The 72,089-nt window shown below is 32.9% G+C and overlaps 4 protein-coding genes and 1 long non-coding RNA gene across 6 annotated transcripts; all 5 read right to left on the bottom strand.

Annotated features, from left to right (window-relative positions):
• Positions 1–5,997: 5,997 nt before the first annotated feature.
• On the bottom strand, positions 5,998–8,623 carry LOC126732600 (dehydration-responsive element-binding protein 1B-like). The gene has a single exon (XM_050435545.1). It carries the CDS (start codon positions 7,103–7,105, stop codon positions 6,383–6,385), a length of 723 nt encoding a protein of 240 aa, XP_050291502.1. The 5' UTR covers positions 7,106–8,623; the 3' UTR covers positions 5,998–6,382.
• An 854-nt stretch (positions 8,624–9,477) lies between these two features.
• Positions 9,478–9,846, bottom strand: LOC126689821 (dehydration-responsive element-binding protein 1A-like). The gene has a single exon (XM_050384998.1). The coding sequence runs from the start codon at positions 9,844–9,846 to the stop codon at positions 9,478–9,480; it is 369 nt and encodes a 122-aa protein (XP_050240955.1).
• Positions 9,847–25,982: 16,136 nt separating this feature from the next.
• Positions 25,983–33,140, bottom strand: LOC126732602 (uncharacterized). 2 transcript variants are annotated; one of them, XR_007659511.1, is made up of 4 exons: positions 32,782–33,140; positions 30,243–31,654; positions 26,997–27,107; positions 25,983–26,191 (listed from the first exon to the last, which is right to left on the bottom strand). It is a non-coding gene; the product is annotated as an uncharacterized LOC126732602 (long non-coding RNA). The 2 variants fall into 2 exon arrangements; XR_007659510.1 differs by lacking the exon at positions 25,983–26,191 and having other exon boundaries at positions 26,739–27,107.
• Positions 33,141–33,978: 838 nt separating this feature from the next.
• LOC126732601 (dehydration-responsive element-binding protein 1A-like) lies at positions 33,979–62,405 on the bottom strand. Its single transcript, XM_050435546.1, has 2 exons — positions 62,158–62,405; positions 33,979–34,460 (listed from the first exon to the last, which is right to left on the bottom strand). The coding sequence occupies exons 1-2, from the start codon at positions 62,227–62,229 to the stop codon at positions 34,113–34,115; spliced, it is 420 nt and encodes a 139-aa protein (XP_050291503.1). The 5' UTR covers positions 62,230–62,405; the 3' UTR covers positions 33,979–34,112.
• Positions 58,633–61,021, bottom strand: LOC126732598 (dehydration-responsive element-binding protein 1B-like). The gene has a single exon (XM_050435544.1). The coding sequence runs from the start codon at positions 59,599–59,601 to the stop codon at positions 58,879–58,881; it is 723 nt and encodes a 240-aa protein (XP_050291501.1). The 5' UTR covers positions 59,602–61,021; the 3' UTR covers positions 58,633–58,878.
• Positions 62,406–72,089: the final 9,684 nt, after the last annotated feature.

The raw sequence follows: 72,089 nt of genomic DNA, 5'->3' as shown, positions 1-72,089 counted from the left end.
TCCCTCACAAAAAATAAAAAATAAAAAATAAAAAATAAAAAACTTCCATCATAAAATAACCAAAGTTTAAAATTGAAAAACAAAATTTAATACATAGTATACTGCAATTGGTTAAGCATAAAGTGAGGGGAAAAAAAAAGTGAGACAAAATTTTTTTTTTCCCATGACACACCACTTTTTCACCCCTTTTTCTATGTGTAATTAAAAAAGTTAAAACCTAGATACAAACCCCACAAAGGATTTTTTGGAATAAGAAAAAAAACACACACAAAATGATACTTAGTGTCTATTGGGGAATAACTTATTTAGCTAAAACAGAAAACTTTTTGATAAAAGTACAGTAGATAAAGCTAAAAAATAACTGAAATAGTACAGTAGGACCCATGAATAGTACCAAAAATTGCAGTGAGACTCATAAATAGTAGAAAAAATAAGTTGAAATTACAAATAAACTGAAAATTTCAATTTGTCCCAAACGCACACTTAGCATGCAAACAGGCCAGAATGTCATTGTCTATGAGGCACCACTTCTTTGAAACAATCAAGCATAATTTTCAATAAATCTAGGATTATGGATGCTAATTATAGACTATCTGATTTAATTAATTAATTGAACAATACCAAAGTTCAATCCATATAAAATTTTATATTTTTAAATTCAGTAGTAATCCAATATGCAAAATTCGCGTTTGTTATATAATACATCCCCAATGAAGAAAACGACACGAAAAACCTACTTTATATACCCATGCGCGAGGTTGGAATGCGCATGGCAACCATTTTAGCCATTTAATAGGGCATACTATGTAATAGCCCCGTTACCAATCATCCAATTCTTCAAGTTACCACCCAATTTGTATATTTCAATATTCTCTTTCCCCATTATTCAACTAAAGCCAAATCCAAAATGTAAAGATGGATTTATATATTGGGCGGTGAGATTCATCATGTTGAATTGTTGATGTTGGACTTTTTATTATTAAAAACCATTGATTAAATTTTAATAGGATGATACCAAGCCAACAAGTCCCAACCCTGGTACAAAGTATATTTTGATGGAGCTGTATTTGCTAGTGAAAACAGTGCAGGTTTGGGCGTCGTCATATGGAACTGTGAAGGTTTGGTTATGGCACCTCTTTCTCAAATGGTGCCTTTGCCTCACACGGTCATTGAAGTGGAAACAATGGCGGCACGGAGAGCCTTGGAACTAGCAGTAGAGTTGGGATTTGATAACCTTGTTTTCGAAGGTGATTCACAGGTCCTCATCAATGTCCTTAAGAGCGGAACTTGTACTCGGCTCAATATGGACACCTGGCAAAAGACATTATTTTTCTAGGCTTGCATTTTTCAGTTTTAAAATTTTCTCATTTATGTAGGATAGGCAATAAGATTGCTCACTCTTTAACTCGTAGTAGAGTAATCACTTTCCGCCCTTGTCAATTTGGATGGAAGATGTACCTCCAGACTTATTTTCTGTATTACAGGCTGATTTGATCAACCTCCATCAATAATATGCATTGGTTTTCTTCTCAAAAAAAAAAGTCCCAACCCTGTTGCCTAACATGACCATTGAACTTGGACTTTGAAAATTTGGCACGGCAATCCTAATTCATGTAAAATTGTGGACAGAACAACACGTCACTATATTCGGTTTCAAATTCAATACCATAAAGGTCCCAGACAGACAAGGTTAAAAGACTTATATTACATTGACTGATAAAAGTGTAAGGGACTAAGAGTGTTAGACTTTGCCTCTCCAGGAATACCTTTCCTAGATCAGCACTCACCAGGAGAGACCTTTGAATACAAACACAATGCCATCAATTTCGAGACACCTCAAGAAAGTTGAGACAATGGCATCTCCAAAAACCTTCCTTGCTCAGCACTCACAGGGACCAATATCCTATTGATACCATATATAGTAACCAATTTGTATGTCACGCTGGAGCGCGGAGGATGATGAGCTGAAGGAGCTTGGTGCTTAGTGCTCACAATGACCACTGGGTGCTATAGCAAGAAATGAGTATTGTCTCTCAAGTGGATTTCTTCTGGGTCACTTTCCATTCACTGTTTTGTGTTGGCCTGACAATACAGAAGATATCTAAAGGCATTTTATCCAACTTCGGTTTTGGAAACTGGCCATGAGGTGGTGATGTACGTACCTTTTAGAAAGGTAACTTGACCTTGCCCTGTTATAATTTTCTTTGTCCTGAGTTGCATAATACACAGCCTATAACATGACATTTGACTAAAGATTCAATATAATATTATAAGACAAATATTTGTTAACTACATTCCAACCATACTCACACTAAGGGTCTGTTTGGATAGAACTTATTTTGCTGAAACTGAAATCTGAAAACTAAAAACACTGTAGCAAAATAATTTTTAAATGTGTAAATAGTGTTGTGGGACCCATTTTTAATGAAAAAGTGACTGAAAAGTGGAATTTGTGGGTATGTGAACAGTGCATCCGTGCACTGTTCACGGTTGACTTGGTCAAATAGTGCGGTTGGAACAAAATAAATAAGGTTAGAAAACGCAAACGCAGCCACTGATAATTCGAATTCAAACTCCCTCTAAGCCTCCGTTTGGGTATTGCATTTTGCGTCCACGTCTAGACGTAAAGCGCGTTTCACCTTTTTTTTTTTTTTTTTGTGCCGTGATTGTTGATTGGAAAGGTGTAAACAGTGCACACCTCAGCAACTTTTCCAGTACCTTTTAATCAACTTTTCAGTCACGGGACTCACAAACCTCACTTTTTAACAACTTTTTTTATTAAAAATGGGTCCTACGGAACTATTCACATATTTAAAAATTATTTTGCTACAGTGTTTCTTAGTTTTCAGTTTTCAGCTGTATTCAAACGAACCATAAGTGTGCGTTTGGAAAGTGCGTTTTGCGCTTCCCACGTCCATGTTTTGCGTTTTTTTTTTATATATTTTTTTAAATTTTTTAAGCCGTGATTGTTGACTTTTATCTCGTGAACAATGCACATGTGCACTGTTCACAAGACCCACAAACTTTACTTTTCAGCAACTTTTTCATTAAAAATGAGTCCCACGATACTATTCATACATTTAAAAATTATTTTGCTACAGTGTTTTCAGTTTTTAGATAAATCCAAACGGACCCTAGATATGAAAATACTTTAGTTTGTTAGAATCACATTTGTTCCCTGCTTCTTGTATGTAAGGGCAATGGTTGCTCCTAGTTTGATCTCTGTTTCTAATTCTCAAACTTATGGCTTTGATTACTTGATTGTTCATTTGAGAATTGAGTTTGAATTAGCACGATAGTTCTGATTTCCTAATTCAACTTCAATTGAATCAACCATTTGTTCATTGTATAGTCCCTTTTGAATTTTGATTGATTTCTGTTAAGATCTATCAATGTCTTTATCTACATCTTCATCTTCTTCGACCAATACTCCATTTCGAGAAGACACTTCGAGTCCTTTTCACTTGCCAAGTGGTGATAATCCAGGGCTTGTCTTGGTTGCTCAGCCTTTAACTGAAGAGAATTATAATACTTGGAGTAGATCGGTGATTGTTGCTTTGAATGCAAAGAACAAAGTAGGATTTATAGATGGATATATCACAGAGCCTAAATATCCCTCACATCCAACCTATAGTTCATGGAAGAAGTGCAATAACATGGTTCTTTCATGGCTAAAGGCAGAAATTAGAATTATGGTTCCCAAGCTAGCTGCAGCCAACAATGTTTCCACAGCTATTGAGGTACAGCATCAGCAGCTCTTGGCATTGCTGAATTCAGTGGCAGCTTTTAGAGCATTTAGTTTTTAGTTCTCAAAAGGTAGATACAATTCATGTTACACCTCATGATTGGATAATTGATAGTGGGGCAACTCATCACATGGTCTATTCAACCAAGTTCCTCACCACTATTATTTCCATTACAAATGTCACTGTGAAATTACCAAATGGGGGGAATCAGTGATGGTGACTCATATAGGCACAGTGCGGCTCTCTACTGATTTAATACTAGAAAATGTGTTATGTGTTCCTTATTTCGCATTCAACCTCATCTCCATTAGCAAATTAACCCACAAACTACATTGATGTTGCATTTTCCTTTCCACCTTTTGTTTCATATAGGAATTGCTGCAATGGAGGATGATTGGACTGGGTGAAAAACTTGGAGGACTGTAGATCTTTCAAAACTCTTCCCATATAGCTGTTCCAACGAATATTCTTAGTCTTTTGTCTAAGTTTCAATCTCAGGGTTGGATCTTGTAGATTATGCAGTGAAATCTCTCAGGTCACTTTCAAATGAAAGATAGGAAAGGTACATGGAATCAATCTTTAAAAAAAAAAAAAAATCCTCTTCATTTGTTTTTTGGATCAACTTTTGTTTGTGTATGAGTGACTCAATAATTTCAGGTATTGCTGTTGAGTAAACTTATTTATGAGCATCTACCGAACTGAATTTGTATTATCTCCGATCAGCATATGCCTATTTCAGTAGATTCTTGATTTTAAACATTTTAAATAGGTACAACTAAAACGTTAAACCTGAAAAGACAATGTACTGCTTTTCCATTGGTTCTATAGCATTAAGAGTAGTTTTTATGAGAACGATTATGCAATTATCTTCTAGAATCCTAGAATAGAAGGGCTATATCCTGAAAATGAAAAGGCTTAATGGTGACTTTGAGACCGCTTTATTGCCAGGTGATGACGATAGAAAATTGTCACCAGTGGGTCACACCGTACTCGCGATTCGAAGCGAACCTGCACGACAGAAGCAAAAAAAAGTCCTTCAGAGAGCACCGGTGTGGTGCCGGCCAAAAGCTCTCCGACGGTCAAGTTAGAATTCTTCTGTTTTACTTAGAGCGCTAGAGAGGGTCAATTAAAGCGTACCTCGATTTCTGAGGGTGGCAGGCCTTTTATAGTGACAAAGGGTTGACTTTTCTTCTTGGTTTCCAAATCTTTTCCATGTGAGACTCTAATACAAATTCCTCTGAGCGTGGTGAACAAGGATTTCCATTTTTGGATCTTAAGGTTTTTCTAGGCGATATGGACTTCTGATCATGGGCCCTTACTATGTCTGTCAGCAATGGGCCTTCAAAGCGCAGGGGATCATCTTTATACAGGCCCACCAGTTCCGATCCGTCAGGCCCATTAAGATAGGCCCATCAGGCTTTATAATTTATCATCTTCACCAGGCACAGAAAGATCATATCAGGCTTATCAGCTTCAATTGTTCCAATTCGATTCTAAAATATTTCAATACTTTTATTATTATACGCGGCATTGTATGTTGCAGCCTGTTGATGGTTAAATTTTTTTATTTTTCAGGCAACATGATAGGCTGTCCAAGGTAGTGAGTGCTTTTGGCTACCAAAAAAAAGGTTCCTGATCACATTCATCAAGAGAATCTCGCGAAGCTAGCCTCCTCATGCAGGAGATTTTGTCTCTTAAAGAAGCAAGCCAGCATATTGAAGCTCAAGCCAACAAACACGATTAACTGTATTATTTGCTGGTATTCTTGGCCTCTGCAACCTCATAGTGCATCTCTTTTTGGTCAAAATAAGGAAATTCAGTCAATTAAAAGAAGAAATTATCAGGACCAAATGACTCTAATTTTGAACATTTGATACCAGCCCTGTTGCCATATTAAATGTGTCATTATTTTTAATGTTTTTTAAAAAAAAAATATATATATTTATTAGTCAGGAAGAATGATGTTGAATGAAACAACAGAGATTACAAACTCCAGGCTTCGACTTTTTCCTTTTACTTTATCCTTTCAGGCTTTTGTTTTGACAAACTTTTGTTCTCTCTCCATTTATTACAACAATAATCTATAATTCTCTCCCTCTCTCTCAACGAATTGGGTGCTCTGTGGCCTTCTTCTGCTGATTCACTTCCTTCTTCTGCTGACAAACAACAAAAATGTTTGGATAATTTTTTTTTTTTCGTTCCTAAAAATTTGGATTAAATTTATAAAAAAAAAAAAAATGAAAATAAGACATTGAACAACTTTCTTTCATAGATTGATGTAAATGCCCCAAATGGGTAGATAGATTAAATATTGAAGTACAAACTTATTTTGCAAAAATGTCCATTATACCATACATCATGGAAAATGGATTATAATTCTTTTGTTCAATATGGCTACGCCATCTCCAACATTCCCACACATCCAACATATATAAATTAATAATGCAGCATTTTTCTGGGGCTTTTCCCACAATTTATGATTTTCCCCATAACACCGCACTTAATCAAAAACAATAAGAATGAAGAATAAAAATTATTCCCAATAAGCAACCCTTCTATATGCTAAATTAAGCTGCTTCTTTTTTATGAGAAAGTGCTGAATTAAGCTCAATACTATTAAGCTTAATTCAGTTCAATCAAATTGAGTAACTCCATAAGGACATGTCAGTATCAGTTCCCATGTCATCTCCATCATAACAATGAGGTGGAGGCAACAACATCCCCTCTGCCAAATTTGCCAACAACCCCGGCATGCCAAAAACCGCCTCCTCATCCATAAAATATACACCTTCCTCCTCCATCTCCACCACTACTTCTGTAGCAGCCACTGCTGCGGCTGCCACAACCACAGCTGCGGCCTCTGCACTTTCAAACTTCCATCTCGATTCATCCCCAAAAACTCTATCCAACTCCGCAGGCCGAAATGCCTCAGCCGCCTCCGCTGCCGCCCTCTGAATATCCTTTGCTGCCGCCGATGCTGGAACCGGAAGCCGCCACGCCGAGTCAGCAAAATTTAGACACCCGGACTTGCCACGGAGAGCGATAGCTGCCACATCATGTGCACGCGCGGCCATTTCTGCTGTGGGAAAAGTCCCAAGCCAAATCCTCGACTTCTTATTTGGCTCTCGCATTTCACAAACCCATTTCCACGGGTTCTTCCTCCTCACTCCACGATACACTGGGTGTCTTGTCTCCTTAAACTTCTTTCTCCCATCTCGTTTTTTAGGATTATGGGAAGCCAACATGACCTCCTCGTCTGACAAGTTCACAATGCGATCGCTGCCACTCTCAAACTCCCAGGAACAAATATCAGACCCCATTAGATATTGAGGATCAGAGTAATGTCTTAAAACATCCATGTATGTCTAAAACAAAGCTAAATCTCAAAAGGGACTTAATTTATAGGAGTGAAATACACTAAAAAAAACTCTTTGTTTCTCACTAAGTTGTGTTGCAGACTGCAGTAGATATAATAAGCAAAGAGTGGCGTTTGTGTTTGTTGAAGGAGTTGCTGAGAAGAGTGAGAGTTGGGACATATATATAGACGATAGGATTATACAGAGCGTTAAAGGAAGGAATCCGGAGAGTGGTGTTAAGTTGACACTGTGAAGTGGTGTTAAGTTGACACTGTGAAGTGGTGTTACCACTGTTTCGACAGTTTGAAATGAAAGATTTTTTGTGAGCAATGCTGATTGGTGACCACAAAAACTTACCCGATTTTTATCATAACTCACGGCATTGCAATATGTGAGTGGTGGGTCCATATAAGTTCACATCTCTTCAACTTACAACTCGTTCATGTCTCTCCTACTTACAACTCACCACTTACTATAGAGAATTAGAGCAAAAATTTGTATAAATTTTTGATAAAAAGTTAGTACTATAACTTTTGTTACAACTTATTCACATAACAAGTCGTGAGTAGCAAAGTAAAAATGGTTGATCCACAATTTTATCACTTATAACTTGTTACATGAACATATTATGATAAAAGTTATAATTCTGCTCAAACTTTTGGGGCCTGTCATTTTCTCAATGGGATATTTGTAGCAGGTGTGTTTTTTCCTCTTTGTCCAGTACAGGATTTTTGTGTGAAAGTAGAATGTGTGGTCTCTGATTATCAAAAAAAGAAAGAAAGAATGTGCGGTGTGTCTCTACTCTCTAATGAATATTTGTTTGTATATATGTGTACAAATTCAGCGTGATGGAAGTTTTTTCTAAATGTCGCTGCTGATGATGCATACTTAATATATTATCAATTTGGTGCAAATTATGTTTTAGTCATTAACTTGTTTGTCAAAATGACTCCTAATATTTTTTTTGAAAGGAAATGATTCCTAATATTTCAAATGTATCTATTTAATGATTTTAATCTTCAACATTTTGGCATTATGTCAAAATAATCCTTAAATTAAGTGATAAATGAAAAAAAAACAAATGGCTTGACTAACAAAGATATTAAAGTATTTAATTTTATGCCACCTAAACACCCATGTAGGCTACCACACGTGTTTAGTTTAAAAAATAAAATATTTGAAATTAGTTGGATTTTTGAGCCAAGTGGATTGACTGAAAAAAAAAAAGAGAAATATTATATCCATAACATTTATACAACACTCTATAACATTTATACAACACATTTGCTGGTAGTTTCAAATTAGAATTAGTAACAAGTTACTATATATGATTGGTTGCAAAAATTTTATAAAAATGTGGCAAACATAACACTTCTAATCAAAAAATAGTCTACTTGCCCATTTTATAAGGTCTAATTTCATATTTTTTATTATTATTATTTTTACTTGAATCAAGTTACTTTTTAAAAAATTAATGTAATAATAGTTTTCTTTTAAACTTGATTAAATGATTTCAAACAAAGACATATCTTTATCTATATATAAATTTCTTCATTTGTATTTTTATATATATTTAACTTGTTTTTAATAACAACTTATTACCATTGGAAATTGTCAATAACAATTTTATAAAAAAAATCAGTATAATAATATTTTATTTTAGCTACAAAATAAATTGCAATATTTTCAATTTTATGATCACAATTTATTCTTTTTCTTTCTCTTTTTTTCCCCTCTGTTCAAGTCTTAATTTTGCTCTCCAATAACTAATATCTCGTTAGTAAGAGAAAAAAAATGATGAAAATATTCTTGAAAAGTAGTACAATAGATTCACAAATGGCTTTTTAAACGTAAGGAAAAATGGAAAGAACAAGACGTACAATTACTGCCTTTTCCCTTTCACAATTTTTTTTACCATTTTACATTTTAACTTTTAACATATTTTACTTTTTTTTTTAATATTTATTATTTAACAGTTGAGATTGAATTATTTTTTTTTTTTCAAATTTCAATATCAACCATTAAAAGCAATTGCATACAATGCAATACCTATTGCACTTAATCTCAATCCGAACAAAACTAACATGGCTCATTGAAACAACAAACAAATGGACACACACATTTTTTAGAAAATTTCTATTAAAAAATGCTGGTATTGAAAATTTCCTATCGCGTGTTTGCTAATGGGTTGATTTGGGTTTAGGTTTGAAAAGTGGGATTTTGCCAACAACCTTGGCATGCCGAAAACCGTCTCTTCATCCATAAAAAAAACATACCTTCCTCTACCATCTCCACTAATACTGTTGTTGTTGCCACCAAAAACCTCAATCCAACTTCGCTTGCCGAAATGCCTTGGCCACCTCTGCTGCCGCCCTCTATATATCCTTCGTCGTCGTTGGAGCCAGAATCGAAAGCCGCCACACCGAGTCAACAAAATTTAGACACCCAAACTGGCCGCGAAATGCAATCATTGCCACATCATGTGCACACGCTACCATTTCTGCAGTGGGGAAAGTCCCAAGCCAACTCCTCGACTTCTTATTTGGCTCATGTATTTCACAAACCCATTTATGTGGATTATTCCTCCTCACTCCACGATACATTGGATGTATTGTCTCTTTGAACTTCTTTCTCCCATCTTGTTTCTTAGGATTCTGGGAAGCTAACATGACCTCCTCGTCTAACAAGTTCAACATACGGGCACTACCACTCTCAAACTCTGTGGAACAAATATCAAACCCCATCTACCCCATTAGATGTACCTTGGATTCGAGAAATGTCTTAAAACATCCATGTATTTCTAAAACAAAGCCAAATCTCAAAAGGGTCTTATTTTATAGTAATGGAATACACTAAAAAAAACACTATTTGTTTCTCACTTAGTTGTATTGCAGTAGATATAAGTAAGCAAAGGATGGTGTTTGTTGGAATAACTAAGAAGAGTGAGAGTTGGGACATAAATATAGACATTAGGATTTTACAAAACGTTATGGAAGGAACACGGAGTGTGATATTTGTTGACAGGACAACTTATGATAGATATTTTGTGATATTTTTTTTGGTTAATGATATTTTGTGATATTATGTTGACAGGACAACTTGGAAAGAAAGTTATTTTGTGAGCAATGTAGACCACAAAAAACTTAAAGCAATTTTGGCCATCACTCACCTGGGAAGTTATAAGTGGTGGGTTCATAGGGTTAGTTGACATGTGGTTAGTTGCTGCAATAATTTCAAAATTTGTTTAAATTTGTGTGACATACCATTTTTTTGAATGGGATATTTGTAGTATGTGAGTTTTTCCTTTTTTTTTTTTTTTTTTTAAGCCAAGTGGAGATTTTGTCCAGTTTAGGATTTTTATGTGAAAGTAATATGTGTGGTTTGTGGTGTGTCTCTACGCTCAATGAATAGGTTGTATATATGTGTCAAATTCAGCGTCAAGGAAGTCTTTTCTAAATGTTGCCTCTGGGGATGCATACTTTTTTTATTTTTTTATTTTGATAAGTGGTGATGCATACTTAAGATATTATCAACTTGGGGCCAATTATATTTTTGTTGTTTGCCTTATGTGTCAAAATGATTTTTAATGTTTCAAACGTGTCCATTTATTTAATATTATAATTTTTAATATTTTGATACTGTGTCAAAATAATTTCTACATTTTTTTCCCAAATTATATGAAAAAAATGGCGTGACTAACATAAATATTAAAATGTTTATTTTTATGCCACCTAAGCAACCATGTAGGCTATCACACGTCTCTAGTTTAAAAAATAAAATATTTGAAATTTGCTGGGTTTTTGAACCAAGTGGATTGACTAAATGAGATGAGAAATGCTATATTTATAACATTTTCACAACAAATTCTAAGTAACTGGTTGATATTGATTATTAATAGTAGGTAAAAATGTAATTTTATTAGTAGTTTCAAATTAGAACCAGTAACAAGTTTTCACATATGATTTGTTGCGAAAGAGTTATAAAAATATTGTGGACGTAGCACTTCTTTTTAAGAGATGGTCCACATGCCCATTTTATAATGTCTAATTTTATGATGTCTAATTTCATATTCTTTATTTTTTGACTTGAATCAAGTTGCTTTTTTAATATATATATATATATATATATATATATATATATATTAATGTACTAACAATTTTCTTTTAAACTTGATTAAATTATTTCAAGCAAAGACATATCTTTATCTATATATGAATTTCTTCATTTTGAATCTTATTTTTTATATAAATTTTTCACTTATCTTTTAGTAACAATTTATTACCATTAGAAATTATCAATAACAATTTTATAATATAAAAAAATCGGTGTAATAATATTTTAGTTTTAGTAACCCAAAAAAAAAAAAGCAATATCATCAAATTTATGGACACTACTTATTCCTCTTCTTTCGTTTTTTTTCCCCCTAACTATTCAGTTCAAGTCTTAATTTTGATCTCATAAGTAGGAGAAAAAAATGACAAAAATATTATTGAAAATTAGTACAACAGATTCCCAAATCGCTTTTTAAACGAAAGGAAAAATTGAACGGCTAGAATCATAACTTTTGCCATAATTTTTTTACTTCGGTGTATTGAACGATCACTTTTACTTCATTATTCACAACTTATCACGTGGGCAAGTCATGATAAAAGTTGTAGTTTTAGCATTTTTACAATGTAGACCACGAAAACTAACATAATTTTTATTATAACTCGTCACATGACAAATTGTAAGTGATGAATAAAAAGTGGTATGTCTATATGGCTCTACACTTTTACCACTCACATCTTGTCGGACAAAAATTTTGTAACTTATTATGATGCTAGCATTTTATCAATGGGATATTTGTAATAGGTGGGTCCCATTTTCCTTTTTTAGTCAAGTGGAGAATTTGTGCAGTTTAGGATTTCTGTGTGAAAGTAATATGTGTGGTGTCTGGTGTGTGTCTCTACCCTTTATGAATATCTAATTGTATACATGTGTGTGAAATTCAATGTCAAGAAAGTCTTTTGTAAATGTCGCCCACGATATATATGTGGGTGGAATTCAATGTCAAGGAAGTCTTTTGTAAGTGTCACCCGTGATGATGCATATTTGAGATATTATCAATTTGGGCCAAATTATGTTTATGATTTTCTCATTTGTCTTATACGTCAAAATGATTCATAATGTTTCGAATGTGTCAGTTTAATACTTTAATTTTCAACATTTTGATGTTGTGTCAAAATAGTCCTTACATTAAGTGATTAAAAAGGGAAAAAAAAATGGTGATGTCTTTAGTTTAAAAAATAAAATATTTGAAATTAGCTGCATTTTTTAGCCAAGTGGATTAATTGATCCAACAAGATGAGAATTGCTATGTCCACAATAATTTCCCAACAAATTCTAAGTGACTGGTCGTTATTGGTTATTAATAGTGGGTAAAAAAGTAATTTCAATAGTGGTTTCAAATTAGAACCAGTAACAAGTTACCACATATAATTTATTATAAAAGTGCAGTGGATGTAGCGGTAGCACTTCTCATAAGTAGATGGTCCACTTGCCCATTTTCTAACCTCTAATTTTATGTTGTCTAATTTCATATTATTTATTTATTGACTTGAATCAATTTACTTTTTTAAAAAAATTAATGTACTAATAGTTTTCTATTAAACTTGTTTACATTATTTCAAACAAAGACATAGCTTTATCTATATATGAATTTGTTAATTTTGAATCTTATTTTTTATATATATTTTCACTTTTTTTTTTAATAACAATTTATTACCATTAGAAATTGTCAATAACAATTTTTGTTTTAAATCTTTGTAATAATATTTTAGTCTTAGCAGCAACAAAAAAAACTGCAATATTTTCAATTTTGTGATTACAAGTTATTCCTCTCCTTTCAAAAATTTTTTTTTTTCCAAACCATTCATTTCAAGTCTTAATCTTGCTCTGAATAACTATTATCTCGTGAGTAGGAGGAAAAATGATGAAAATATTCTTGAAAAGAAGTACAATATATTTCCAAATGACTTTTTAAACATAAGGAAAAATTGAAAGAACAAGACAGGTGCAATTACCGCCTTGTTGACCACGGTGGTATATATTAAAAAATTTCTAAGATTTTTCATTAATAAATGCCTAAGGGCGCTAAGCTAAACTGTTTTCGCTGACTACCAAGTATTAAACTTTGCTCCTTCTCAAAAAAAAAGTATTAAACTTTGCTTATCTCACAATAGTTTTATTCTAAGAAAAAAAATCTCAATTTTTTTGGACTGTTCTCTGAGGGTTCCACTGAAAAATATCCATTGCAAAGGAAGTTAGATATGACTGAAGGATTTTTTTTTTTTTTTTTTTTTTTTTTTTTTTTTTTACAATAGCTAAAAAAATAAGAATAAAATGCAAAACTAACCATTTATTCAAGTAAGGCTTTTCCATCAACTTTTGTTATATTTTGTGGTTAATTTTTCAATTTTTTAAATTAAAAAAAAATCAATTAATGATTGAAAAATACTTTCCAATTTTTTTTTAAAAAAAAATTTTTAACAAAAGTTAATGGAAATATCTTAATTGAATAAATTTGAAACTTAAAAAATTGATATGAACGAAAAAAAAAGTTAGAATACTTAAATAAAATCTGAACAAACTTAGAGAATTAGTTTTGCATTTTACCCAAAAAAAAATTATATATATATATATATATATGAAAACTAAAGGAAGTTAAATAGGAAAGTGAGAGTGTCGTTTACACATCAAATTCATGAAAACCCTATATTATTTTCCTTTTAAATAATTGAAGAAAAAATATCCCTCTTGCTTTAAGTAATTTACGTATTGTTCATCTTACTTATCTAGTTTCCATCTTAAGTTGGACGAAATCTTGACTTACAGATCCTTAGCCAAGAAGAAATGATGTTTCATGGGTGCAATGAGATCAGTCGTCACTTTCACAAAAACCACCCCTCACAATCATCCACATTTATATAATTGTGAAAATACATGTAAAATTAGTTATGGTCATAAAATATCTCTTCACAAATTATATGTTAAATGTTGTGAAAAATATTTTGAAAATTGTATGTTCCTAAACCAATCATTCTCGTTCATGTTATGAAATTGTACGTTGTACATAATATTACATTTTTCTTAATTACTAAAAGATTTAAACTCATAGTAAGTTTTACAAATGAGACACTTATTAAGAACATGTTCGATTGCAATGAAGTCCATAGTTGGTTATTGGTTATTCTCCACTATGGCATGCTTTGATTGCTTTCACATTAAGAACTCACGTCCTCAAATAATACGAGAGGTCACATTCCTCATAGACCTCTCTACCAAACTCACATCCTCAAATAATACAAGAGGTTCCTTCACAAAATAATAATAATAATAATAATGATACAAGAGGTCACATTGCTCACAGACCTCTTTACCAAATTAATTAGCCTCTCAAAATTGGCCAAACAACGAGCATCTTTGACAACTACTTTTTGGCATTAAGTCTCCAACTCTTTCAAGAGGATATATAAGCTACCAAAAAAAGTCAAAGGATAAATATCCATTTTTTTATAAGGTATCAAGAACATATTCTTAAACATGAACTAATTTTCGGTTTTCATAAGCACATAGAGAACAATTGTTTTGATTATCAAAATAAATAAATAAATAAAGAACAATTGTTTTGAAACTGAGCAAATCCAACTTCATAAAACATAAAAGGGGATCGTAATTTCACTTCTTTGGAGATATTTAAATTAGCCTTAACAAATAGAAAATTTTGTAAGTATCATTATAGGCCTAAATTACTGTTAAATATATCAACATCACAAACATAATTGAATCAACAAATAAAGGGATACAATAAACATTTTTTACTCACTAAAAAAAAAAAGCTTTTGTGAATAAGATAAAATGTTGGTCCCTCTAATTATACACACATCACTATCCTTATAAAGCACACCTAGCAGCTTGACTGCCTGAGGATCAAGACTATACCCCATTTGGTAAGAATTAAGCAAATACAAACACTACCCTCGAAGACTCACTCCCCCTCATATTCACATTTACCGATCACTACTCTTCAAGAGAACATGTATTATATATCATTAAAATTCAAAATCATGAAGAATTAAAGATGGATTAATATCATTAACGTTCTCTTAGATGTATTAATTTTATTTTTGCTTGAGTTTGAGATTGAGACTTGATGATCACATCTACTCTACTCTATAATTTACTTCAAGATTTGGGGGATGTGGTTTAGGTTACAAAGGATCAAACTTTGTGTGGGATGTGAAAGAAAGCAAGAAAGCTTGGAAGGAAAAGTATGGAAAGAAAGTATAGAGAGAAAAGCTAAATAGTACTGCGTGAAAATATATTTTTGAGCTTAAAACAAAACGTAATTATAGAGCTATATAATTGAACTCGTGGGATTCAAATCCTAACAAACTTTTCTAACAAACTCTATAAATATCTTTGCTATTACAAAAAATATCTAAGAGAAAATATCCTATCTCTAACAACCGAAACTCATCATAGCATCATGTTGTGAAGCATAACAAATTGTGCTTCACTTACTACATGTTGGTGCAATGCTAGGCCCACACCATTTCACACAATTTTGTCCACAACTCACCACGTGGTGAGTTGTGAGTGGTAGATGTGTAGTGGTGGGTCCATGTGAAACCATACCTCTACTACTCACAACTCGCCATGTGGCGAGTCGTGGCCAAAATTATGTGAAATTGTGTGGTCCTAGCATTTTTCTTTTGTCATTTACCTTGTCCTTCAAAATGATGTTTCAAATGTATCTGTTTAATGATTTTAATCTTTAACATTTTGGTATTATGTCAAAATAATTCCTAAATTAATTGATAAATGAAAAAAAAAATGGCATGATTAACGGAGATATTAAAATATTTAATTTTATGCCACCTAAGCATCCATGTAAGCTACCACATGGCTTTAGTTTAAAAAATAAAATATTTGAAATTAGTTGGGTTTTTGAGCCAAGTGGATTGACTGAAAGAAATGAGAAATACTATATCCATAATATTTACACAACACTTTTACAACAAATTTTAAGTGGCTGGTTATTAATAATGGGTAAAAAAGTAATTTCACTAGTGGTTTCAAATTATAATCAGTAACAAGTTACCACATATGATTTTTGGTGAAAGTATTATAAAAATGTGGTGGACATAGCACTTCTCATCAAAAGATGGTTCACTTGCCCATTTTATAATGTCTAATTTTGATATTCTTTATTATTATTTTTTTGCTTGAATCAAGTAACTTTTTTAAAAATTAATGTAATAATAGTTTTTTTTTTCAAACTTGATTGAATTATTTCAAACAAAGACATATCTTTATCTATATATGAATTTCTTCATTTGTATTTATATATATATGAGATGAGTTCAAGTTACACATTTTTTAAACCATTGAATTTAAGTTATTAAGTAGACCCAACGGTTAAAAAGGGACTATAATTATTACAAATATTCTTATTAAAATCTAATTAATTACCCTCATTTATTACTTTCTAAACCTATTTCTAAACCCAAAAAAAAGTTTCACTTCTGACTCTCTTTCTCATTTATGTTTCTCTCTCTCTCTCTCTCTCTTTCTCCTCCACCACCTCCACAGGTTGCTGGCAAAACACAATATATGATTCTAGCCAATACAATCAAGAAATTATGAGATTTAGGAGGATGGCACTCGATAGTGATGGCTCAGATCTTGATGCGTACAGTGGATTGTACAGTGGACCATACAATTCTAGAGAAATGCCAAAGCTTAAGGATGAATATTCAAGTTTTGAATCAAAAACTCGAGCCTTTGATGCACGTAGTGGTGAGCAACGATATGGTAGCACAAGAGAAGGCAGTGCTAGCCGGTAACAAGTTACAACTAATAACAAGTTACCACATATCATTTTTGGTGAAAGTATTATAAAAATGTGGTGGACATAGTTCTCATCAAAAGATGGTCCACTTGCCCATTTTATAATGTCTAATTTTGATATTCTTTACTAATTTTTTTTGCTTGAATCAAGTTACTTTTTTAAAAATTAATGTAATAATAGTTTTTTTTTTTTTTAACTTGATTGAATTATTTCAAACAAAGACATATCTTTATCTATATATGAATTTCTTCATTTGTGTATATATATATATATATATATATGAGATGGGTTTAAGTTACACATTTTTTAAACCATTGGGTTTAAGTAGACCCAACAGTTAAAAAAAGACTATAATTATTACAAATATTCTTATTAGAATCTAATTAATTACTCTCATTTATTACTTTCTAAACCTATTTCTAAACCCAAAAAAAAGTTTCACTTCTGACTCTCTCTCATTTATGTTTCTCTCTCTCTCTCTCTCTTTCTCCTCCACCACCTCCACAGGTTGCCGGCAGAACACAATATATGATTCTGGCCAATACAATCAAGAAATTATGAGATTTAGGAGGATGGCACTCGGTAGTGATGGCTCAGATCTTGATGCGTACAGTGGACCGTACAATTCTAGAGAAATGCCAAAGCTTAAGGATGAATATTCAAGATCTGAATCAGAAACTCGAGCCTTTAATGCACGTAGTGGTGAGCAACTATATGGCAACACAAGAGAAAGCAGTGCCCGCCGGTTTTAACTACATGTGATTCCAAATGGTTTTCTACTGCATATTATTTAACCCATATATAGGGCACTAGAAAAGGCAATATCTGCAAGAGAGGCCTTTGTTTGATTTAATCTGACTTAACTAGTATGTAAAGCTTTTTTTTTTCTTCCCCACCCCCCCCCCCCCCCCCCCCCCCCGGTTTTCCTTTTCTAGTGAATCCTGGTATATCACTTAGTCCCTCAAAGTATTTGCAGAGTAGGGGAAGCTTAAACTGAGAGTAATACCCTGAAGAGTACTCACAACATTGGCCTGGAATACAAGCTCTTTCTCCAGTGACCCAGTCCAGCTCCTATCCTAGTGTTGAGGGATCATCTAGTGGATCCAATCGTTCCAGTGAATGTCCATTTGGTTATATACCTCTACATGGTTCTATGAATCAGTCAATTGGAAAATCTTTTGGCTCTAAAAAGCCTGAGTACAACGTGAGTTCATTGAAGACAAAATTGGACTTTAAATTGTGGCAATGTGGTAGAAAAAGAGAAGGAAAAAGTTATCCAGGAACCAAAAACAAAAAAAAATTCCATTCAAAAAAATCTCGCCACAGAGAGGAAAAGAAGGCACAGGATTACAGATGGGCTCTTCACTCTGTAGCCGATGGCAATGTCACCACATTCTGTGGCAAGGTCACATTCTCAAAGTTGAGGTAAGATTCAAGTAAAGAGATACCAAAATGGGTTTAGGTAATGGTATATTGCTAAAATTCCTTGGGATGTTTGGAGCTCAGTGGGAAATATAATGTTGGAACATTTTAATATTAAATAATTAAAATGAGTAAATGTTATAACATAAATGTAAAGATGTGGGAGTGAATATGGAAGATGAAGAGTTGTGGAAATATTTAATCCCACATTGAAAAGGAGAGAGACTATTTTATTCTTTTTAATTGTGGTGATTAATGGGCTAACATGAATTGTCTCAGATATTGGGCTAGATATGTGCGCAAGGGGGAGGTGAAGATGTTGTTCTAGCCATACGACACTTGTTGGGCTGTTCAAAAAGTATTATTCAGTTTCTCTTTGTGTGTTATTTCCATTATTATTGTGTTTGCACCAACAATTTTAAGGAGATTCAAACACATGGAGCCTACACAAGAGAAACCAAATGAGCCTGTTGGAGATCTCAACAAGCCCTTTCGTTTAAGGGAGCCCATTTCAAGAGGTGGAAAGGAAAGGTCCTCTTCTACTTGAGTCTTCTCAAAGTCTCCTACATCCTCACTGACAAGAATCCGTCAAAAGTTCCTACCGATGAGATGAGTGAGGAATAATATATTCTCTATCAAGAAAAAATAGATAAGTATACAAAAGATGAATATAATTGTCGCTCTTATCTATTAAATTGTCTTGCCGATCATTTCTATGATTATTATGATACAACTTACAATTCTGCTAAGAAAATTTGGAAAGCTTTACAAAGCAAGTATGATACCGAGGAGGCAGGTGCAAAGAAGTATGTTGCTAGTAGATTTTTCCGTTACCAAATGGTGGATGGAAAATCGGTGGTGGATCAAGCACAAGACTTCCAAATGATTGTGGTAGAATTGAGATCCGAAAGCATAAAGATTGGAGACAATTTGGTGGTAGCTGGCATAATTGATAAACTATCACAATCTTGGAGGGAGTTCCAAAAGACTTTGCGGCACAAACAAAAGGAGACATCCTTGGAGACTTTGATCACACGCATTCGTGTGGAGGAGGAGGCTAGAGGACAAGATGCACTCATGACACAAGAGAGCAATGGTAATTCCACCACAAAGGTAAACCTTATTTCATCCAATAATAATATGCCCAAAAATCATTTTCCTAGAAATGTTCAATTGAAGCAAAAAAAAAGAGCCTTTAAAAATAATAATAGACCTCAAGGAAGGGGAAACCCAAATAAAAATTACAATAAGAACCAAGGACCCCCTTCACAAGATCAATTTAATAGATCCTGTTTTGTCGGTGGCAAGAGTGGGCATATTGCTCGATTTTGCAAATTTCGGAAACGTGAATCTGTCCCACAGGCTAACGTAACCGAAGAGCCTTTAGTGGCTATGATTACAGACATCAATATGGTGCAATATGTTGAAGGGTGGTGGGCAGATTCCAGTGCTAATAGGCACGTCTGCTATGACAAGAATTGGTTCAAATTGTACACTCCTTTTGAAGAAGAAAAAACTGTTATGCTTGATGACTCTAGTAAAACCAAGGTTCTTGGGAGTGGTGAGGTTGAATTGAAATTCACTTCTGGATGTGTGCTAACATTGAAAGATGTACTTTACACTCCGTCCATGAGGAAGAATTTGATGTCAAGTTTTTTGCTTAACAAGGCTGGCTTCAAGCAAACTATGGAATCTGATAATTATGTAATCACAAAAAAGGGATTATTTGTGGGTAAGGGTTATGCTTGTGATGGAATGTTTAAATTGAATGTTGAGAATAATAAAGCATCTACCAGTTCAGTTTATATGCTTTCTTCTATTAATTTTTGGCATGCTCATTTGTGTCATATAAATAGTAGATATATGGGAATCATGAGTAGTTTAGGATTAATTCCAAGACTGTCAAAAGATTTTGAAAAATGTGAAACTTGTAGTCAAGCTAAGATTACAAAAAGGCCTCATAAAAATGTTGTAAGAAATACCGAATTGCTTGAGTTAATTCATTCCGATTTATGTGAATTTGAGGGAATTTTAACTCGTGGAGGAAATAGATATATTGTCACTTTTATTGATGATTTCTCAAAATATACAACTATTTATTTGTTGAAAAATAAAAGTGATGCTTTTGAAAAATTTCAAGATTTTTTAAAAGAAGTTGAAAATCAATTCGGTAGAAAAATAAAAAGAATAAGAAGTGATAGAGGCCGTGAGTATGAATCAAGTGCATTCAACTCATTTGCTCAGTCTTTGGGAATTATCCATGAAACTACTGCACCATATTCACCTGCTTCTAATGGTGTGGCTGAAAGAAAAAATAGAACTTTAATTGAGTTAACAAATGCCATGTTAATTGAATCTGGTGCACCTTTACATTTTTGGGGTGAAGCTATTTTAACTGCATGTCATGTTTTGAATAGGGTGCCACATAAAAAGTCACACACCACACCTTTTGAGATGTGGAAAGGACATAAGCCAAATTTGGGATATTTGAGAGTATGAGGTTGTCTTGCTTATGTAAGGCTTACTGACCCTAAAATGCCTAAATTAGGTATAAGAGCTACTACCTGTGCTTTTCTTGGTTATGCGATTAATAGTGCAGCCTATAGATTTTTTGATCTTGAAAACAAAATAATTTTTGAATCTGGTGATGCAATTTTTCATGAAGAAAAATTTCCTTTTAAATTGAAAAATAGTGGGGGTGAAGAAAATATTTTGTCACAACCTAGTTCTTCTACTTCACATTTACAAAATCAAGAAAATTTTGAAATGGAACCTAGAAGGAGTAAAAGAGCTAGAGTTGAAAAGGATTTTGGTCATGATTATTATGTTTTTAACATTGAGGAAAATCCCCAAAATTTAAAAGAGGCTTTAACATCACCTGATGCTATATTTTGGAAAGAGGCTGTAAATGATGAGATGGAATCTCTAATTTCTAATAGAACTTGGAAATTAGTAGATCTTCCACCGGGTTGTAAGACCATAGGTTGTAAATGGGTCCTTAGAAAAAAGTTGAAACCGGATGGGTCAATAGATAAGTTTAAAGCTAGACTTGTTGCAAAAGGCTTTAAACAAAAAGCTGATCTTGATTTCTTTGATACATTTTCTCCGGTAACAAGAATTACATCTATTAGATTGTTAATTGCCATTGCTGCAATTTTTGATTTGAAAATTCATCAAATGGATGTAAAAACTGCTTTTCTAAATGGGGACCTAGATGAAGAGATTTATATGGACCAACCCGAAGGCTTTGTAGAGCCTAGCCAAGAAAGCAAGGTATGTAAGCTAACTAAATCCCTATATGGCTTAAAACAAGCACCTAAGCAGTAGCATGAAAAGTTTGATTCCTGCATGATTGAGAATGGTTATAAATCAAATGAATGTGATAAATGTATTTATTCTAAATCATGGAATAATTTACATGTTATTATTAGCCTCTATGTGGATGATATGTTGATTTTTGGCTCAAATATGCATGTTATAAATGAAACAAAAAATATGTTTAAAAGCCATTTTGATATGAAAGATCTTGGTGAGGCTAATTTTATTTTGGGCATGAAAATTACAAAAACATGTGATGGAATATATCTTGATCAATCACATTACGTTGAGAAAATATTGAGAAAATATAATTTTCATGATCACAAAAGTGTAGCTACTCCTTTTGATTCTAGTGTTCATTTATTTCCTGTGAATAATGATGATGAGATTTTTAATCAAAAGGATTATGCTAGTATCATTGGTAGTTTGCGTTATGCTACTGATTGTACTAGACCTGACATTGCATATGCAGTAGGAGTGCTTAGCAGATTTACTAGCAAACCTAGTAAAGATCATTGGCTAGCTATTGAGCGAGTTATGAGATATTTAATTGGTACCAAAAACTATGGCTTATTTTATAAAAAATACCCTTTTGTGATTGAAACTTTTAGTGATGCCGATTGGAATACTTTGTCAGGTGATTCTCTCTCTACCACTGGTTATATTTTTACTTTAGGTAGTGGTGCTATTTGTTGGAAATCTAAAAAGCAAACGATAATTGCTAATTTAACAATGGAAGCTGAATTAATAGCATTAGCTTCAGCTAGTGAAGAGGCAAATTGGCTTAGAGATTTGTTATATGAAATTCCACTTTGGGAAAAGCCAATTCCACATATATTAATTCATTGTGATAGCACTGTCGCAATTGGTAGAGTTAAAAACCGTTACTACAACGGTAAATCCAGACCTATAAGAAGAAAGCACAGTACCGTGCAATCTTATTTGAGTAGTGGCATCATAACTGTGGATTATATTAAATCTAATAATAATCTTGCAGATCCATTTACCAAGGCCTTGGCAAAAGATAGAGTCTGGAATACATCGAGGGGGATGGGACTAAAGTCCATAGAATCATGAGCCATGTATGAGGATACCCAACCCAAGGACCAGAGATCCTGAGAATTGGGTTCAATGGGAAAAACGAATCATATGATGGTCGTAAGAAATGCACTATTTATTTTTTTTTAAATTATTTATTCTGTAAATAATTTTTTAATTGTTCATCCCTATGATGTAAGTGCATTTATCCTGTAATGTGGAGAGGTTGAGTAAAAAACTCTTAATGAAATTTGTAGCTCGTATGAGTGGGGTGTCAGAATTACAGGAGCACCCTTGACAAATTTCACCTATGTGAGTGTGGGGGTGGGGCCGCTCCCTATGAGATTTGGACTTAATCTCAAATACACTCATGAAACTGGGATCAGCACATGGCCGTAAAGTGCTAGCTATAAAAGCTCATGTCAACACCTGGGTTGTTATGTGTAAGCAGTGATGCTTAATTTCCCTAAAGTAGTCCTAGTTCAAGTCGGAGACCACTATGACTCTGGAGTTGAGATCGCTGTTTTACTAAGTGAAGGTTCAATGCAGAGCACACCTTCATGATGCATAGTGACCTATCTTTGCCTGGTAATCTCTCCTTAACTAAAATTTAATATTAAAATGAGTGGGGGATTGTTGGAACATTTTAATATTAAATAATTAAAATGAGTAAATGTTATAACATAAATGTAAAGATGTAGGAGTGAATATGGAAGATGAAGAGTTATGAAAATGTTTAATCCCACATTGAAAAGGAGAGAGACTATTTTATTCTTTTTAATTGTGGTGATTAATGGGCTAACATGAATGGTCTCAGATATTGGACTAGATACGTGCGCAAGGGGGAGATGAAGAGTGGAGGTATCAAAAATGGTTTAGAATTACACTTGTTGGGCTGTTGAATCCTGGGACAGACAAGTCAGAGAAGGTCTGCACCGGTTACAAGAATTAGCCAACCAAAGGCTTGAATCTCCTTAAAGAGAGCAAGTGCCGCGCCTCAGTCCAAATAGTGTTGTGTATTTCCTTTCTTTACATCAATAATATTCAAAAAGTATTATTTAGTTTCTCTTTGTGTGTTATTTCCATTATTATTGTGTTTGCACCAACATATAATAACTGCATTTTGCCTTTACATAGCATTAGCCAGTCCTTATTGATTTACATAGCTCTGAAAGAGCTAGCTTGTTAGGGAATATCATCATAACCAAAACCATAAAAAAAATAATGATAATAATAAACTGAGAGAGAGAGAGAGAGAGAGAGAGAGAGAGAGAGAGAGAGAGAGAGAGAGAGAGAGAGAGAGAGAGAGAGAGAGAGAGAGTAAACAAGTCAACAAATTTATTTATTTTAAGTAAAACAACAATGTATTCATATTGAATCCTGCTTAAAATTTCATAACACATCCATTTCTCCTTTTGCATGATTGTTCATTGGATCATCTGTCTGATACAGAATAACATTGTATATTACCCAGGCAAACACGGACATGAAGCCGAAGAAGTTGAGGGATGCTTTGTTCGAGCTAATAGACTGTAGACTATCACAATAGACGAAAGATAGAATGTATGGTATTGATTTTAGAAAGTAAAGGGTATGACAAAGTTTTGACACCTCCTCTAACCACATAGTATCAGTCAATATTGCATGATCATTGATACATCAACTTTGAAATCCAATTTAGTAAAGTAGATCTTGAAAATATGAAAGTAGAAAAGGGTAAAATTGTAGCTTTCTAATTTTGTAGTTTTTCTTCATGTTAGTTTTCCCCCCTATGTTGCCTTTCGTTTCTTCTCTAGCAAATACCTTGATTATTTTGCAAAAGAAACCACCAGCATGTTGCAACTTCTACAGTTCATATATTAAGATATAGGTAATTTCTTCTGGCAAAAAGAGTAGAAAAACACGATGATAATAATAGTAAATGATATGCATTTAATACAGAAAACACTGAATCATTTCACCATGTTAAACGTTTATCACAATAAGTATTCACACAAAAATGAATGGTCTTGCCCCAGTATCAAGACATTGTTGGTATTAAAATTTACCTTTTGAGTATTACTCTCAGTTTAAGCTTCCCCTACTCTGCAAATACTTTGAGGGACTAAGTGATATACCAAGATTCACCAGAAAAGGAAAAGGTGGGGGGGGGGGGGGGGGGGGGTGTGGGCGAGGGAAAGAAAAAAAAAAGCTTTACATGCTAGTTAAGTCAAATTAAATCAAACAAAGGCCTCTCTTGCAAATATTACCTTTTCTAGTGCCCTATTTGGAATCACATGTAGTTAAAACCGGCGGGCACTGCCTTCTCTTGTGCTGCCATTTCGTTGCTCACCACTATGTGCATTAAAGGCTCGAGTTTCTGATTCAGAACTTGAATATTCATCCTTAAGTTTTGGCATTTCTCTAGAATTATATGGTCCACTGTACGCATCAAGATCTGAGTTGTCACTGCCAAGTGCCATCCTCCTAAATCTCATAATTTCTTGATTGTATTGGCCAGAATCATATATTTTGCTTTGCCGGCAACCTGTGGAGGTGGTGGAGGAGAAAGAGAGAGAGAAACGCAGAGAGAGAGAGAGAAACATAAGAGAGAGAGTCAAAAGTCAAACTTTTTTTGGGTTTAGAGATAGTTTTACCATTTTACATTTTAACTTTTAAAATATTTTACTTTTTTTTAATATTTATTATTTAATGGTTGAGATTGAATTTTTTTTTTTCAAATTTCAATATCAACCATTAAAAGCAATTGCATGTGTAGGGACTTGGGGTCAGGTAACCAAGGCCCAATACTGGCCTAGGTAAGGCCCAAGATTGCCTAGGTAACCAAGGCTATCGCAGGTAACTAAAACTAGCCTAACATTGTAGGGATAGGCCCAGCCTATAATAAAAGTGCAAGAATGGCGCTTGAGGGAACCCTACTATATCTGGGTCAGGTTAGGTCCGATACCGACTATCAGGCCAGGGGAGGCCAATGAGGGGACGGTCAAATTCAGGTTAGTTCCCCGAGCACAGTTGTGTCATGTCCCAAACCCAATACCTAGATTTGTAACTATGACCAGCATGTTAATATCAATCTTAAACCTGATATTAACAAGAACCAACTAAACTTTTTATAAAAGCTTCCCTCTTTCTTTTCATTCTTGTTTCTTTACTTCTTGATATAACTTTTCATTTGATATTCAGAGCATCTATACTGTACTTAAAAAATAACATAATCCACCAGTCATTCAATATTCACACTTTCACATAATACATCTCTTAATACTTTAAGGTATACAACTTTCATTAGATCCTAAAATACACAATATTACAAATTAAGCTAGACATCAAATTGCTAATTTGGGATCTATACATATAAAACTAAAACTAGCTCCTTCCAAAACTTGACTAGGGCTCTCTCTGCTCCAAAATAAAACCTGTTGATTGAAAGAGTGGAAAGGGTGAGTTATACAACTCAGTAAGGGTAAGATACACAAGAATTTAATAAGAATGCATATAAATCAAATCATTTTATTTTATGATTATTCAGATAGAAAAACATCTTTTCATGCATAGTATTTTATACTATTCATAATAATAACTTATACGTTTTTCTTAGGAAAATAATTGTTCTCTTTTTTCTTATAAGAATAATATTACCAAAACCTTTTAGGCTGAATTTCTTTTATTTCTTACAAAGTTACCAAATATAATATTGATTGTTTAAAATCATATATATATATAGTCTTATTACAAAATATTCATTTTGACTTAAATCAGATAATTGGTAACTTTATCTTAAACTAGCTTTTAACCCGCCCTATGTGCGGGAACCTTTTTATTTACATTTGTTAGAAATAATTTTTTTTTTTTTAATAATATGTAAATACACTTTCACCACATACTAAACACCCAACACATATCTTCATTTACAAAGCTAATTACAAACACCGTAGGCAGATACCAAAAACTAATTTAACCCAATTATTTAAAAGAAAACCAAATCTAATACAAATACCCAATACATAATTTATTTTAAACCCAATACCATAATTAAAACCAAATCTAATTCAAATATCTAAATCTAAAACAATCCGACCAATTCCACTTGAAGATGTTGATTCAACATCAGCTAATTTTTTCAACATCAGCTAAGGTAGATGAATAAATATCCTCCTTTTGAGACAAAGTGAGAGACAGAGAAATGAAGAATTTGAATGATGTGAGATTTGTTCCTGCTACCTTCCAATCGGCCAATTTTTTTTCCCCTTCTTATTTTTTGCTTATCATGTCCCTTTTATGAGGAATGAATATAGACCTTTGTAGATTTCGTTCAACCCCAACATTTATATACTGCACAAAGTAAATGTATCTTAGAACCTTGATAAGAAACTTAAAAAAAAAAAAAAAAAAAATCATAAATGCATATAGACCACAAAGTTTGATAAGAAACTATGTTTTGTTTAAGCTACCTTAGAACACAAATTTTCTCAACCTCATTAATTTAAGACACATATTCTCTATACACTATCCATTCAATAGATGGTTAATTCAATTTCACAACTCCTAATAAACCATACTAACTAAAAAAGAAAAATGAAAAATCCTATTGAAGTCTAAACATATATGCATTTTTTTAACACATGACATACATACCAACCAAAAAACTACACACAACATATTGTTTATAAACCAAATTATTAGCTGTATGTTAAAGGACAAAGAAAATGCTAAGTTTGAGATTTTGCTGAGATATTATATATGAACACTTTAGTTTCTATTCAAATGCATGTTCAGTTACAAAAATGATTTCTTAATTCTTTACTATAAGTGGCTAAAGTAAGATTCTACCAAAATTAAGCACAGATATTGAAGAAAGAATTTTGTGCTTGATCTGAGCTCCAAATCACAGTGGTTTCCAAATTAAATCAAGCCCCAAAGAAAGTAATGGAGAAACAGAGATAAAAAAAATATAGATTCAAAAAGCAAAAAAACACTGGAAAGATGTCCATGTTCATCAATTTGAGTAGTAATACTATTGCCAAATATTTACCCTTTTTTATCCTTTATTCTCTATTGTCTCTTTCTGCATCATTATTGGCAGTATGTTTTGAGGAAGAATAAATTCTTTCAAACAATTGTGTGAACCTTTCACTTTGAGAGAGATAAAATACAATAGAAAAATTTTAAGAACATAGATAACACAATTATTTTTTCCTATAATTTTAACCGAATATGGGATCAAAACATATACAAAAGGTAATAACAATAAGACATAAAGAAACAATAATTGTAGCACTGACAAATTGACAATCATAATCAAATTAAAAATATCAAACTTCTTCAATTTCCCTCCCGGTCTCTAATGGAAGAAAAAATCTATTTTTCTTTCCTCTAAATGGTATTTTAAAGAGTAGTTTATGAGAAAAAATGTAAAAAAGAAAGACTGAAATAACGCATAACACTAATCTACCATATGTTTCTACCAGTTTTATAGTAATATTCCAAACACGTACCAGACAGTACAACCAATGCCCAAGCAAACCTGAACCAAGAAACGCCCATACATACTAATAAAATAACCTGTAGCCAAGCAAACTACCTATTTGGCTAATCTCACCTAATGTGTTGATAGCCACAAATATCCTACACTAATTCAAGTAAGTCTTAAATAAAAACCATACAAATTTAAAAGGAAGAAATCTAACATAAGTAAATCAATTTCAAGTAACATCAATTAGTCAATAAATTTCTTCATAAGAGATTCAGGAAGCATGAAGTAATTCTACTATAAAAATTAAATCAAGCCCCAAAGAAAGTAATGGAGAAACAGAGATAAAAAAATTATAGATTCAAAAAGCAAAAAAACACTGGAAGCTGCCTTTTTTTTAGTACAGAAGGCCATTTAGACTTGGAAGAGGATAAAAAAAAATTTTGATTATAGAATTTTGGAACAAAAAGTTGAAGAAAATAAATGTAAATGGAACCCTCAGTTTTATTCGCTTCCTGCAAATCATTCACGATATTGATTTTGCAGTAAATTTTGTATCAATTCTCTTTCTAATAAAAAAAATCAAAACAAAAGACCATAAAAGAGCAAACAATATGAAAGGCAAATCTCAACACCGAGTCCTTTACATAACCAAAAGGCCAAAAATAAAACGCACATAATAGAATCTCACATCAAGTATTCACATTTTAAATTGCTATGCCAGCCATTTACAAATTATTTTACTAAGAAATTACAGTATATATTTAATTTGATGCACTAACTCTAGCAACTTAATATAACAAATTCAGCAATTCAAATATTTTAGTTGACTATAACAAAGAAATTGTATATGTAAAGAACCAGTTATTGTGTAGGAGAAGATGAAGAGTTTATTGCGAAGTGACACTGTTTCAATCTCTACTACCAAAACAAACCCAAAACTTAAATTCTTCATTTTGATTGAACAGTACACTCTTAATCAAGTGAAGATTAAAAAATACAAAACCTAAAAATGAGTGTAAATGTTAAAGTATGAAAATGCAGAACTGAAATAGGCAGGGAAATTTTCTAACATGTTCCCAATTTTCCTAAAGTTCCAAAAGATGCTGATAATATGTGAGTCACAGCATGATGTACAAAAACTAATTTTCTTTTATCAAGGCCATTGTTTTAACAATGCCAATCAATTCAAAGGAAAATATGTCATTTGTGAGATATAGGAAAAAGATGACCATAAGGAAAAAACTTAAGTGCAAAATTTGTTTAACGTGGCAGTATTAAGCAATGACCATTCACCAATTTAAACTCAAGCATCAAGAATGTTGTTAGCTACTGCAATTAGTCATATGCAATAGAACCCAACATTTGCAAACCAGAGGGCATAGAACCAAAGTCTTTTTAATCTGAAAACATAACAGAACCTACCAAAAAAAACAAAAAATTGAACATGCATAACAGAATGAACAACACATTCATCAAAGGAAAAACGACATCAAAAGGGCTTAAAACAAAAAATGGAACATAATAATAACAAAAGCGATAATGTTTAGTTGAACAAAAACAAAATTAATCAATACAACAATCGAACAAACAGAACTCAAGAAATTGTAAAAAAAAAAAAAAAGGGAAATTAAGGAAAAAGTAGCAGATTGGCATCAGTGGAGACAGAAAGGCATTTTAATGTTCAATACCTTATTATTCCCTATGTTCCAGGGTTCCATTTTTTAAAATTAGAGTAGCTACAAACGAAAAACTTTAAATATATACTGCAAAAACCTTTAAAACAATGGTAGAGAAGAGACGTAGGTAACGAAAATATAAAAAGGGAAAAATATTTCAACAAAAATGAAATGAAGGAACTTTATTTTTTTGGCAACACATAAATCTATGTTCTTCAGCATCAAATCGATTTTAGTTTGAGAGAAATCATTAATAAATTTCAAAACCCTAGAAACGGTAATTGAATAGAAAACCAAAAAAGGGGGAAAAATGCCTACCTTCTGAATTATCTGTTGTTGAAGAGCAGAGACGGGATAGATTCTAAATCGTCTGTTGTTGCAGAGGACGAACAAAGATTTTCAGACTTCACTATTGCAGAGGCTTTTTTTTTGTTCGTCTGTTTGATGGGTTGGAACACGCTAGTCTGATTTGTGTGTATATGGAGTTGCAGTGAAGAATCGCAAATTAGAGTGAGTATGAATCTTGATCGGGAAATACGATTTGGGTTTTAGGATTTGTCTTTCCTTTTCTTCTGTTTTTTTTTTTTTTTTTTTTTTTTGTGGATAAGCAGCTTGGTCTATTTTATAAGGGTCTGCGTTTTGTTTTTTTATTTTTGGGTGAGCGGGTTGGCGTCTGAAAAAGAGTCTTTCAGACGCATCGTATGATTTTTTAAAAGAATTACCCTATACGTGTCAGTTTTTGAAGGGGGCATTTTTGCTAACGTGTCAACACCTGGTTAAAAGCTTCTGCTTTTATATATAGTATTAGATTAGAAACATCTTGACAAATAAGAAAACTTTTCTTTATAAACTTCTTTTCATAAATATTATAACTTTCATAGTCATAAAACTTAACGTTTCTTAAAGAACAGATATCTGATAACTTTTTAACATAAGCTTTCATCAGAAGCTTTATCTTTAACATAATAGAACTTCATAAACTTCTATATTTAAAGAACGACTTTTCTTTTCATCAGGAATTTTTTTTTCATGAGAGCTTTCAACTTTTCGTAATGCATTTAAACAAAATCATTCTCTCATGATCAATAAAATAATATAGCTGTTTATAACATATTGGTTAGTCCATATCTGATAAGTCTGTACTTATTTGGAGGCTTCTAGCACCACTGTGCTAGGCATCCAGCATTCCCCACAATGTCAGGTATTCCGGGATCACAACATAATACATATTTTCAACCATGGGGGTAGGTTGGCATCCTTCACAAGTTAGCCATTACCAATAAGGGCGGGTACAATAGAGCTCTACACTTTTAATGGCCAATCAGATAACATTTTCCGTGGAAAACCAGTAATTTAACCCCTACTGGCTAAGTTCAAATCACCAGAGGACATAACCTGAAAACATTTCATACTTATACATCATACTTAAAATTCTTATTTTGCATAGCATTTCATAATAATAGCATTTCCATTCTTTTCTTTAAACTTCATGCTCATGGAATTGGTAATAGCATCAATATGTTTAAATCATATACATAAGGTTTCAAAAACTCACGAACATATCTTTGTCTAAAACATGATTATATGTCATACCTCTAATCAAAAACCTTTTAATGCATATAAAATAAACTCATGACTTACCAAATGCTCGTATAACTTATCTCTTACCTGAAAGCAGAGGAACCGAAAGCCTACAGTCGAAGGAGTTTAGACTTAAGTACTAGTAACACCTAAACCAAATATCAAAACTTATTACTGTCAATTACTCCTTATCATAAACTTACACATTCATCTCAAAACCTATCTCTCATAATCAATGAAATCCTAATCCCACCTCAATGAGGTTCCCTAAACACAAGATACATTCATCAAACAACATGATGTACCAAATCATAGAGAAACCATTATTTTAATGTTTATATTCAGATCATGTCAATCAACTTTAAAATCAATTCAGAATGTGTTTGAGATTCGAAGCAATGGTGCATGCATAAACTTACACAAGGAAACATTCAGAATGAACAAAACAGCTTCATAAAAATAACAATTGAATGGTTTAGAACCCCTCCTTTAGAGTACTAAACCTTGAACCAAGTTATATAAAATTTATCTATAATCCAGACATACCAAATTATGAGAATATTAATTTATAGCTCAAAACATTTACCCTAACTTTAGAATTAAATCCTCAAAGTTAGGTATGTCACTTACTTTTTACTGTTTATTCCAGCAACATATATTCCACTTATAAAATATAAATGGGTTATCAATTCACATCCAATTTTCATGTAATTTACATAGCCACTCCTATGGATGTCTAGTAGATTCCATATCATTTTCATGATTTACTAAAAATCATAAATCCATGATTTACTAAAAATCATACAATACAACATATTCAAATTTGTCCAAACAAAATTTCAATTAAATTAGAAATTAAACCATTATTTTTATATTGATCCAATGGCTATGAGACCACTTCCATTAGAACCATATGTGTCTTATCATTCATAAGAACTACTCCTAGCATCCAAATTCATTGTATACAATTTAATACATAATTTATTATGTGTAAACACATATTCTGTCACAGTGACAGTTTTGCAACATTTTCTTATAAATTCACAAACAATTATCAAACTAGGGTATTTTCATATGAAATTTAATACACACAAACTAGACATATTAGAATACATGAATAAACATTCAATTAACCATAATATCTTCAATATTTCAAATTACTAATACAAAACCACAATTCAGCTTCTAACAATCAGATTAGAGAACATAGAGGGAAACTAAAGAAAACAATCACACCATCAAATGCCAAAAATAAGATGAGGTTTTATTTACTTACCCACAAACCTTGAAGCTGAAACCTTAGGGCAAATATTTTGAAGTTGAGAGATATATGGTTTCAGTGAAAGAGGGAGGGCTGTTTATGAGAGAGTGAGAGAGAGAGGTGCTGCTGATTCAAGAGCAAAGAAAGAACAAAGAGTATTCTGGTGCAGCAACAAAGAGATTAGGGAGAAATTTTTTGGTGGGGCACGTGTATTGCAAAGGAAAAAGAGAGTTGATGACTCACCTTTAAACCTTTTTAAAATTTACTTACCACCCCCCTCACAAGCTTATATTCTATAAAGGCCCAAACTATAAAATAACTTTGCATATAAACCTTTACCTTTATACTTAATTAAACACCAACAACTATATATCTAATAACTTAACCACTTAATATATTTTTGTACATACTTAGTATATATATTTTCATAATACAATTAGCCATTCAATTACTTATAATCTTTACAAATTTTATTCAATGGCATTATAAAATAATATGTTTATTAAATACTCTTATATTAATTTTAGAAAGTAAGTGCTTCAAATAATAATTAACCACTTGAACACATAGGTTAACTATAAAGTTGGGTCGAGGTATTACAGTTAGTACCTTTGGGAAATTTGCTGTCGAACGCTATTTGATGTCAGGAACAATTTCCAAAGAATCCTCAGAAGGAATCATTTTCCTTGGGATTCTAGGCAGAAGTTGAATTGCGTGGGAACTGATACAAAAGTAATAATTTGGATCCCCACTAAGGGGAAACTATAAAAGGGAATATAGGGCGAATGGGAAAGAGGATGGTCGAAAAGCACAGAGAAGGAACAAATCAAGTGGAGAAGGAAGGGGAGAAGAAAGGAAAGTGCAAGGAGAGATCAAAGGAGGATAGGTTTGGGTTGTCAAGGCAACGTTTAAGGCAACATTTAATAGGAGTGGAAGGATACCCACCAACAAATTAATTGGGAGCCCAAATTCATCATCCCTAAGGGAAGTACCAGGAAGACTAGGCACCACAGCATACAATGCAATACCTATTGCACTTGATCTCGATCCGAACAAGACTAACATGGCTCATTGAAACAACAAACAAATGGATATACACATTGTTTAGATGACATCACACAGTTGATAACAATGGTATTAAAAATTTTCAGAAAATTTCTATTAATAAATGCTAGTATCAAAAATTTCCTACCGTGTGTTTGGTTATTAGTTGATTTGGGTTTAGGTTTGAAAAGTGGGATTTTGCCAACAACCCTGGCATGCCAAAAACCACCTCCTCATTCATAAAAAAAACACACCTTCCTCCACCATCTCCACTAATACTATTGTTGCTGCCACTAAAAACCTCAATCCAACTTCGCCGGCCGAAATGCCTTGGCCGCCTCTGCTGCCGTCCTTTGGATATCCTTCGCCGTTGTTGAAGCCGGAATCGGAAGCTTCCACATCGAGTCAGCAAAATTTAGACACCCGGACCGGCCGCGGAGCGCAATCACTGCCACATCATGTGCACGCGCTGCCATTTCTGCAGTTGGGAAAGTCCCAAGCCAAATCCTCGACTTCTTATTTGGCTCACGAATTTCACAAACCCATTTTTGTGGGTTCTTCCTCCTCACTCCACGATACACTGGGTGTCTTGTCTCCTTGAACTTCTTTCTCCCATCTCGTTTCTTAGGATTCTGGGAAGCCAACATGACCTTCTTGTCTAACAAGTTCAACATACCAACACTATCACTCTCAAACTCCGTGGAACATATATCAGACCCTATTAGATATATTGTGGATTTGAGAAATGTCTTAAAAGACCATGTATTTCTAAAACAAAGCTAAATCTCAAAAGGGTCTTATTTTATAGTAATGGAATACACTAAAAAAGACACTATTTGTTTCTTCACTTAGTTGTGTTGCAGTAGATATAAGTAAGCAAAGGGTGGTGTTTGTTGGAGTAACTAAGAAGAGTGAGAGTTGGGACATACATATATATAGACATTAGGGTTATACAAAACGTTGTGGAAGGAACACGAAGTGTGATATTATGTTGACAGGATAACTTGGAATGAAAGATATTTTGTGAGCAATGTAGACCACAAAAAACTTAAGCAATTTGTGGTGTGAAAGTAGTATGTGTGGTTTGTGGTGTCTCTACTCTCTAATGAATAGGTATATACGTGTCAAATTCAGCGTCAAGGAAGTCTTTTCTAAATGTTGCCTCTGGTGATGCATACTTAAGATATTATCAATCTGGGGCCAATTATATTTTTGTTGTTTGCCTTAAATGTCTAAATGATTCCTAATATTTCAAACGTGTCCATTTAATATTATAATCTTTAATATTTTGGTACCATGTCAAAATTGTCCCTACATTTTTTTCCCAAATTAAATGAAAAAAAAGGCATGACTAACGTAGATATTAAAATATTTATTTTTAAATAGGTTTTTGAACCAAGTGGATTGACTAAAGGATATGAGAAATGCTATGTTTATGACATTTTCACAACAAATTCTAAAATGACTAGTTGATATTGGTTATAAATAGTGGGTAAAAATGTAATTTTAATGGTAGTTCCAAATTAGAACTAGTAACAAGTTTTCATATATGATTTGTTGTGAAAGTATTATAAAAATGTTATGTATGTAACACTTCTCATCAAGGGATGATCCACGTGCCCATTCTATAATGTCTAATTTCATATTCTTTATTTTTTGACTTGAATCAAGTTGCTTTAAAAATTTATAAATATATATAAATATATATATATATATATATATATTAATGTATGTATTAACAATTTTCGTTTAAACTTGATTAAATTATTTCAAGCAAAGACATATCTTTATCTATATATGAATTTCTTCATTTTGAATCTTATTTTATATATATATTTATCACTTATCTTTTAGTAACAATTTATTACCATTAGAAATTGTCAATAACAATTTTATAATAAGAAATTCGGTATAGTAATATTTTAGTTTTTATGGTACTAGCATTTTCTGAAGTGGATATTTATAGCAGGTGGATCTCATTTTTCTTGCCTATTTTATAGCTCCTCCATGGTTAAAAATAAATAAATAATGTAACTTTTTATGTTACTAGCATTTTCTCAATGGGATATTTGTAGCAGGTGGGTCCCATTTTTCTTTTTCTAGTCAAGTGGAGAATTTGTCCAGTTCAGGATTTTTGTGTGAAAGCAGTAGTGGGGTGTCAGGTGTGTGTCTCTAATCCCTAATGAATGAATATATGTTGTATATACGTGTGCAAAATTCAATTTTAAGGAAGATGTCAAGGAAGTCTTTTCTAAGTGCCCGTTTGGTTCAGCGTTTGAAGCCCAAAACGCGCGTTTTCAAAAAAGCCAGCCCAAAAATAGTGTTTGGTAAGTAATAAACGCAACTTTTTGGAAAAAGTTGCGTTTTAGATTTGTGAAGAAACGCGCGTTTGAGTTTATGGAGCTCTGGAGGTCCATAAACAAAAAGCTCATGCGCGTTTTCGTGCCCATTTGGTTCAGCGTTTGAAGCCCAAAACGCGCGTTTTCAAAAAAGCCAGCCCAAAAATAGTGTTTGGTAAGTAATAAACGCAACTTTTTGGAAAAAGTTGCGTTTTAGATTTGTGAAGAAACGCGCGTTTGAGTTTATGGAGCTCTGGAGGTCCATAAACAAAAAGCTCATGCGCGTTTTCAAATTGATCCGTTGGGCTCTTCCAAAAATAACCAAATTACCCTTGATAAATCATCAGCTCTCATCTCATCTCTCTGCTCTCCCAACAAATTTCCATATCCAAACACAAAAAAATCTATAACAAATTCCCAAATCCAAACACAAAAAATCTATAACAAATTCCCAAATCAGTTAAGGAAAAAAAAAATCAATCCCTTGCAAATTAGGATTCCTCAAAATGCAAAAAAAAAAAAAAAAAAAAAAAAAAAAAAAAAAAAAAATCAGAATATAGCATAGAGAATTACAGGACAAAATCGAAGTCGAAGCGTCAAAAACACCGAGCTCTGGGTTCGATCAAATCGGCGAACACCACCCAATCAAACCCGGATGACTCTGACTCCGACCCCATTTTCGATCTCCAAGCCCTTCCCTCTCAGCCACGAAGAAGGAGAATGTTTTGGTGTTTGGAGAAATGGCAGGGAAGGAATAAAGAAAGGAGGAAAGAAGGATTAAAAAAGGAAGAAAGAAAAAAAAAAAAAAAAAGAGACGAAGAAGATGTTCTGGTGTTTTGGAGAAATGGCAAGGAAGGAATAAAGAAAGGAGGAAGGAAGGATTGAAAAAAAGAAAAAAAAAAGAAAGAGAGACGAAGAAGGAGAACGTTCTGGTGTCTAGAGGAATGGCAGGGAAGGAATAAAGAAAGGAGGAAAAGAAGGATTAAAAAGGAAAACAGAATGGGTACGTGTGTGGAGGACAAATTTAGTGGGAAAAAAAAGGAAAAAAAAAGGAGAAGAAAGAAATGCCGTGTGGAGGATAAAAAAAGAGTGGAAAAAAAAAGGAAAAAAAAATAATGAAATATTATCACAATTTTTTCATAATTTTTTCACAATAAAGTTTAAGGGGTCGGTTATTATTAGTTAATATTGGTGAAAAAAATAATTTTTTTAGAAAGAGAAAAAAATAATTTTAATAGTATGTTAAAATTAAAATTAGTATTAATTTTTATCACAATATTTTCACAATATTTTTACAATAAATCTTAAATGGTAGGTTATTATTAGTTAATATTGGTGAGAAAAAAATAATTTTTTTAGAAAGCGAAAAATATAATTTTAATAGCATGTTAAAATTAAAATCAGTATCAATTTTTATCACAATATTTTCACAATAAATTTTAAGTGGTAGGTTATTATTAGCTAATATTGGTGAAAAAAATAATTTCACAATATTGATTTAAGTATGAAATAAACTCTCTTATATATACATTGTCCTTTTTGGTAATTTACATTTCAAACTGCCACTTTTATAAGTGCTAGCCAAACACTCAACTTTTTCAAAAAGCACTTTTTAACAACTTTTACCAAACACTCAGCTTTTTGAAAATGCACTTTTTCATTATGCACTTTTTGAAAACTCAACTTTTCCATTATGCACTTTTTCAAAAAGCTGAACCAAACTCACCCTAAATATTGCCCGTGACGGTGTGTACTTTGAGATATTATCGATTTGGGCCAATTATATTTATGTTTTGGTCTTTTTTTTTTTTTTAGAAGCCTATGTTTTTGTCTTTGTCTTATGTGTCAAAATGACTCCTAATGTTTCAAATGTGTAATATTTTGATACTGTGTCAAATAGTCCCTACATTAAGTGATAAAAAGTGGGGAAAAAAAAAAAATGGTGATGTCTTTAGTTTAAAAAATAAAATATTTAAAATTAGTTGGGTTTTTGAGCCAAGTGAATTTGACTGAACGAGATAAAAAAATGTTATGTCTATAATAATTTCACAAAAAATTCTAAATGGCCGGTTATTAATAATGGATAAAAAAAGTAATTTCAATTGTGGTTTTAAATTAGAATCAATAATAACTTACCAAATATGATTTATTGTAAAAATTTTGTAAAAAATGTGATGGATGTAGCACTTCTCAATTCTCATCAAGAGATGGTCCACTCGCCCATTTTATAATGTCTAATTTTATTGTTTGATTTCATATTCTTTATTTTTTGACTTGATCAAGTTACTTTTCAAAAAAAAAAAAAAAAAAAAAAAATTTAATGTACTAATAGGTTTCTTTTAAACTTGATTACATTATTTCAAACAAAGACATATCTTTATCTATATATGAATTTCTTCATTTTAAATCTTATTTTTGTATATATATTTTTCCCTTATTTTTAATAAAAATTTCATTAAAAAAAATCTTTGTAATTGTGGGGGTGTTAGGTCCAGCAATATAAATCTATGTATATATTAGGTTGGGGGCCCAATCTGAGGATATGATGTAGTTCCAGGAAGGGTGAATATTGTTAGAGGAGTCCGTATTAGTAAGTGAAGATGTTAGTTTTGATCATAAGAGTCCAAGAGGGTGGTCCGAGGATGAATGCTTCCTCGGCCGATCAAAGCCGAGATCCGAAGGGTGGTCTACCACCCAGGACAATGTTCCAGGAGATTCTATTGACACGGATAAGCATCACAGAAGCAGAGGATAGAGGGAAGTCCTAAAATATCTGATGAAAAAGCTACTATCACCGCATTGAATGCTCTACACCTAACCAACTGGCCGCATTTATGTGGAGGTGATACCTGAACAATAATTTTCAGCCTTACAGCTACTATCATAGGCTTCAAAAAGGTGCTGATGGGATAAGAATCAACACTAGCAATCTACCCTACACATGGAGGATAGGGATGAAAGAAGGAAGGTAGTATAAAACAGAAAGAATACCTTAAAAGAAAAGTATTGAGAAATTGAGAGAAAAACACTATAGCAATCAAGAATTTAACTTGTAATCAAACTTGAGAAGAAATATATAAGAATTGATCTCCTTGGATTGTGCAGAAGATGATTTTCTTTAGATTAAACTAGTTTATCTTCATTTTCTTGTCATTTGGATCCACTTCACTTGTTGTCAGACTTATTAAAACTCATTTTTTTCAACCCACTCTCTACAAATTCATTGTATTGGGCTCTTTGGACCTAAGTTCATCTATCCTTTGGGCTTGGGAGCCAAATTGCAACCTTACAGTAATAATATTTTAGTCTTAGCAATAAAAAAAATAAAAATAAAATAACTGCAATATTCTCAAATTTATGATCACAAGTTATTCTTCTTCTTTCATTTTTTTTTCCAAACCATTCATTTCAAGTCTTAATTTTGCTCTCAATAACTATTATATTGTAAGTAGGAGGAAAAATTGATGAAAATATTCTTAAAAAGTAGTACAATATATTTCCAAATAACTTTTTAAACATAAGGAAAAATTGAAAGAACAAGACAGGCGCAATTTTCGCCTTGTTGACCACGGTGATATAAATTAAAAAATTTCTAAGATTTTTCATTAATACATGCCGAAGGGGGCTAAGCTAAACTATTTTTGCTGACTACCAAGTTTTTTTTTTTTTGAAAAATAATTACAACATGCTGTTAACCCAACAACTCGAACCCTTTCTCCTTAGACCCCCAAGCACTTTGTACATGAGAATGTACCAATTTAGCTACAAGGCCTTTGACGCTAACTACCAAGTATTAAACTTTGTTTATCTCACAATAATTTTATTCTAAGAAAAAAAATCTTGTATTTTTTGGACCGTTCTCTGAGGGTTCCACTGAAAAATATCCATTGCAAAGGAAGTTAGAAATGTCTAAAGGAATTTTTTTTTTTTTTTTTTTTTTACCAACAGCTAAAAAAAAAAAAGAATAAAATGCAAAACTAATCATTTATTCAATTAAGGCTTTTCCATCAACTTTTGTTATATTATCCTTCTAAAAATAAAAATAAAAATAAAAAAAAAATAAAAAACTTTTGTTATTTTTTGTGGTTAATTTTTCAATTTTTTTTTTAATTTTTCATCAAAAATTTTAAATTATAAAAATTCAATTAATGATTGAAAAATATTTTCCAGTTTTTTTTTTCCAAAAAATTTTAACAAAAGTTAACGGAAATATCTTAATTGAATAAATCTAAAACTTAGAAGACTGAAATGAATAAAAGCAAAATTAAAAGACTTATATGAAATTTGAACAAACTTAGAGAGTCAGTTTTGTAATTTTAGCCAAAATTAAAATTATATATATATATATATATATATATATATATATATATATATATATGAAAACTGAAGGAAGTTAAAGAGGAAAGTGAGAGTGTCGTTTTCACATCAAATTCATGAAGACCCTATATTCTTTTCCTTTTAAATAATTGAAGAAAAAATATCCCTCCTGCTATAAGTAATTTACCTACTGTTCATCTTACTCATCTAATTTGCATCACAACTTGGACAGAATTCTTGACTTATGGATCCTTAGCCTAGAAGACATGATGTTTCATGGGTGCAATGAGATCAGTTGTCACTTTCACAAAATCCACCACTCACAATCATCTAAATTTATATAATTGTGAAAATACATGTAAAATTAGTTATGGTCATAAAATATCTCTTAACAAATTATATGTTAAAGATTGTGAAAAATATTTTGAAAATTGTACGTTCCTAGACTAATCATTCTTGTTCATGTTATGAAATTGTTATGAAAACGTTATGGACATAACATTATCCTTTTTCTTAATTACTAAAAGATTTAAACTCATATAACTATTCTTAGTAGATTAGATTTATTCTTTTATTCTTTTTAAAGTTTGAAAAAAAATGGGGATTCTCATTTTAAGTTACATCTTCAAAAACATTTTAATTTAATTTTTGTGTCTGTTTGTGTGAAATTAAGTGATTTTACTTACCTTTGTTAAAATAAAAACAAAAATAAATTAATCATTTGATAATTTATACTAAGTTTTACAAATGAGACACTTATTAAGAACATGTTCGATTGCAATGAAGTGCATAGTTGGTTATTGGTTATTCTCCACTATGGCATGCTTTGATTGCTTTCACGTTAAGAACTCACATCCTCAAATAATACAAGAGGTCACATTGCTCATAGACCTCTTTACCAAATTAACCTCTCAAAATTGGCCAAACAACGAGCATCTTTGACAACTACTTTTTGGCATTAAGTCTTCAACTTTTTCAAGAGGATATATAAGCTACCAAAAAAAGTCAAAAGAAAAATATCTATTTTTTTTATAAGAAAATGCACTTTTGGTTCCTAAATTGATTTCACTCCTAGGTCAGTCCCTGATTTCAAAAAATTGTTTTTATTTTGGTCCCTACCATCAACCCAGTAACAGAAAATGCATACATGGCAAACGGAATCCCCTGTTTGCTGACGTAGCTAATAAAATAATAATAAAAAACCACATCAGCATGCCATGTCATCATCTAATTTAAAAATAATAATAATTTATCAATTTGAAAAAAATTATAAAAACATAAAAACAAAATTAAAAACATAAAAATACATAGTTTTAGATTTAAACGTGAATACACAAGAACTCAAAAACATGATCCCCATCACAAGAACTCAAGAACACAAAATTCCTGGGCATTCAACATCTTTCCCAGAAAATTTCACCAAACATTGAAAAAATTCACATCTAAAAAGCCGATGCCTAAGATTTTCATCACAACATTTTCTTTCCACCCAAAACCAGAAATTTTCTTATGAAACAAACACACACAAACCCAGAAAATCAAGATTTTCTTTCAAACCAAACACTAATCGCACCTCATTTTCACATCAATACTTATCTCTCCTTCTTCTCTTTTCTCCTTTTTCTTCTCAATACCACAAAAACCCAGTACACACCACCACCAACATAGATTCATCCATATCTCACCACCACCACCACCATGGGCAACTTAACGGACACTTTGATGCCGTCAACGACTCCTCCACTTCCAACCCTAGCTTTAAATGCACCTAACGCTGCTACTCCGTAATCCTCGCATTCGTTACCTGTCCATGAAGGTTGTTGGAGAGAGGACGCCACGTCGACACTCATCGACGCCTGGGGCCGCTGTTACATGGAGCTTAACCACGAGAAACTCTATTTCTCTAATGGAACCCTGACTTCATTGTGGATTTTCTTCGATCGTCTTGACTCTTTGATTAGATCTAATGTGACGGTTAAGAAGCCGACTTCAACTCCGATTCCGATTCAGATTCAACATCTTCCGTCGTTGTCTCAGTCTCCTCCGGTGAGGGTTCTGTTGTATCAACATCAACTACCATCGATCTCGACCCATCTCTCTCTAAACCTAGATCAAACCCTAATCCCAAAGAGAAAGCCGAAAGAGAGAGAGAACTTCTGACCAGATTTTTGTAGAAAGAGAGAGGGAGAAGAAGCTTGATCTGCTCGCCGTTGGTCTGCTTGTGAGCTTTGGCGCGTGGTGGAGAAAGAAGGTTGAGTGAGCTCCGGCCATGGACAGTGGAGAGTGAGAGATTCTATCCATTGAGCGTGAAGAGAGAGAGAATATGAGATTCGTCATTCATAGTGTAGGGATTTTATTTTTAAGCTGATGAGGTTAAAGAATTAAAAAGATAATGATTTTTTATTTTCTAGGAAATGATTTTAGTTTAAACTAGATTTAAGGTTTTTTTTTTAATTTTCTGAGCTGGCTTTTTTTATTAATTTAAATGCTGACGTGGCATTTAAAAAATGTTAAATATAATTTTTTTTTATTAGCTACGTCAGCAAACAGAGTATTTTGTTTGCCACGTATGCATTTTCTATTACTGGGTTGACGGCAGGGACCAAAATAAAAATAATTTTCTGAAATCAGGGACTGACCTAGGAGTGAAATCAATTTAGGGACCAAATTGAGAATCGACCCAAAATGTAGGGACCAAAAATGCATTTTCGCCATTTTTTTATAAGGTATCAGGAACATATTCTTAAACATTAACAAATTTTCGATATTGATAAGCGCATGAATAACAATTGTTTTGATTATTAAAAATAAATAAATAAAGAACAGTTGTTTTGAAACTGAGCAAATCCAACTTCATAAAACATAAGAGGGGATCGTAATTTCACTTGTTTGGAGATTTTTAAATTAGCCCTAACAAATAGAAAATTTTGTAAGTATCATTTTAGGTCTAAATTACTCTTAAATATATCAACATCATAAACACTACCCTTAAAAGACTCACTCTCCCTTATATTCACATTTATCGTTCACTACTCTTCAACAGAACATGTATTATATATCATTAAAATTCAAAATCATGAAGAATTAATGATGGATTAATATCGTTAACGTTCTCTTAGATGTATTAATTTGATTTTTGCTTGAGGTTGAGGTTGATCATATCTACTCTACTCTATAATTTACTTCAAGATTTGGGGGATGTGGTTTAGGTTGCAGAGGATCAAACTTTGTGTGGGATGTGAAAGAATGAAAAAAAGCTTGGAAAAGGAAAAGTATGGAAGGCAAGTAGAGACAGAAAAGCTAAATAGTACTATGTGAAAATATATTTCTGAGCTTAAAACAAAACATAATCACAGAGACTATGATGTGTTATGTCCATAATATTTTCACAACAAATCATAGGTGGTTAGTTGTTATTAGTTTAAATTTTAACCTAAAACTAAGATTACCTTTTTGCCCTAATAATATGTTGTGGACATATTATTTCTCCAGAGGATATTTATAGAGCTATATAATTGAACTCTTGGGATTCCAATCCTAAGAAACTCTATAAATATCTTTGCTATTACAAAAAATATTTAAGAGAAATACCCTATCTCTAACAACTGAAACTCATCATGGCGTCGTGTTGTGAAGCATAACGGACTAGGCTTCACTTACTAAATGTTAGTGCAAACACAATAATAATGGAAATAACACAAAGAGAACTGAATAATACGTCTAAAAAATTCACTATTATGATTGGATATCTCTAGAATCTCAATCAACTACATATTTCATAGCATTAAAATAAAAGTAAAAATTATTAATTCATAGCTAATAACAATCAAATCAAGGATTAATCTAAATACACACAATTTTAAACATGTAATTTGACACTTTAAAATAAATTGAAAAAATAAATCAATGTACAAATATTAAGAAAATTGCAATCTACGTGTGAAGTTTTATAACTACCTCAACACCTTGAATGCTTTTAAAAATATGTAGACCTTTTATCCACCTCTTTTGTGTAGTTAACATTTAATAAGTGTGTTGACATGTGAATATAAAATTGGCTTCTTTCTGACAAGCTAATACATGTAACAACTAAAAAAAAAAGTTGATCCATTGCCCTTTGTGGGAGGGGGACAAATAACCTTTTTACTACATTAGTACTACTACTATTTGAGAAATATTGAGAAGGTCAGGGGGGCAATTGCCCCTGCCTATAAGGCATCGAAAATCCTGTGATGGATACAGAAAGAATTACGTATATCCTTCCTGCCCAATACAAATCCTCTACCCAATTTTAATTAATTTCTTGCAGGTTTGAAACGCAAAGTAGGAATTCCAGCGCAAATTGGAGAGGATTCTAATACCTTTTGTTGCTGGGGTCTTGGATTATAGGACTTGATTATGTCAGCCATCTTTTGGTTATGTTATACCACTACAACAAATATGACTTTTTTCAGGGTCAAAACCCTTTAAAAAAAATTAAAAACCTTGAAAAAAATTATTTTAAGAGTTCAATTGACCCTTGGTAACTTTCAAAACATATACCGTTGAAAAGGAAATTTTGAAGGCCTTCATGGTCCTCAAAACAAGTGCTCTTATATTATTTTGAGGGTCAAGAGACCCTTAAATAACTTTTTACCCAGGTTTAAAAGATTTATATTTACAACCCTTGATAAATAAGGTTATTTAAGGGATCTCTTGACCCTCAAAATAAGATTTTATTTTATTTAAAAAAAAAAAAAAACCACAATCATGCATAAAATATATATATATATACACACAAAAATTCACAATTGTTGAAATGATATGCTATGATATTGATGTATAGCAAAAGTGGTATATTACTACAATTACACTTTCTTTGATCTCTAAACTCAAACCTATAAATTAATAAATTAGAGGCCGCATATAAACTGCCGATATGTCAATTATTGTTTAAGAGAAAAGATATCAACAACCACATTGTACAAAGACCAAATTTGTCCAAGAGTTAAACGTTTTGATACATTTTATTCTTCATCATCATCTCCAAAGCAAGAAGTTATCAGCTAGTACAATTAAACATTTCAGCCATTATGGATGCTCTCAAGTTTCTGAAAAAGAGAGAATGATACCAAAAGTTTGTTAATTTCCTAGCAAATATATTTATACATCCTTCCACAATATCAAATTCAAGATACCCACAATTTCTAAAAGAACAAAAAAGGCACAACAGAGTTCATATATCTAAATAAAACATACTGATTAAAGAAACATCATTCACCAAAAAGAAGAAAACTTGGAAGAGAAGAATACCAATACCCCATGGAAAAGGATATTCCAATCCCACACCCAACAGAAACCCCAAAAGAAAAGAATTTTAACATGAAAAGAGAAACTCCTATTCATGTAAACTCTCATCTAAGAGTCAAATTAACCCGATCAATATTAACCAAGCAAGCAAATTCAACATCCATACTCCAAAACCCAGAACAGGGGTCACAATCATTAACAATCTTTGCTTAGATATATTAAACCAAAGAAAAAAAGTCCATCTTTCAACATACCCAGATCATAAAATCTATCACAGAATCCAAATAACAAGTATACTTGATCAGCAAACAAAGAAAAAAAAAACAGAATCTTTCAGAAAAACAGAACACAAAGAGATAAGAGCACACCAAATTATTGTTAAAACATTGGGTTTATCTTTATGTATAACTTGAGCTCTAAAAGCCTCTAATCCAACCCAAATTCAATTTGCATAAAGAGCACACCAACAAGAGGGCAATAGTGCAATTCAAAACTTCATTTATAACTTGTAATTGTGATCCAGAAGGGCGAGAATGATGTTAGAGTTCGGTTTTTAAATAAAAGAAAAAAAAAAAAAAAAAAAGACTCAAGAATGCGTTATAGTCTTATAGAAAGCAGCATCTATATTTTGGGCTTTGGGGTTACATAATTTGGGGGGGTGGGGGTGTGGGCGGTGGGGGCGGTGTGGGAAGGGGGGATTATATATATATATATATATAGAAGAAAGGGAGGTTTAGAAGTTGAATTCCATATTATCCCAAGTTTTGGGCCGTTGAATTAAGGTTCTTTGGAGTTTGGAAAATAGCGATTTTAGGAATTTTTTTAAACTTGATTATTATAAAATTTAAATTATACAAAATCTAATAAAAAGAAAACTTCATATATATATATATGGATGGGTGGTGGGGGCGGTGTGGGAAGGGGGGATTGGTTTAGATTATATATATATATATATATATATATATAGAAGAAAGGGAGATTTAGAAGTTGAATTCCATATTATCCCAAGTTTTGGGCCGTTGAATTAAGGTTCTTTGGAGTTTGGAAAATAGCAATTTTAGGAATTTTTTTAAACTTGATTATTATAAAATTTAAACTATACAAAATCTAATAAAAAGAAAACTTCATATATTTGACAACAAAAAAAAACACGCAAACACATAAAATTTTACAATTATCTTTATGAGTTTTCATATTTTGAAATTGTTGCATGATAGTCTAATTATCAATGCTACAAGCTATATTTATTTCCATATTTTAGTTTGATAAAAATTTTCTTGGGCTTTTCCATTTTGTTTATAAGTGCTCAATATATTGTTAAGGGGACCTAAGTCTAAAGACAAAATTTGGCTACAAACTTAGTTGTAGCCTTTTATTAAACTTTCCTTTTTGTTTGTAAGTGCCTAATATATTGCTAACAGGACCTAAGTCTAAAGACAAAATTTGACTACAAACTTTGTTGTAGCCTAAAATTACAACTCTTACTAAACAAATTAAGATGAGGAAGAAGGCCAAAATGTCACAATAGCACTGTTTACTGAAATATATATCAATCTACCACTGTTTCAAAAATATGTAGGGATGTACCACTTTTTGGGTACTCGAGTAAAAACTCAAGTTTATGGAACTCGAGTTACACGGCAAACTTGAGTTTCACAAACTCAAGTTTTAAAAATGTGATAAATCCCTATATATTTTCAAAACAGTAGTAGATTGATATATGTTTCGGTAAACAATCGTATTTGGCCATTTTGGCCTAAGGAAGAATGTATATCCCGGCATCCCGCCATGCAGTATATTGAAGTAAGGTAGAAGCAAATTGACTCCATAACATCCCATTAAAGCTCCCAAAATGTGAGCCTCATGAACCCTACTGTTTGTAACACCAGGAAGCCCAGTCCACCCAAGAGTTCTTGGCAAACCAAGATGACAGCCTTTTTGTCGATTTCAACCTTTTGCTTTCCACCTCTTCCAACTCCTTTACCCTTGGGTCATTTGGATTGGCTCCAGGCATAGGAAATTAGGAATAAGAGTTTGGATGAATTTGGCTACCTGTAATCAAAGAATTTTGAAACATTTAGGTAAAACATGGCTCATCCTATGTTACTAGATGAAACTTGGGCTTGGTCTTTGGTAGTCCACCTGTTGATAAATTCATATAGGAAAAAACAGGGAAACAAGAAAAACTCATGAGGCAGTGTTTGTTTCGAGTGAAAACATATATGAAAAATAGTTTACACCTGACAGGGTGTTTGGGTGGAACGGAATATAGAGGGGGTGGGAGTGTAAATTGCTTTAGAGAGAGAGAGAGAGAGAGAGAGAGAGAGAGAGAGAGAGAGAGAGAGAGAGAGGCTTTAGCCAAGATACTGTCCAGCATATTTTTCAGATTATACACATTTTCTGATAACCATTTTACATGCAAACCAAACACCCAATCATTTTTCGGCGTATATTTCATAACACACCCAAAACTAAAAATATTTTCACTTGAAAAAAATTTTACATTCAGAAAACACTTTACATTGAGCCAAATACAGCCTGAAACATAAACTATTAAAGCTCAAAATAAAAATCAAGAAGCATTTGAAATTTGATCTTGTTGTGGAACGGAATATAGAGGGGGTGGGAGTGTAAATTGTTTTAGAGAGAGAGAGAGAGAGAGAGAGAGAGAGGCTCTAGCCAAGATACTGTCCAGCGTATTTTTCAGCTTATACACATTTTCTGATAACCATTTTACATGCAAACCAAACACCCAATCATTTTTCGGCGTATTTTTCATAACACAACCAAACAACTAAAAATATTTTCACTTGAAAAAAATTTTACATTCGGAAAACACTTTACATTGAGCCAAATACAGCCTGAAACATAAACTATTAAATCTCAAAATAAAAATCAAGAAGCATTTGAAATTTGATCTTGTTGTGTCAGAAAAACTAGCTATATTAAAAATTTGGAATGTCTAGATCTTGCGTTGGACTTGAGCACTTGGGGTCTTTGGAATTAATTAAAAAGAAACTAAAATTATATTTAAAAAATTGAAGAAAGAAATAAGAAAGTATGAAAATCTTATTCTAAGCCAATGAAAAATTTATGTCGAGGTAAAAATGGTTAGCCATAAAAAGCCCCACAATGTCTTAACTGGCTAGGTAATGACCTGAAACAATTAAAAACTCAATTCAACAATGAAAAATTCATGCCTGTGTAAAAAAAGGTAAATACATAAGAAGTGCCACAATGTGTTTACTGGTTCTAGGCAATGACTTGAAACAATCAACCTCTATTGACTCTAGCAACAAACATTAATTATCTACATCAGTCCCAATCTCACCATAAAAAACCTATGAAGCATACCCAATTTTCATCCCATCTCTCCCAACCTAGTTAAAGGGATAAAATAGAGAAACACACATACAAATATTTATTGAACCAACCCAATGCCTGGTGGTGACTAGTGTACCCTAAAAACCTTCATTCTTTCCTCTTCCTTCTTCTTCTTCTTCTTCTTCTTCTTCTTCTTCTTCTTCTTCTTCTCTCTCTCTCTCTCTCTCTCTCTCTCAAATAATTTTTCAGCCCCTAAATTAAATATTTACCAAAAACTAAATCCCAATATCTCTTTGCAATTCACTCCTCTCCCTTCCCAAAATTCACCACCTTAGTCAAATTACAATACCTAAATTAATTATTCTTCTTTCCCACCCCACTTTTCTCACATTTTTCCATGTTATATTTATGTTGGGTATGTTTTAAAAATTATTGGGTATGTTTAAAACTTAAGCTTATAAACTTTCTTTCGAAAGTTCAAGCCCAAGCTCTAAAGTTTTCCTAGAGCATGTAATTGGGTTGCTCGGCAGTGGTGGGCTTGCTTGCAAGTTTAGGTGTGGATTTGCTGGATCATGGATGTTACTATATTGGTTGGTTTATTTTAGAGGAAAAAATAGAAATGGAGTGGAAAAGAGAGAAATGATAAATAAATTAATAGAGTTTGAAAAATAAGAAATGGGATATTGGTGAGTTATAAAATGGAGTGGTAAAATAGATAAAGTAGCTTTTAAAAGTATAAAATGGGTATTATATTTAGATACTTGAATGTGAATGCTTTTACACGTTTTAAATTTGGCGTAACTAACAACACAGTTTCAATTTCCTGTCGCAAAGAAAACGCAAAAAAATAATCATAAAAAAAATATCGGTCCTCAACATTCCCAAAATTAAAAAAACAAAAACCAAAAAACAAATCTCTTATTCCTTTCAAGACCATCAATATTATAAATTTTCCTTTGTAGTACTAACTACGCATAGGACTACTAAGGTGAAATGATGGGATGTATTCCGATGAAATGCTATTGGATTACTCCTATATATTAAGTATTAATACTTTTACCTTTGATAATTTTGAATATAAATGTTATAAATATATTTTTATTTGATTTATTTAGTTAATTTTTTCTAATACTATAGCATAAATTATAATTAAAACAGTTATTAGTTGAATATGTTTGATTTCTTAAAAAATATATAATTTATATATGTATATTTATAATTTTTCATAAATTTATATCATATGGTGTCTGTATATGTTACAATATGTTACAACAAACAATACATAAAAATGAAGAAAAAAAATATCCACATTTTAACAATTATCGATATCATGATGCATTAGACCCAAGACTATCATGTTTGACATATTCGACAGTAATAACAGAGGCTGATAAGTGAGATTGATCGAGGTGGATGTAGAAGTTGAAGGCAAGGTTGTGGAGGTTGAAGGCACAGTAGTAGAAGTTGAAACTGAAGTAGTTTCTGCCATTGATGCTGGGATCGATTGCTGCTCTAATACCATGAAAAGAATCAAACTAAGCTTGAAAAGACTATAACAATGGTGTTCACACAGTGAGAAGCAAGAAAATTTGAGAGAGTTCAGAGAGAGAGATGAGGAAAGAAGAGAGAATTCTGGAAGAATGTTCACAATAACTATTCATTACACTTGATGTACAATATATATATATTACAAGGAAATCAATAACTGCTCAACTGAGATCCCGTAAATCTCGGGATTGATCCGTAAAGAGTGGAGGAAAATCAAGAAAGGATTAATTGTCATAACTACCTAATGACCTCTTCTAAGAAACAATTAATCAAAGAAGAGCAAAGATGACAGCGTTCACTAAATACAATTACATCACTGTTTTTAAATAGAATGACACCGTTCTTCTTTAGATATAAGAAGGTTGTGCTAGCCGTTGAAGCTGTGGTTTGTGACATTACTCTGAACACCTTTTGATTGATTTCTGTTAAGATCTATCAATGTCTTTATCTGCATCTTCATCTTCTTCTACCAGTACTCCATTTGGAGAAGACACTTTTGAGTCCTTTTCACTTGCCAAGTGGTGATAATCCAGGGCTTGTCTTGGTTGCTCTACCTTTAACTGAAGATAATTATAATACTTGGAGTAGATCGGTGATTGTTGCTTTAAATGCAAAGAAAAAAAGTAGGATTTATAGATGGATCTGTTAAAAGGGAAAAACTCTAGAAGCTACGTTGATTAAAATGAATGGGTTGATTAATTTACTACCTAAGGCTGTGCCTTACATACACATTACAGTGAAAGTAGAAGAGAAAACTAATTCCAACTAACTCTTAACAAACTATTTTCCTAATCAATCAGTAATTAACAACTGTAAACTACTTAATCACTCTCACGTGCAATCACTTAAGTACAACGACCGTTTCCTTTTAGCCTCCCTTTCTTCTTCTTCTCATATACTCTGTGTCGTTTTGCCCTGTTTCTTCAGTGCTGCAATTCCTTTTTTGTTGTTTCTCCTTGACTGAGTTGTTTTCCTTTGTACTTTCACTCTGGACTGAAATCTCAACAGGATCTATCACAGAGCCTAAAGATTCCTTACATCCAACCTATAGTTCATGGAAGAATTGCAATAACATGGTTTTTATGTGGCAAAAGGTACAAATTAGAATTATGGTTCTCAAGCTAGCTGCAGCCAACAATGTTTCCACAGCTATTGAGGTACAGTATCAGCAGCTCTTGGCATTGCTGAATTCACTGGCAGTTTTTAGAGCATTCAGTTTTTAGTTCTCAAAAGGTAAAGGTAGATACAATTCATGTTACAACTCATGATTGGATAATTGATATTGGGGTACCTGATCACATGGTCTATTCAACCAAGTTCCTCACCACTATTGCTTCCATTACACATGTCACTGTGAAATTACCAAATGGGGGGAATCAGTGATGGTGACTCATATAGGCACAGTGCGGTTCACTGCTGATTTAACACTAGAAAATGTGTCATGTGTTCCTTATTTCACGTTCAACCTCATCTCCATTAGCAAATTAACCCAAAAACCTCATTGATGTTGCATTTTCGTTTCCACCTTTTGCTTCATATAGGAATTGTTGCGATAGAGGATGATTGGACTGGGTGAAAAACTTGGAGGACTGTACATCTTTCAAAACTCTTCCCATATAGCTGTTCCAAGGAATATTCTTACTCTTTTGTATATGTTTCAATCTCAGGGCAGGACAAATGAAACAGTGGAATATGAGATGGATCTTGTAGATTCTGCATTGAAATCTCTCAGGTCACTTTCAAATGAAAGATGGAAAAGGTACATGGAATCAATCTTAAAAAAAAAAAAAAAAAATCCTCTTCATTTGTTTTTTGGATCAACTTTTGTTTGTGTATGAGTGACTCAATAGTTTCAGGTATTGCTGTTGAGTAAACTTATTTATAAGCATCTACTGAACTGAATTTGTATTATCTCTGATCAAGATATGCCTAACTATTACAGTAGATTCTTGATTTTAAGCCTTTTAAATAGGTACAACTAAAACGTTAAACCTGAAAAGACAATGTACTGCTTTTCCATTGGTTCTATAGCATTAAGAGTAGTTTTTATTAGTAAGATTATGCAATGATCTTCTAGAATCCTAGAATAGAAGGGCTATATCCTGAAAATGAGAAGGCTTAATGGTGACTTTGAGGCCGCTTTACTGCCAGGCACAGAAAGATCATATTGTAGGGAATTTAACCAAAAATTCTCAACCTGTGAGAAACAAAACAAATAGAGAAAACACACGCCAAAGAAAATAATCACACGCACAAGACAATATTTACGCGGTTCGGCAATTTGCCTACGTCCACGGAGTTGCAGGGATTTCACTATTATCAGGGAAAATACAATAGTGCACAAGAACACTCTCAAGAAACCCAAATCCCAATTACACCCTAGCACTCTCTCACATAAAAAATAAGAATAGAAGCTGACTGCCTCTCTTTTCTCTATTTTCTCTCATGCGGCTTGCTCACTAGGTTAATTGGAATTTTTCTTGAATCTCTCACGGCTACACTACAAATATAATATATATATATATATATATATATATATATATATATATATATATGTCAAAGTCGGCTGCTTTTGGAATTGCTATTCCTTGTGAAATTCGGTCAAAAGGGACCGACTTAAAGTGGACGTGGGCTTGTGGCAATTCAAGCCACACATGGCCCACTTCAACAAATCTCCACCTTGGCTTGAATTGATCAAGCTACACAAGCAAACTCCTCCATCAGCTCCACCTTAGCCCTTAAGGGCTCACAAGCTGCAAACATCAGCCACAATACCTCCATAACACAATCCCTCATCCCTGCAACTCATCCTCCTGTCCTCAAGCTAGAAGACCAATTGAAGCTACGCACAGCTTCAACTTCTCAATAGTGACACCCTTAGTCAACATGTCTGCCGGGTTCTTAGATCCACAAATCTTCTCAAGTATTACCAGTTTATCTTCAACAAGGTAACGGATAAAGTGGTATTTTGTCTGTATGTGCTTCGACTTTGAATGAAAAGCCGAATTCTTGGCAAGAAAGATTGCACTCTGACTGTCACTGTGTAGAATGCCCATCTCCTGCTTCTTACCCAATTCTTCTAAGAAACTATGTAGCCAAATCATCTCCTTTCCAACTTCAGTTGCTGCAACATACTCAGCTTCTGTATTAGACAAAGTAACAATCTTCTGTAGATTTGAAGCCCATGATATAGCTGTACCACCCAGAGTAAAAACAAACCCAGTAGTACTCTTTCTACTATCAATATCACCAGCAAAATCAGCATCTACATAACCTTGCAGTTTCAAACTTGCACCTGTGAAGCAAAGACATGTATCTGATGAACCCTTCAGATATCTCAGAATCCACTTGACTGCCTCCCAATGCTGCTTTTCAAGCCTACTCATGAATCTGCTCACAACTCCCACTGCATGTGCAATGTCTGGCCTTGTACACACCATAGCATACATCAAGCTGCTAATAGCTGAGGCATAGGGCACCTTGCTCATGTGGTCCCTTTCTTCTTCTGTCTTCGGTGATTGTTCTTTGCTTAGTTTGAAATGACTACCCAAGGGTGTGCTCACTGGTTTAGCTTCATTCATGTTGAACCTGCTGAGAACTTTCTTCACATACTCTGACTGTGAAAGCTTCAATGTACCATTAGCCTTGTCTCTAATGATTCTCATACCAAGGATTTGCTTTGCAACTCCCAAATCCTTCATTGCAAACTGTTTGGACAATTGCTTATTCAGATTATTAATCTCCTCAATGCTAGACCCTGCAATAAGCATATCATCCACATACAACAGTAATATGATGTAAGAATTGTCAAAAACCTTAACATAGTAACAGTGATCAGCTTCACATCTCTTGAACCCAATTATATGCATGAAACTGTCAAATTTCTTGTACCACTGTCTTGGAGCTTGTTTTAGGCCATACAAGCTCTTTTTCAGTTTGCAGACTAGATTCTCTTGTCCTTGAGCAATGAACCCTTCTGGCTGAATCATGTAAAGGTCTTCCTCTAAGTCACCATGAAGGAATGCTGTCTTCACATCTAACTGCTCAAGATGTAAGTTTTCTGCAGCCACCATTCCCAGTACTAGTCTGATTGTTGACATCTTCACAACTGGAGAAAATATCTCTGTGTAGTCAATGCCTTCCTTCTGCTGGAACCCTTTAACAACTAATCTGGCCTTGTAATGTTTGCTACCATCATGCTCATTCTTTATTCTATATACCCACTTGTTGTGCAAAGCCTTCTTTCCTATTGGCAATTCAGTCAGTTCCCATGTCTGATTCCCCAACAAGGAATCCATCTCATCCTTCATGGCTAACTCCCACTTGCTTGAATTCTCATCTTGCAAGGTTTCATTATAACACTCTAGCTCACCACCATCAGTCAATAGGAGATAATTTAGAGTGGGTGAATAACGCTGTGGAGGTCTAATGTTTCTGGAAGATCTGCGAACTTCAGCTACAGGTGTACTCAGATCTACTTGTGAATTTACATTCTCCTTATCTTCTTCACCCCTTTTCTGGACAGTACCTTCAGTCAATTCATCTAAGTTGACAAACTCAGATTTCTTTTGATCTATCCCTGTAATATTTGACACTACAGTTGACCTGTCCTTGTACATAACATGTTCATTAAATATCACATTTTTACTTCTGATGATTTTCCTGTTTTGTTCATCCCAAAACCTATAGCCAAATTTCTCATCACCATAGCCAATGAAAAAACATATTTTAGACTTTGCATCAAGTTTACTACGAGCATCAGAATCAATATGAACATAAGAAACACAACCAAAAACTTTTAAGTGTGAAAACTTTACCTCTTTACCGCTCCAAACCTCCTCAGGAAGTCTGAACTCCATAGGAACTGAAGGTCCTCGGTTTATAAGGTAAGCTGCAGTGCTAACAGCATCAGCCCAAAAAGTTTTTGGTAGTCCAGCATGCAACCTCATACTCCTAGCATGCTCATTGAGAGTTCTATTCATGCGCTCAGCCACACCATTCTGCTGTGGTGTCCCAAGAATGGTCTTCTCCATCCTAATTCCCTGTGCAGCACAATACTCAATGAACCCTCTATCTATGTACTCTCCTCCATTATCTGACCTCAAACATTTTACTTTTAAACCTGTTTCTGTCTCAACTATGGCCTTCCACTTCTTAAATGTTTCAAATACATCAGATTTATTTTTCAGAAAATAAACTCATACCTTTCTACTTGAGTCATCAATAAAAGTGATATAGTACCTTGAACCTCCAAGGGATGCAACCGGAGAAGGCCCCCACAAATCAGTGTGTACTAACTCCAATTTTTCAGCCTTCGGTGTCCTACCAGTTTTCAAGAAGCTCACCTTTTTCTGCTTTCCTAAGATGCAACTTTCACACATGTCAAAATCAATGGACTTCAATTCTAGTAGTTTTCCTTTTGACAGCAGCATCTTCATCCCTTTCTCACTCATGTGACCAAGTCTGCGGTGCCATAGGCTTGTATCAGTACTTGCATCAGCAACTGCAATTGTGTCTCTTGGACTTGAGGTCATGTACAGAGTACTAGTTTTCTTTCCACGAGCCAATACCCTAGCTCCCTTTGTAACCTTCCAAGTACCACCAACAAATAGTATTGCATGCCCTTCATCATCAAGTTGTCCAACAGAAATCAGATTCCTCCTTAGGTCAGGAATATGTCGAACCTTCTCCAGTAACCAAACAGACCCATTAGGCAACAATATCCGAACATCTCCCATACCCATAACATCCAAGGCTGAACCATCAGCCAAATACACCTTACCAAAATCACCTGCAACATAATTCTGTATGATTTCTCGGTGTGGAGTGGTATGAAACGAAGCTCCTGAATCTAAAACCCAATCATCAAGTGGACTGTCTACTGTAAGAAGTAATGCATCCTGTACCTCTTCTGTTACAGCATTAGCAGAATCATCTTCATTCTTCTTCTTAGGACTTTTGCATTGATTCCTAAAGTGACCTGTTTTCCCACAATTCCAGCATTGTACTTGTTGGCCTGATCTAGATTTACTTCTGTTCCGATTAGAATTTCTGGATTTTGATCTGCCCCGATTTGAATTTCTGTTATTACCTCTGCCTCTTGTCTCAAGATTTAGGGCAGAACCAGATCTTGAGGATTCACCTGCATCTCTTCTGCGAATCTCCTCAACCAGAATTAAATCTCGTATATCATTGTACTTGAGTTTTTCCTTTCCTGTAGAATTGCTTACTGTCATCCTCATTGCCTCCCAACTGTTTGGCAAAGAAGCCAAAACGATCAGTGCACGGATCTCATCATCAAAGTCAATTTCTACAGACGACAATTGATTTGTGATAGCGTTAAATTCATTCAGATGTTGTGCTACTGATGCATTCTCTACCATCTTCAGATTGAACAGTTTCTTCATCAAGTGCACCTTATTGTTTGCTGACGGCTTTTCATACATACCAGACAAAGCCTTCATCAGATCTGCTGTGGTCTTCTCCTTTACAATATTGTGTGCAACAGACCTAGACAGAGTTAACCTGATAACTCCTAGTACCTGTCTGTCAAGAAGAGCCCATTCCTCAGCCTTCATAGCCTCAGGTTTTGTCCCCAAAAGAGGCAGATGCAATTTCCTCCCATAGAGATAATCTTCAATCTGCATCCTCCAATATGCGAAGTCTGTGCCATCAAACTTTTCTATTCCAGACGCCTTTCCTGCTTCCTCTGTCATTGCTCTCACTCAAACCTAACCCTAGGCTCTGATACCAGTTGTAGGGAATTTAACCAAAAATTCCCAACCTGTGAGAAACAAAACAAATAGAGAAAACACACGCCAAATAAAATAATCACACGCACAAGACAATATTTACGTGGTTCGGCAATTTGACTACGTCCACGGAGTTGCAAGGATTTCACTATTATCAGGAAAAATACAATAGTGCACAAGAACACTCTCAAGAAACCCAAATCCCAATTACACCCTAGCACTCTCTCACATAAAAAATAAGAATAGAAGCTGACTGCCTCTCTTTTCTCTATTTTCTCTCATGCGGCTTGCTCACTAGGTTAATTGGAATTTTTCTTGAATCTCTCACGGCTACACTACAAATATAATATATATAAATATATATATATATGTCAAAGTCGGCTGCTTTTGGAATTGTTATTCCTTGTGAAATTCGGTCAAAAGGGACCGACTTAAAGTGGACGTGGGCTTGTGGCAATTCAAGCCACACATGGCCCACTTCAACACATATCAGCTTCAATTGTTCCAATTCGATTCTAAAATATTTCAGTACTTTTATTCTTATACGCGGCATTGTATGTTGCAGCCTGTTGATGGTTAAATTTTTTTATTTTTCAGGCAACATGATAGGCTGTCCAAGGTAGTGAGTGCTTTTGGCTACCAAAAAAAGGTTCCTGATCACATTCATCAAGAGAATGTCGCGAAGCTAGCCTCCCTCATGCAGGAGATTTTGTCTTTTAAAGAAGCAAGCCAGCATATTGAAGCTCAAGCCAACAAACACGATTAACTGTATTATTTGCTGGTATTCTTGGTCTCTGCAACCTCAGAGTGCATCTAGTCAATTAAAAGAAGAAATTATCTGGACCAAAAGACTCTAATTTTGAACATTTGATACCAGCCTTGTTGCCATATTAAATATGTCATTATTTTTAATGTTTTTTTTTTTAAATAAAATCTTTATTAGTCAGGAAGAATGATGTTGAACGAAACAACAGAGATTACAAACTCCAGGCTTCGAGTTTTTCCTTTTACTTTATTCTTTCAGGCTTTTGTTTTGACAAACTTTTGTTCTCTTTCCATTTATTATAACAATAATCTATAATTCTCTCCCTCTCTCTCAACGAATTGGGTGCTCCGTGGCCTTCTTCTGCTGATTCACTTCCTTCTTCAGCTGAAACTTGTATGCAAGACAAAAATGGTTGGCTAATTTTTTTTTTTTTTTTTTTTTTTTCGTTCTTAGAAATTTGGATGAAATTTATTTAAAAAAAAAAAAATGAAAATAAGACGTTGAACAACTTTCTTTCATAGATTGATGTAAATGCCCCAAATGGGTAGATTAAATATTGAAGTACAAACTTATTTTGCAAAAATGTCCATTATACCATACATAATGGAAAATGGAATATAATTCTTTTGTTCAATATGGCTTCGCAATCATTCTATATGCTAAATTAAGCTGCTTCTTTTTTATGAGAAGGTGCTGAATTAAGCTCAATACTATTAAGCTTAATTCAGTTCAATCAAATTGAGTAACTCCATAAGGACATGTCAGTATCAGTTCCCATGTCATCTCCATCATAACAATGAGGTGGAGGCAACAACATCCCCTCTGCCAAATTTGCCAACAACCCCGGCATGCCAAAAACCGCCTCCTCATCCATAAAAAATACACCTTCCTCCTCCATCTCCACCGCTACTTCTGTAGCAGCCACTGCTGCGGCTGCCACAACCACAGCTGCCGCCTCTGCACTTTCAAACTTCCATCTCGATTCATCCCCAAAAACTCTATCCAACTCCGCGGGCCGAAATGCCTCAGCCGCCTCTGCAGCCGCCCTCTGAATATCCTTTGACGCTGCCGATGCTGGAACTGGAAGCCGCCACGCCGAGTCGGCAAAATTTAGACACCCGGACTTGCCGCGGAGAGCGATAGCTGCCACATCATGTGCACGCGCCGCCATTTCTGCTGTGGGAAAAGTCCCAAGCCAAATCCTCGACTTCTTATTTGGTTCACGCATTTCACAAACCCATTTCCACGGGTCCTTCCTCCTCACTCCACGATACACTGGGTGTCTTGTCTCCTTAAACTTCTTTCTGCCATCTCGTTTTTTAGGATTCTGGGAAGCCAACATGACCTCCTCGTCTGACAAGTTCACAATGCGATCGCTGCCACTCTCAAACTCCCAGGAACAAATATCAGACAACATTAGATATTGTGGATCAGAGTAATGTCTTAAAACATCCATGTATGTCTAAAACAAAGCTAAATCTCAAAATGGACTTAATTTATAGGAGTGAAATACACTAGAAAAAAACTCTTTGTTTCTCAGTCAGTCGTGTTGCAGACTGCAGTAGATATAACAAGTAAGCAAAGAGTGGCGTATGTGTTTGTTGAAGGAGTATCTAAGAAGAGTGAGAGTTGGGACATATATATAGACGATAGGATTATACAGAGCGTTAAAGGAAGGAATCCGGAGAGTGGTGTTAAGTTGACAGGCTGTGAAGTACTGTTCCCACTGTTTCGACAATTTGAAATGAAAGATTATTTTGTGACCGATGGTGATTGGTGACCACAAAAACTCACCCAATTTTGATCATAACTCACGGCATGGCAACATGTGAGTGGTGGGTCTTACAACTCATCATAGGAAGAATTATAGCAAAAGTTTGTGTAAATTTTTGACAAAAAGTTAGTACCGTAACTTTTGCCACAACTTTCTCAAATGACAAGTCATAGTAGTAGAATAAAAATGATTGATCCATAATTTTATCACTTACGACTTGTTACATGAGCAAATTGTAACAAAAGTCATAATTCTACGCGCAAATATTTGGGGCCTGCCATTTTCTCAATGGGATATTTTTTGCAGGTGTGTTTTTTCCTTTTTTTCCAGTACAGGTGTTTTGTGTGAAAGTAGAATGTGTGGTCTGTGATTATCAAAAAAAGAAGGAAAGAATGTGCGGTGTGTGTCTCTACTCTCTAATGAATATTTGTTTGTATATATGTGTACAAATTCAGCGTGATTGAAGTCTTTTCTAAATGTCGCCGCCGATGATGCATACTTAATATATTATCAATTTGGTGCAAATTATGTTTTAGTCATTTACCTTGTTTGTCAAAATGATTCCTAATATTTCAAATGTATCTATTTAATGATTTTAATCTTTGACATTTTGGTATTATGTCAAAATAATCTTTAAATTAAGTGATAAATGAAAAAAAACAAATGGCATGACTAACAAAGATATTAAAGTATTTAATTTTATGCCACCTAAACACCCATCTAGGCTACCACACGTGTTTAGTTTAAAAAATAAAATATTTGAAATTAGTTGGATTTTTGAGCCAAGTGGATTGACTGGAAAAAAATGAGAAATACTATATCCATAACATTTATACAACACATTTACAACATATTTGCTGGTGGTTTCAAATTAGAACTAGTAACAAGTTACCATATATGATTGGTTGCAAAAGTAGTATAAAAATGTGGTAAACATAGCTCTTTTCATCAAAAGATGGTCTATTTGCCCATTTTATAATGTCTAATTTCATATTCTTTATTATTTTTTTTTACTTGAATCAAGTTACTTTTTTTTAAATTAATGTAATAATAGTTTTCTTTTAAACTTGATTAAATTATTTCAAACAAAGACATATCTTTATCTATATATAAATTTCTTCATTTGTATTTTTATATGTATTTTTTAACTTGTTTTTAATAACAACTTATTACCATTAGAAATTGTCAATAACAATTTTATATAAAAAAATCAGTATAATAATATTTTAGTTTTAGCTACAAAATAAATTGCAATATTTTCAATTTTATGATCACAATTTATTCTTTTTCTTTCTTTTTTTTTCCCCTCTGTTCAAGTCTTAATTTTGCTCTTCAATAACTAATATCTCGTTAGTAGGAGAAAAAAATGATGAAAATATTCTTGAAAAGTAGTACAATAGATTCACAAATGGCTTTTTAAACGTAAGGAAAAATTGAAAGAACAAGACGTACAATTACTGCCTTTCCTCTTTCACAAATTTTTTTACCGTTTTACATTTTAACTTTTAACATATTTTACTTTTTTTTAATATTTATTATTCAATGGTTGAGATTAAATTTTTTTTTTTTTTCAAATTTCAATATCAACCATTAAAAGCAATTGCATACAATGCAATACCTATTGCACTTGATCTCAATCCGAATAAAACTAACATGGCTCATTGAAACAAAAAACAAATGGACATACACATTGTTTAGAAAATTTCTATTAATAAATGCTAGTATTGAAAATTTCCTATAGCGTGTTTGCTAATTGGTTGATTTGGGTTTAGGTTTGAAAAGTGGGATTTTGCTAACAACCCTAGCATGCCGAAAACCATCTCCTCATCTATAAAAAACATACCTTCCTCTACCATCTCCACTAATATTGTTGCTACTGCCACCAAAAACCTCAATCCAACTTCGCCTGCCGAAATGCCTTGGCCAACTCTACTACCGCCCTCTGGATATCCTTCGCCGTCGTTGGAGCCAGAATTAGAAGCCGCCACACCAAGTCAGCAAAATTTAGACACCCAAACTAGCCGCAAAACACAATCGTTGCCATATCATGTGCACGCGCTACCATTTTTGCGGTGGGGAAAGTCCCAAGCCAACTCCTCGACTTCTTATTTGGCTCACGTATTTCACAAACCCATTTCTATGGATTATTCCTCCTCACTCCACGATACACTAGTATATTGTTTCTTTGAACTTCTTTCTCCCATCTCGTTTCTTAGGATTCTGAGAAGCTAACATGACCTCCTTGTCTAACAAGTTCAACATACGGGCACTACCACTCTCAAACTCCGTGGAACAAATATCAAACCCCATCTACCCCATTAGATGTACTGTGGATTTGAGAAATGTCTTAAAACATCCATGTATTTCTAAAACAAAGCTAAATCTCAAAAGGGTCTTATTTTATAGTAATGGAATACACTAAAAAAGACACTATTTGTTTCTCACTTAGTTGTGTTGCAGTAGATATAAGTAAGCAATGGGTGGTGTTTATTGGAATAACTAAGAAGAGTGAGAGTTGGGACATATATATAGACATTAGGATTATACAAAACGTTCTGGAAGGAACACGGAGATGAAAGATATTTTGTGATATTATGTTGACAGGACAACTTGGAAAGAAAGATATTTTGTGAGCAATGTAGACCACAAAAAACTTAAAGTAATTTTGGCCATCACTCACCTGGGAAGTTATAAGTGGTGGGTTCATATGGTTAGTTGACATGTGGTTAGTTGCTGCAATAATTCATAATTTGTTTAAATTTGTGTGACATACCATTTTTTGAATGGGATATTTGTAGTATGTGAGTTTTTCCCTTTTTTAAGCCAAGTGGAGATTTTGTCCAGTTTAGGATTTTTATGTGAAAGTAATATGTGTGGTTTGTGGCGTGTCTCTACGCTCTAATGAATAGGTTGTATATATGTGTGAAATTCAGCGTCAAGGAAGTCTTTTCTAAATGTTGCCTCATACTTTTTTTTTTTTTTGACAAGTGGTGATGCATACTTAAGATATTATCAATTTGGGGCCAATTATATTTTTGTTGTTTGCCTTATATGTCAAAATGATTTTTAATGTTTCAAACGTGTCCATTTATTTAATATTATAATTTTTAATATTTTGATATTGTGTCAAAATAGTTTCTACATTTTTTTCCTAAATTACATAAAAAAATGGCGTGACTAACATAAATATTAAAATGTTTATTTTTATGCTACCTAAGCAACCATGTAGGCTATCACACGTCTTTCATTTAAAAAATAAAATATTTGAAATTAGTTGGGTTTTTGAATCAAGTGGATTGGCTAAATGAGATGAGAAATGCTATATTTATAATATTTTCACAACAAATTCTAAATGACTGGATGATATTGATTATTAATAGTAGGTAAAAATGTAATTTTATTGGTAGTTCCAAATTAGAACCAGTAACAAGTTTTCACATATGATTTGTTGTGAAAGAATTATAAAAATATTGTGGACATAGCACTTCTCTTCAAGGGATGGTCCACATGCCCATTTTATAATATCTAATTTTATGATGTCTAATTTCATATTCTTTATTTTTTTGACTTGAATCAAGTTGCTTTTTTAATATATATATTTATATATATATTAATGTACTAACAATTTTCTTATAAACTTGATTAAATTATTTCAAACAAAGAAATATCTTTATCTATATATGAATTTCTTCATTTTGTGTTTCAAAAAAAATATATATATATCTTCATTTTGAATCTTATTTTTTATATATATTTTTCACTTATCTTTTAGTAACAATTTATTACCATTAGAAACTGTCAATAACAATTTTATAATAAAAAAAAAAAATCGGTGTAATAATATTTTAGTTTTAGCAACCAAAAAAAAAAAAAGCAATTTTATCAAATTTATGATCACAACTTATTCCTCTTCTTTCGTTTTTTTTCCCCCCTAACTATTCAGTTCAAGTCTTAATTTTGATCTCATAAGTAGGAGAAAAACATGACAAAAATATTATTGAAAAGTAGTACAATAGATTCCCAAATCACTTTTTAAACGAAAGGAAAAATTGAATGGCTAGAATCATAACTTTTGCTATAATTTTTTTACTTCGGTGTATTGACCGATCACTTTTATTTCATTACTCACAACTTGTCATGTGGGCAAGTCATGATAAAAGTTGTAGTTTTAGCATTTTTACAATGTAGACCACAAAAACTAACATAATTTTTATTATAACTCGTCACATGACAAATTGTAAGTGATGAATAAAAAATGATAAGTCAATATGAGTCTACACTTTTACCACTCACATCCTATTGGAGAAAAATTTTTGTAACTTATTATGATGCTAGCATTTTATCAATGGGATATTTGTAACAGGTGGGTCCCATTTTCCTTTTTTAGTCAAGTGGAGAATTTGTGCAGTTTAGGATTTTTGTGTGAAAGTAATATGTGTGGTGTCAGGTGTGTGTCTCTACCCTCTATAAATATCTAATTGTATATATGTGTGAAATTCAATGTCAAGAAAGTCTTTTGTAAATGTCGCCCACGATATATATGTGGGTGGAATTCAATGTCAAGGAAATCTTTTGTAAGTGTCGCCTGTGATGATGCATATTTGAGATATTATCAATTTGGGCCAAATTATGTTTATGATTTTCTCATTTGTCTTATATGTCAAAATGATTCATAATGTTTTGAATGTGTCGGTTTAATACTTTAATATTCAACATTTTGATGCTGTGTCAAAATAGTCCTTACATTAAGTGATTAAAAATGGAAAAAAAAAAAAAAAAATGGCGACGTCTTTAGTTTAAAAAATAAAATATTTGAAATTAGCTGCATTTTTTAGCCAAGTGGATTGATTCAACAAGATGAGAATTGTTATGTCCACAATAATTTTCCAATAAATTCTAAGTGACTAGTCGTTATTGGTTATTAATAGTGGGTAAAAAAGTAATTTCAATAGTGATTTCAAATTAAAACCAGTAACAAGTTACCACATATAATTTATTATAAAAGTGCAGGGGATGTAGCGGTAGCACTTCTCATAAGTAGATGGCCCACTTGCCCATTTTCTAATGTCTAATTTTATGTTGTCTAATTTCATATTATTTATTTATTGACTTGAATCAATTTACTTTAAAAAAAAAATTAATGTACTAATAGTTTTCTATTAAACTTGATTACATTATTTCAAACAAAGACATAGTTTTATCTATATATGAATTTGTTCATTTTGAATCTTATTTTTTATATATATTTTTCACTTTTTTTTAATAACAATTTTTTACCATTAGAAATTGTCAATAACAATTTTTTTTTTAGATCTTTGTAAAAATATTTTAGACTTAGCAACAACAATAAAAAAAACTACAATATTTTCAATTTTATGATTACAAGTTACTCCTCTCCTTTCATTTTTTTTTTTTTTTTCCCAAACCATTCATTCAAGTCTTAATCTTGCTCTGAATAACTATTACCTCGTGAGTAGGAGGAAAAATGATGAAAATATTCTTGAAAAGAAGTACAATATATTTCCAAATGACTTTTTAAACATAAGGAAAAATTGAAAGAACAAGACAGGTGCAATTACCGCCTTGTTGACCACGGTGGTATATATTAAAAATTTTCTAAGATTTTTCATTAATAAATGCCTAAATCCCCAGCCAGCTTTGCATATGCCAAATGTAAGATACATTTGGCATACAGGCCCAAAAAATCCCAGCAACGGGAAGGCCAAATTTTTTTTGACATATAGCTACAGTACCATCTCAAATGTAAGATGGTACTGTAGCTGAATGGGATAAAAAAAATATTTTTTTAATACTCTCAACCCATTTTAACTCGCAATTTCTCTCTCCTCTCTCATTTTTTCTCTTTCTTTTCTCTCTCTTCCTTCTCTCTTTCTCATCCCCTCTCTCTCTCTCTCTCTTGCCATTGACAAGCTTCTCTCTTTCTCACCGAATCACCAAGCCCACTTTTCTCTTTGAATCACCAAGCCAGATCGGAACTCACACATTGAGTCCATGCAGATCACCGATGCCATGGGGGTTATGCTTTTGCCGTGGGTGGTCTTTAAAGTGGGTTTTGCCATGGGTTTTGCAGATTGCTGATGTGGTGGTTTTGCCGTGGGTTTCTGTGTTCGGCTTTGTGCGTGTGTGTGTGTGTGTGTGTTTTTTTTCTTTTTTTCTTTTTTCTTTTCCCTTTGCTGGTTTTTGTAGTGGCTGTTTCTCGTGGTTGTTGGTTGTGATTTTTGGCGGTTTCTTTGTGTTTTTTTTTTTTTTTTTTTTCTCTCTCTTGGTGGTGGGTTTGGTGGTTTTTTTAATGGGTTTTGGTGGTTGGCATGGCGGTGGCGTGGTGGTTACTAGCTAGTGGTGTGCTGGGTTTGCTGCGATGTGAGTGACAGTGGTTTTACGGTGGTGGTGATGTTTTAGACCCAGAGAGACCTTGCTGGTTTTTTTTTTTTCTTATCTGTTCTTGTGCCAAAGGTTGAGGGAGAGAGATGAAAAGAAAAAGAGAGAGAAAGAAAAAGTAAAAAAATAATAATTTTAAATAAACTGGAAAAAAAAATAGAATTTTGGGATGTTGGATGTATTGTAAAATAATATGGTATAATTGATAAAGTAGCTTTTTGGGATGGTAAAATAAGATGAGATATAGCATCCGGATGGAGATGCTCTAAGGCGCTAAGCTAAACTGTTTTTGCCGACTACCAAGTATTAAACTTTGCTCCTTCTCAAAAAAAGTATTAAACTTTGCTTATCTCACAATAATTTTATTCTAAGAAAAAAAATCTCGAATTTTTTGGACTATTCTCTAAGGGTCCCACTGAAAAATATCCATTGCAAAGGAAGTTAGATATAACTGAAGGAATTGTTTTTTTTTTTTTATTACAACAGCTAAAAAAAAAAAGAATAAAATACAAAACTAATTCAAGTAAGGCTTTTCCATTAACTTTTGTTATATTTTGTGGTTAATTTTTCAATTTTTTAAATTAAAAAAAAATCAATTAATGATTGAAAAATACTTTCCAGATTTTTTTTTTCAAAAATTTTTAACAAAAGTTAACGGAAATATCTTAATTGAATAAATCTGAAACTTAAAAAATTGAAATGAACGAAAACAAAGTTAAAAAACTTGAATGAAATTTGAACAAACTTAGAGAATCAGTTTTGCATTTTACCCAAAAAAAAAAATATATATATATATATATATATATATGAAAACTAAAGGAAGTTAAATAGGAAAGTGAGAGTGTTGTTTACACATCAAATTCATAAAGACCCTATATTATTTTCCTTTTAAATAATTGAAGAAAAAATATCCCTCCTGCATTAAGTAATTTACGTACTGTTCATCTTACTTATCTAGTTTGCATCTTAAGTTGGACGAAATCTTAACTTATGGATCCTTAGCCAAGAAGAAATGATGTTTCATGGGTGCAATGAGATCAGTCGTCACTTTCACAAAAACCACCCCTCACAATCATCCACATTTATATAATTGTGAAAATACATGTAAAATTAGTTATGGTCATAAAATATCTCTTCACAAATTATATGTTAAATGTTGTGAAAAATATTTTGAAAATTGTACGTTCCTAGACTAATCATTCCCGTTCATGTTATGAAATTGTACGTTGTACATAATATTACATTTTTCTTAATTACTAAAAGATTTAAACTCATATAACTATTCTTAGTAAATTAGATTTATTCTTTTATTCTTTTTAAAGTTTAAAAAAAAATGGGGATTCTCACACAAACAGACACTTATTACGTATGAAATTAATTTGATTGGTTATTGGTGATTAACTTTGTGATTTTACTTACCTTTGTTAAAATAAAAACAAAAATAAATTAACCATTTGATAACTTATAGTAAATTTTACAAATGAGACACTTATTAAGAACATGTTCGATTGCAATGAAGTCCATAGTTGGTTATTGGTTATTCTCCACTATGGCATGCTTTGATTGCATTCACATTAAGAACTCACATCCTCAAATAATACAAGAGGTCACACTGCTCATAGACCTCTCTACCAAACTCACATCCTCAAATACTACAAGAGGTTCCTTCACAAAAACAAAAAATAAAATAAAATAAAATAATAATAATAATAATAGACCTCATTACCAAATTAATTAGCCTCACAAAATTGGCCAAACAAGGAGCATCTTTGACAACCACTTTTTGGCATTAAGTCTTCAACTCTTTCAAGAGGATATATAAGCTACCAAAAAAAGTCAAAAGATAAATATCCATTTTTTATAAGGTATCAAGAAAATATTCTTAAACACGAACTAATTTTCAATTTTCATAAGCACATAGAGAACAATTGTTTTGATTATCAAAAAAGATAAATAAAGAACAACTATTTTGAAACTGAGCAAATCCAACTTCATAAAATATAAGAGGGGATCGTAATTTCACTTCTTTGGAGATATTTAAATTAGCCCTAACAAATAAAAAAATTTGTAAGTATCATTATAGGCCTAAATTACTGTTAAATATATCAACATCACAAACATAATTGAATCAACAAATAAAGGGATACAATAAACATTTTTTACTCACAAAAAAATAAAAAATAAAAACAAAAAGCTTTTGTGAATAAGATCAAATATTGGTCCCTCAAACCATACACATATCACTATCCTTATAAAGCACACTGAGTAGCCTAAGGATCAAGACTATACCCCATTTGGTTAGAATTAAGCAAATACAAACACTACCCTCAAAGACTCACTCTCCCTCATATTCACATTTACCGTTCACTACTCTTCAAGAGAACATGTATTATATATCACTAAAATTCAAAATCATGAAGAATTAAAGATGGATTAATATCATTAACATTCTCTTAAATGTATTGATTTGATTTTTGCTTGAGGTTGAGGTTGAGACATGATGATCATATCTACTCTACTCTATAATTTACTTCAAGATTTGGGGATGTGGTTTAGGTTACAAAGGATCAAACTTTGTGTGGGATGTGAAAGAAAGCAAGAAAGCTTGGAAAGGAAAAGTATGGAAAGCAAGTAGAGAGAGAGAAAAGCTAAAGGGCAAAACTTAGATACAGTACTTTAGATCCAGTTCCTTAGGTTAGGGGTGTCTAAGCAGACCCGGAGCCTAACCAACCCGGCCCGAAAATCGACCTACCCGATCCCGACGATAGTCGGTAATGGGTCTCCGCCCATAAAACCCGAGACCGGCGAGTAGGTTGACAGGTTTAAGCATAAAAAACCGAGAAACAACCGACCTAACCAGAAAACTCATCAGAATTTCTGTTCTCCACCAATTTGAGTGGTCACTGGTCTGATTTTGCCTAATCTCCTCAAGTTACACTGAGATCTCACCGGATCTCTTCGAGATCTCACCGGATCTCTTCAAGATCCGGCCTAATCTCATTGAGATCCGCCAAGATCTCTTTGAGATCCGGTCAAATCCAGCAAAAGCCAAAGATTTTGGCAAAATCTAGTGACCATTCACACAGTCCGAAACCGACCAATACCCGACCGCAACCCGATGACATCCGACCACCCAAACCGCTACCTTCAGTAGGTCCAAGTTTAGAAGACCCGAACCAACCCGTGGACGAGCCTACCTTAGGTATCCTTTTAAATTGTTGCCACCCGTCTAATTTAATAACTTAGCTAACATCTATTAACACCATCTCGTTTTGTTTCTTTCTTCCTTTTTTTTTTTTCTTTTCGTGGCCCTCTAGAAACCTATTCATCAAATCTCTTAGACTCTCACACCAGATGACCAGATGGCTAAAGATGACCAATCCATGGAAATTTTCGATGACCGAAGGCACATGCATTCAAGGGATGCACCACCTAATTTCATTTTTCTAGATGGGGTAAGTGAGTCTACAGATCTATAGAGGAATGCCTATCAGGAAGGAAAAAAAAAAAAAAAAAAAGATTTCTTAGTGCTATTGGGCTTGTTGCGTGGAATTTGGCATTGAAGTGGTTGTTGGGTTTGGGTAGGAGTACGGGTTTGCGATGGTTTTGTTTGGGTGAATTCGTGAATATGAATTGGATTTCAATGTTAACATCAACACTCAACCTCAAACCAGTTTTTTTTTTTCCCAGTTTTTTGTTGGGTAACTGATAAATATTGAAACATCAAATAAAATGAAGGAAGGAAGAAATCTGATTAGTAGAGTCATTAAATTAGACAAATGGCAGCAATTTAAAAAGGGTACCTAAGGTACTGTATCTAAGTTTTACTCAAAGCTAAATAGTACTGCGTGAAAATATATTTCTGAGCTTAAAACAAAACGTAATTAGAGGGCTATATAATAGAACTCGTGGGATTCAAATCCTAACAAACTTTTCTAACAAACTCTATAAATATCTTTGCTATTACAAACAATATCTAAGAGAAAATATCCTATCTCAAACAACTGAAACTCATCATGGCGTTGTGTTGTGAAGCATAACAAATTGTGCTTCATTTACTAAATGTTGGTGCAAACACAATAATAATGAAAAAAACACAAAGAGAAATTGAATAATACATCTAAAGAACTCACTATTATGAACGGGTTTCTTTAGAATCTCAATTAACTACATATTTCATAGCATTAAAATAAAAATAATAATTATTAATTCATAGCTAATAACAATCAAATCAAGGATTAATCTAAATACACACAATTGAAATATGTAATTTGACTCTTTAAAATAAATCAATGTATAAATATTAAGAATATTACAATCTAAGTGTGAAGTTTTATACATACCTCAACACCTAGAATGCTTTTAAAAATGTTATGTAGGCCTTTTATCCTCCTCTTTTGAGTAGTTAACATTTGATAAGATATTGACATGTGAATGTAAAATTGGCTTCTTGTTGACAAGCCATTGTCCTTTGTGGGAGAGGGGCAAATAACCTTTTTACTACATTAGTACTACTACTGAGAAATTTTGAGAAGATCAGGGGGGGCAATGGCCCCTACCTATAAGGCATCGAAAATCCTATGATAGATACAGAAAGAATTACGTATATCCTTCCTGCCCAATACAAATCCTCTACCAAATTTTAATTAATTACTTGCAGGTTTGAAACGCAAAGTAGGAATTCCAGCCCGAATTGGAGAGGATTCTAATACCTTTTGTTGCTGGGGTCTTGGATTATAGGACTTGATTATGTCACCCATCATTTGGTTATGTTATACTACGGGGTTTTATTCTCTTGGCTTCTACCCGATCCTAATTGCTAATTATCAATCTCAATTCTCAAGAATTGAAATAGTCGTAGATAGATATCAGAACAAAATTTCATTTATAACTTGTAAATGTGATCCAGAAGGACCAGAATGATGTTAGAGAGTTTGGTTTTAAAAAAAAAAAAAAAAAGACTCAAGAATGCGTTATAGTCTTATAGAAAGCAGCATCTATATTCTGGGCTTTGGGGTTACATAATTTGGGGGGGGTGTTGGGGGTGGTGTGGAATGGGGGGATTGGTTTAGATTCTTTTATTTTTTTATTTTTTATATATTAGAAGAAAGGGGGGTTCAGAAGTTGAATTCCATATTATCCCAAGTTTTGGGCCCGATGAATTAAGGTTCTTTGGAGTTTGGAAAATGTCGGTTTTAGGAATTTTGTTCAACATGATCATTATAAAATTTAAATTATACAAAATCTAATAAAAAGAAAATTTCATATATTTGACAACAACCAAAAAAACATGCAAATATATAAAATTTTACAATTATCTTTATGAGTTTTCATATTTTGAAATTGTTGCATGATAGTCTAATTATCAATGCTTCAAACTATATCTCTTTCTAAATTTTAGTTTGATAAAAATTTTCTTCAGCTTTTCCGTTTTTTTTATAAGTGCTCAATATATTGTTAAGGGGACCTAAGTCTAAAGACAAAATTTGGCTACAAACTTAGTTGTAGCCTTTTATTAAACTTTCTTTTTTGTTTCTAAGTGCCTAATATATTGCTAAGAGGACCTAAGTCTAAAGACAAAATTTGACTACAAACTTTCTTGTAGCCTAAAACTACAACTCTTACTAAACAAATTAACATGAGGAAGAAGCCAAAATGTCACAATAGTACTGTTTACTGAAATATATATCAATCTATAACTATTTCAAAAATATGTAGGGGTGTACCACTTTTTGGGTACTCAAGTTCAATCAAAAATTTTCCAACAATTT

The sequence above is a fragment of the Quercus robur genome, chromosome 6 (genome assembly GCF_932294415.1).
Source record: "Quercus robur chromosome 6, dhQueRobu3.1, whole genome shotgun sequence".
Taxonomy (NCBI): Eukaryota; Viridiplantae; Streptophyta; class Magnoliopsida; order Fagales; family Fagaceae; genus Quercus; species Quercus robur.
The sequence above is the reverse complement of the archived record's forward strand: the minus strand, read 5'-3'. Positions and strand labels throughout refer to the sequence as shown.

What these genes read in the sequence shown, in the direction of transcription:
- LOC126732600 (XM_050435545.1), bottom strand. Translation starts at nt 7,105, where the DNA reads ATGGATGTTTTAAGACATTACTCTGATCCTCAATATCTAATGGGGTCT.
- LOC126689821 (XM_050384998.1), bottom strand. Translation starts at nt 9,846, where the DNA reads ATGGGGTTTGATATTTGTTCCACAGAGTTTGAGAGTGGTAGTGCCCGT.
- LOC126732598 (XM_050435544.1), bottom strand. Translation starts at nt 59,601, where the DNA reads ATGGATGTTTTAAGACATTACTCTGATCCACAATATCTAATGTTGTCT.
- LOC126732601 (XM_050435546.1), bottom strand. Translation starts at nt 62,229, where the DNA reads ATGGGGTTTGATATTTGTTCCACGGAGTTTGAGAGTGGTAGTGCCCGT. An exon ending in TGAACTTGTTAGACAAGGAG is followed by an intron (nt 34,461 to 62,157) that starts GTCATGTTAGCT and finishes TTAGACAAGAAG; the next exon opens with GTCATGTTGGCTTCCCAGAA.